Here is a 72,089-nt window from a genome sequence, read left to right as displayed (position 1 = left end):
GAAGGGCTTGGCCAGTCCTGGCCACTGCTGTGGCACCCCCCGCTTGCCGCCTGACGCCACTGGGAGATTTTGTGTGTCCTCTCCCCCCAAAAAAATCCCTGGGCACCCAGTAGCCCAGGTAGCCTGGAACGTAAGCTCATAGGCACTGATGCGCTGGGCAGACTGGGTGCCTCTGGCCAAGTCCCCGGCTGGGAATTTGCTTGCTGGCGAGCGAGGGAGAGGTAGGGCCTCACCCGCCCATCCGAGCCCACACCCGTTCCAAGTCCCCTGCCGGCGCGGAGCAAGCAGGCCACCCTGCCCTCCCGTTGGCACCGCAGCACCGGAGATTATTCAGGGAATGCTCTCCAGTGCTGCTGAGGAACTGTTTGCTTTAAACACACTCTGCATTGCACACACCGACACCCATTGCAGTCTGGTAAACGTGTTTCTCGGGGACTTGCAAGAATTGTATGCTGAGTAGTTGAGACATGACTCTCCTATCACCTCCCAGGGTCAGACTCATGGGGACCTCATTTTAGGTCCCCACCATGTCGGAGGTTCCGCCAGTGTTGGCATGCTGTCTGGCCCTTGTCCTCATTATGAAAGATAAACAAGTGCACACACACACACACACACACACACACACACACACACACACACACACACACACACACGATATATAGATAAAAGATATATAGATATAAAGATGATATGTAAATATATAGATGATATGTGGATATATAAATGAGATTTAGATACATAGATGATACATAGATATATAGATGATATATTGACAGATTATCTAAAGATATATTGATGATATATATATATATATATATATATGTATGAGTGTGACAACACAGCATGCGCATTATGTTACATAGTGGTAAAAGACATGCATTTGCTTTCCTAGCCCTGGTCCTGCCCATCGACTATACTAATTGCTGATCTGTATTTGGCTATATACTAGGCAATATTGTATTATATTGTATAATGTTATTGTTACAAGTGTACAGTTATGTTTATCTGTTATATTAGGAATATGCAGTTTATTTGGTTATACTGTGTTCAATGTGTGTGATTGTATGCCATAGTGTTTGTATCATAGTTAAATCAGTTCATTGTAATGTAAGTCTCCTAGCTGTACAATCATATGTGATTAGGATGAGTAGATTATGTAGTAAACAGTTTCTGTATGGAGCTAAAGTTAATCTGATCCTATGCACCCCATTGTGTACAGGAGCCCAGACACCTCGTCTCCACTCCTCTGTGACCTCCTCACTGACCAGCTTGTGTGACGAATAAGACAGGGGAGGGTATAACAAGAGGAGTGAGCTCTACTGGTGAGGGAGAGATCAACAGTACACGGAAGATCAGAGAGTGGCAGGAGACTAGCTAAAATGTAATGTCCTGTCAGGAGTCCCAGGGGGAAATTGTCATGTAGAATTGGATTACAGAAGTGTGCTGAACTGTGTTATAACTGATTCTGTCAATAAACCACGTTGGTTTTTCATCTACTACCAAGATCGAGTGATTTTGAACCTGGTAACTTCACATTTGGCGGCAGCTGTGTGATCACTCAAGACACCGGCAGAAAGGAATAAAACAGCAGACAATGGATTCCTCCCCGCTATGCCACTGATACAGCAAGAAGAATTAACTACAGGACCTCTGTCGAACAAGACGGATTGAGTTTAATGCATCGGACACCAGAGCAGTCTTAATGGCAATGCTAGCTGAATGGGACCAAGAACACCCTGGGCAGGAGGATGATAAGGACTGCATCCCAGAGCAAGCCAAGGATGAAGGAACCTCTGGAACCACTACAATGGGCCCTGCACTGGCCGTTGGAAGTACAGATCAGTTGCGGGAGTTGCTGGCAGCACTAGGACAAGGAGCATCAGTACTGGGAGCCGCATTGGGGGCGCAGACCGGTATAACTGCCCCGGCAGTAGCGGTAAGGCATACATCCCGGCTGAGGTAGAATTAGGTCCCACCTTTTGATTAGGTCAGTTCGGATATTGATACTCATTTGCAGAAGTTTGAATCTGTTATGACAATGCATGGAATTGAGGCAGCAGAGTGGCCTCGATATTTGGTACCCAGTCTGAGAGGACGGGCACTGGAGGCATGCCATGCCCTGAGCCCAGAGCAGATCCTGGTATATGAGGAGGTACAGAGTGTGCTGCTTGCTAGATATGCGGTGACCGCTGAATAGTATAAAATAAAAGGGGGAATGTGCACCGGTGCATGCCAGATGGCAGAAAGCCAGCAAGCTGCTACGATTGCCTCAACCTGATTGACAGGCAGAGGCGGTCGCTGGGCGGGGGGCGAACGGCAGCATTTGGCTGCCGTTTCGTGGGCGCGGTCCAGCCAACGCAGGCATGGCTGGACCGAATGGGGGTGGGCCGCAGTGGCTGCGTGACATCACACGCAGCCGCTGCTGGCCAGGGACCGATGAGTAGCTCCCGGCCAGTGCAGCTAGTTACTCTTATGCGATGCCTTTGACCTTTTGCGGGGGGGGGGGGGTTTGGCACTAACATGCGGGGTGGGATAGACCTGTGCTGGGCATCCACCCGCATGTCAGTGTGAATGATCATAGCTGTGCTAAATTTAGCACAGCTACGATCATCTTGGAATGACCCCCAAAGTTCCGGTCTATAGCACGGAAAGGAGATGCCTCATTTATAGAGTTCAGTAACTTGCTGCAGAGGAACTTGTATAAATGGCTGGCCATGAAGAAGGCCCTTACTGTAGCAGACATTAAAAATGTTTTTCTTTTGGAGCAGTTGCTAAACAAGATGCCTCCAGAGATCAGGGAGTGGATGGCAGACCGGAACCCTAGCACTCCCGAAAAAGCAGCACACCTAGCAGATGAGTTCACAACCCTCCGACGACCCCAGCAGGATCATGATCTACCATTGCTCCCTCACCGGCCGGCCCCAATACATACCCCAGCTTCCCTAGCCAGAAATTCAAAGCCACAGGGACCAGCATCACCTGGAAGCCAGCGCTGCTACAACTGTGACCAGGTGGGGCATTTACTACGAGACTGTACACGGGTAAGACAGCCATTCCCAGGTGCCCAACCTGTCATGTCGCAGGTGGCTGCGTGCCACGAATCATTTGGAGAGGGGGAAGGGGACTACTTTCCTGATGCGCCAGAGGCTGAGGAAGTAGCATACCAAGTAGAGGTGGTAGCAGCTATTGGGAAATCCACCCCGGATAATATGAAGACCCACCTACAACCTGTAAAAGTTAATGGGAAGAAGCTGCAAGGGTTGAGAGACTCTTGAGCTTCTATCACCCTTAACCAGCCAGAATTAATTCCCCCCCTGCCAACTACTAAAGAAACGGAAAGTTAAAATTTCATGGCAGGAGGGCAGATCGCTATAATACCTATGGCAAGGCTACACCTGGACTGGGGCCTGGACTCTGGAGAGGTAAATGTGGGACTTTTGGATGGATTACCCACTCACGTCACTCTGGGCAATAATCTGGGTGCTGGATTGGCTAGTTACTTTGTGGGAGCTATCACCTGAAGCCAACCACAGGCTTTGCAGACAGTGCACGAGGACCCTCTCATGCCAGCACCAGGAGTCTCAGTGGAAACGACAGCCACAAACCCTGAACCGTCGGAGGTGAGTAACCCTGTACCAGACTTGCCTGACTGTGATGAGAATCTGGTGAAAGTATATAGGGTAGCATTTAGGGAAGCCCAAAGGACCGACCCCTCACTAGCTAGCCTCCGCAGGGCAGCGGGACGAACAGATTGGGGGCTCAGGAGGATCACATTATTTGGGAGGAGGGGAGACTGTACCAGGTGCTGGCAAAAGCAGACCCATTAGAGCCAGGGTCCTAAGAAAACAGTTGATTGTTCCACAGCAGTACCGCGCCCAGTTGCTGGCCCTTTCCCATGACATTCCCTTAGGCCACTTAGGGGTTCGGAAAACCCGTGCCCGGCTGCTGCGACAATTCTTCTGGAATGAGTTTAACCAGGAGGTAAAACAGAATAGAGAGTCATGTGAGGTCTGCCAACGCCTCGGGGGACCCCCACGCCCCACACCCATGCCTGTCATAAGTGAGCCTTTTAAGGGAGTGGCCATGGACATTGTGGGGCCTTTTAAGAAACCTAGCTGAACAGGAAAGAAATACATACTGACTGTAGTTGATTACGTGACTAGATACCCTGAGGTAGTGGCACTGGCATCCATAGATGCTGAACATATCGCCCAGGCTCTTATGGATATTTTTAGTCGCGTAGGATTTCCCCAAGAAGTAGTTACTGATCAGGGTACGCAATTTCAAGGGGAATTGCTGCAGACAGTATGGGACAACTTTGGGGTCCATCCCTTACGCACCACCCCTTATCACCCCCAGACTAATGGTCTCTGTAAGAAATTCGATTCGACCCTGAAGAAGTTGCTGCGGGCATTTGCTGAATCAGAGGGGGGAGACTGGGAGAAGTCCTTGGAGCAGCTATTATTTGTGTACCATGAAGTGTTGCAGGATTCAACTGGATTTTCTCCTTTCGAGTTACTATATGCCCAAAGGGTAAGGAGACCACTTGACCTAGTCAGGGAAAGCTGGGAAGGGTCATTCCAGAAAACTGAGGTTTCCATCTTGGAATATGTAGTCCAAATGAAGGAGAAACTGCACAGACTGATGCAGCTTGTGCATGACCACACCCTGGGCACACAGGAAAGACAGTGTCGGTACTATAACCAATGAGCGCAGGAAAGGGAGCTAGAGGTTGAACAGAAAGTGATGGTGCTAGTACTTGCCCGAAAGCATAAGTTACAGGTGACCTGGGCAGGGCCTTATACTGTAGTGGAACAGCAAAACCAGGTAGATTACATTATTGCCCTAGACCAAACAGGGAAGCGGGTGGGTATCTACCACATAAATAGGTTAAAAAAATGTCACCAGAAAGATAGGGGCGGTGGCAATCTGCTGCCCACCTATGCATGACCCAGAGACTGATCCCATCCCTGGCATTCTAGCAGCCACCAAGAGGGATCTAGGAGTGGAGGCAGTGCCCATAGGCTCACAGTTAACTGAAACCCAGGCCCAACAGATGAGGGAGGTATTGGAGGTAGAGAGGCCACAATTCAAGAGCAGACCAGGGCACACTCATGAAGTGGCCCATATTGTCAACACCAGAGAGGCTCGGCCCACTAGGCAACCTGCTTATTGGGTGAACCCCGGGGTGATTGATATGATCAAAAGGGAGGTCAATGGAATGCTGGCTCTTGGTGTTATTGTACCACTTCATAGTCCCTGGGCCACCAGCATAGTCCTAGTGCCCAAGAAGGATGGCAGTACCTACTTCTGCATGGACTATAGGAGGCTGAACGAGGTGAAAGTGACAGACGCATACCCCATGCCCCGGGTAGATGAGATGTTAGTCAGGTTAGGGATGGCATGCCATGTATCAACTCTGGATCTTAGCAAAGGATACTGGCAGATACCCCTTACCAGGGAGGCACAGGAGAGGTCTGCATTCAACTCCCCATTTGGGCTCTTTGAATTTACTGCCATGCCCTTTGGGATGAAAAATGCCTCAGCCACCTTTCAGCGTACCATAAATCACCTACTGACAGGGTGTCAGGACTTTGCCCAGGCATACCTTGACGACATAGCCATTTTTAGTCAGACATGGGAGGAGCATCTGCAGCATGTGGCCCAGGTGTTGGCACTGATCAGCAAGGCAGGGTTAACAATCAGACCTGACAAATGTCAGATGGGGATGGCAGAGGTGTTGTACCTCAGGCATAGGGTTGGTGGAGGCCATATTCATCCAGAGCCAGCGAAAATTGAGGCCATCCTGAAATGGCCTTGCCCCACTAACCAAAAACAGGTACATGCCTTCCTTGGAACAGCTGGGTACTACCATAAATGTGTGCCCCAGTACAGCACCATTGCCAAACCCCTGACTGACTTAATGACAAAAAAATACACCCGACAAATTGACTGGAGCCTGGAGTGTGATCAAGCTTTTTCTCAGCTGAAGGACATTTTGTCCCGATCCCGAGTGTTAGCCACCCCCGACTTCCGCCGGCTGTTCATTGTGCAAACAGATGCCCCAGGTTGTGATATAGGAGCTGTGTTGAGCAAAGTAGGGTAGAATGGTTGTGAACACCCAGTTGCCTTTCTATCCTGAAAACTTGTGGGCCGTGAGATAGCCTATGTCACTATTTTAAAGGAGTGCCTGGCCATAGTCTGGGCACTCAAGAAAATGCAGGCATATGTGTATGGGTGCGAGTTCTCAGTAGTAACAGACCAGATCCCCTTAGTTGGTTACAGCGTACTGCCAGAGACAATGGATGACTGCTGAGATGGAGCTTAGCCCTACAACTATACAATTTATCTATCTCTCTCAAAAAGGGTAGAGATCATGGGAACGCAGATGTCCTGTCCCATCAGCAGGATCCAGACCCAGTGCTGAGCAAGCCCAGGAGATCCCTCGCTACTATGACCCAGGGTACAGGAGAGTACCATTACTCTCAGCAAGCTTAAGCCACCCAGGACACAGGTGTTGGAAGTAGAGGGAGGAAATGTGACAACACAGCCAGCACGTTGTGTGGCACAGTGGTAAAAGACAAGCAGTTACTTTCCTAGCCCTGGTCATGCTCATGGACTACACTAATTGCTGATCTGTATTTGGCTATATACTAGGCAATATTGTATTATATTGTATGATGTTATTGTTACAAGTGTACAGTTATGTTTATCTGTTATATTAGGAATATGCAGTTTATTTGGTTATACTGTGTTCAATGTGTGTGATTGTATGCCAGAGTGTTAATAACATAGTTAAATCAGTTCATTGTAATGTAAGTCCCCTAGCTGTACAATCAGATGTGATTAGGATGAGTAGGTTATGTAGTAAACAGTTTCTGTATGAAGCTGCAGGTAATCTGATCCTATGCACTCCATTCTGTACAGGAGCCCAGACACCTCATCTCCACTCCTCTGTGACCTCCTCACTGACCAGCTTGTGTAATGAGTAAGACAGGGGAGGGTAAAACAAGAGGAGTGAGGTCTATTGGTGAGGGAGAGATCTACACAGAAGGTCACAAAGTGGCAGGAGACTGGCTAAGAAGTAATGTTCCGTCTGGAGCTCCAGGAGGGAATTATCATGTAGAATTGGATTACAGAAGTGTGCTGAAATGTGTTATAACCAATTCTGTCAATAAACCACGTTGGTTTTTCATCTACTACCAAGCTTGAGTGATTTTGAACCTGGTATCTTCACAATGATATATAGATATTTAGTTGAATTATTCAGAGATTATATATAGATATATAGATGATATATACAAATGTTGATGATATAATGATAGATGATATATCAATGTTATATAGATATATCAATGATATATACATAGATGATATATAGATGTATAGATATATAAATGATATAAAGATAGATGATATATAGGTATAGAGATATAAAAGATGATCGATAGATATATGAAATATGAGATATAGATACATGATATATAGTTATTTAGATAAATGATATATAGATATATAGATGATATATATAGATTATATATATACACACATATATATATATATATATATGAGATATAGATATTTAGATGATTCATTCAAAGATGATATATAGATATTTAGATGAAATATATAAATGTAGATGATACAATGAAAGATGATATATAAATGTTATATAGACATATTGATAATATAATGATAGATGATATACAGATGTATAGATATATAGATGATATAGATAGATGATAGATAGATATATAGATAAATAGATGATACATAGAAATATAGATGATATAGAGTTATAAATGAAATATAGATAGAAGATATAAAGATATAAAGATAATATGTAAATATATATATATATATATATATAGATAGATGATATATACATATATATGATATATAAATATTTACATGATATATAGATAAAAGATATATAGATATAAAGATGATATGTAAATATATAGATGATATATAGATATATAGATAATATATTGATAGATGATATATAGATAGATGATAGATATATAGATGATATACAGAAATAGAGATGATATGTATAGTTATAGATGAAATATAGATAGAAGATACATATAAATAAAGGTGATATGTAAATATATTGATGATATATAGATATATAGATGATATATAGATATATAAATATATAGATGATATATAGAGTTATAGCTGATATATAGATAGAAGAAATATAGATATAAAGATAATATGTAAATATATATATATAAATGATATATAGATATATAGATGATATATAGTTAGATAAGATATAGATATAGATATATAGATGATATATAGATACATAATATATAGATGAAGTATAGATATATAGATAAATAGATGATATATATATATGATATAAAGATAGATTATATATCTATTTTTTTTAAACATTACATTTTTATTGAAGAGTTTTCACACAGAAATGGGGAACAGAAAAAAGAGATAAAGGAAACATAGGGGTAGTCCGGAATGGTTACCATAATCAAAGCACAAACAACGCACAGTTGGATGAATATACAATTGGTTACATTGGGCGTTCAGATACAGGAAGAAGAGAAAGCACAGAGAAGAGACATAACAAAAAAAATATATATAAATAAAAATATCTGATATCACAACATTCTTGAAGAAGTCAATCTAGGTGGGGCAAAGCACAGATAAATCAATTGGAGAGCTATAGACGGTTAGCCTACCTTCTCTTCCCCTATAGTCGGACCATACTAACCATTTCATGTGGATAGAGTTAGCTGAGGAAGAATATTTAGCCTCCACTGTTTCGAAAATGAAATGTTTGTGAATCTTATTTTGAATAATCGCTAAGGTAGGAATATTCTCAGATTTCCACAATTGTGCTATAGCAGCTTTAGTGGCTATCAAGATATGCTCCAAGACGTAGCGATCACCTGCAGAGAGGTGGTCTACGTACAAATTAAATAACGCTAAAGCTGTGCAGGGGTATGATGAACCCTAAAACCATGCTAGCCATATTGAAAACTTCTCTCCAAAGTGGTTGTATACGAGGGCAAGCCCAGAAAATATGAAAGATATCCCCCGTAGAGCTGCATTTTCTCCAACATAATTTAGATTGTGAAGGCCAGATTCTATTTTGTCTTGCAGGGGTATAGTAGGCCCTCTGTATAAGCTTGTAGAACATTTCGGAGTGGTTAACACACTTGGAAACTTTAAAACAAGATCTAAATATACTGTCCCAATCTGCATCAATAAAGGATCTATTCAAATCTCTTTCCCATAAAATCTGAGTTTTTAATTTTGTCTGTGTGCCGTCTGTCAATTGAAATTGATACCACCACGTAATCCCATATTTATGCGAGGACGTCTCCAATCGGCTTTTACTATAAGCCGGAAGAGAAGGTTTGTGAAGATGTGGGTGAGTAAATGAGTGTAACCAACTTCTCACCTGCAAGTATTTGAAAAAGTCTTGAGTCCGAATCCCAAATCTCTCTTGTAATTGAGAAAAGGACATCAAGACGTCTAATAAAAAATAAATCGCCCACAGTGGAGAGCCCCTTCCGAATCCAAACCTCTAGGGAAATATTAGGAATCAATGACATAAGAGCGATTAACTACAGACAGGGGGACAGTAATTTAATCTCTTCCGAAGAGGATACTAGTTTATGCCATGAATCTAGGGTCGTTTTAATAGACTTGCAGGATCCGGACCTACTTCGAGCAGCAGACGGTGGCAACCAAAACAAATCAGGGAGAGTAACTGCGTTCAAATAAGAAGCTTCCAGAATAATCCATGGTTTCAGGCTTAACAGACATGCAGCATGGTACTTTTCTATATCTGGGAAAGCTACCCCACCGGATTGTTTGGGCAGAATAAGATTTTTTTTTAGCAATTTTTGGTCTAGAGCCTCCCCACACATATCTAATCAGGACCTGATTAAATTTATTATAGAAGAGTTTGGGAAGGGGCCTTAGTATGGCACAGAACAGGTACATTAATTTCGGCAATAAGACCATCTTGGCAGCAGCAATCCTACCCAGCCAAGACACCTCCTGTAGCATCCACTCCCCAGTCAGCTTCATAAACGCTTTTAATAATGGGGCATAATTACACTCAATTAAATTATCTTCTCTGGTTAAGTTAATCCCTAGATATCTAAAGGAGCAGGACTTCCAGGCATATTTGTACAAATCCTTCAACCTAGAGACCACAGTCAGAGATATATTGAGTGGGAGGGCTTCAGTTTTATTAGTATTTAATTTATAAAAAGAAACAGCCGAATAGTCTTCAAGGACTTCATGAAGAACTGGCAAGGAAGACTAAGGATCAGAAAGACATAATAAAATATCATCTGCAAACAAGCTGATTTTGTGAGAGATGCCCCCATTAACAGGGCCACTAATCGAATCCCGGGATCTAATGCAAGCAGCCATGGGTTCTATCGCCAATGCGAATATAATAGGAGATAGCAGGCAGCCCTGACGAGTGCCATTGGAGATATCAAAGGGTGAAGAAAGACATCCGTTAACAAAGACCCGTGCACAGGGTGTGGAATAAAGAGCCAGGATAGAGTCTAAGATCCTTCCAGAGAAGCCAAATTTGTCCAGAGTTAATCTCATAAAGTCCCAGTTCAACCTATCGAACGCCTTTTTGGCATCCAGAGATAAAACTAGTAGGGGTTATTTTCTACAGGCAGAATGCTCAATAACATTAATCACCCTACGTGTATTATCCGGGGGGCCTGTCAGTTTAAAACGAAGCCCACTTGATCAGAGTTGATAAAAGAAGGGAGAAGTGGACTGATATGGTTGGCAACTAATTTGGCATACATTTTTAGATCCGTATTTAATAGAGCAATTGGTCTAAAATTTTGGACTGAGGTAGGGTTTTTTCCCGGTTTGGGGATGGTGATGATTTGAGCTTCCAGCATCTCTTTGGGAAAGTGACCAACTTCTGAGGCTTCATTAAACACTGACAAGAGCACCGGGGCCAAACTCTCCTTAAAGGATTTATAGAAACCAGAAGGATAACCATCGGGTCCCGGGGCCTTATCCGCTGGAAGGGAGTCAATAGCCTTTTCAACTTCGACTAAAGTCCAAGGTACACTAAGAGAGCTACAAGACTCCGGTGACAGCGAGGAGAGAGTAAAATTGCTCAGAAAATTCTGAACATCCATGCCTGTAGGTTAAAAAGTAGAAGAATCCCCCTTTAAGTTGTATAGTTTAGAGTAATAAGATGCAAAGACATTTTGCAATTTCATCAGGGTCGTAGACTCTCTTACCCCTATCTGTGTGGACAATATGAATTTTTTCTTTAGCTTTCTTGCCCCTCAGCTTCCTCGCCAGTAGTCTACCAGCCCGGTTACCATAAACATAGAATTTTTGGTTCAGTCTATGTAGGTTGCGTTGGACTTCCGCTAAATAGAAAACATTTACCGCCTCTCTGGCTTCCTTCAATGATTTAAGAAGGGCTTTATCGTGTGGATGTGCCTTGTGAGAACTCTCCAGGGAAGCGACTGCAAGCTCAGCTTGTTCAAATTTTTTGCGATATGCCCTTTTAAGTTTAGCCGCTGTTTGAATCGCTGTCCCTCGTGTTACTGCTTTGAGGGCGCACCAGAATGTGAAGATAGATGTCTCCCGAGGAGAGCTCTCAGAAAGGTAATAATCCATGGTGGTTTGGATAGCCTGTGTGGTCTCCAGCTGAAGAAGACTTAGTTTACCTAAACGCCAGAGGGCCGGGGTAACCTTTCTACTATTAATATCCCACTCGATGAATAGTGGGGAGTGACCCGACCAAGACATGGGGAGAATGGAGATTTTACGGATGGACTGTAGAGTCCACTTATCTGCTATAGCTAGGTCTATTCTAGAATAAGAGGCATGTATTGGGGAATAAAATGTGTAATCTCTGTCCATTGGGTGCTTAACGCGCCAAAGGTCTAAAAGATCATATTCCGCCAATAGCTGGCTAAAGCCCTTTGCATTCCTATGGAGCTGACTGGAGAGTGAGGGCCACTTGCCAGAGTTATCAACTAAAGGGTCCAGGGTCAAGTTAAAGTCCCCCATTAAGAGTAAAGCACCCTTGGCCAATTGTTGTACCTTAGCACAGAGTTTCCTGCAAAATGCTAGTTGCTTGGTGTTAGGAGCATAGCAAGAAACTATTGTCACCTCTTTATTTTCGAGAGTACCAACTAGAATTAGAATTCTCCCCTCAGGGTCGCAGTATTGCGATGTGAGGGAAAACGCGCAATTCTGAGATATCAAGATTGCCACCCCCGCCTTCTTTGCTGGCCCGTTGGCCAAATAGCAATGGGGAAATCTCCCATTAGTAAACCTTGGAGGGGCCGATTTAATAAAATGAGTCTCTTGGACGGCTATGATTTGAGCTTTAAGTTTATGGAAATAATTAAGTGCCAACCTCCTCTTATGTGGGGAATTAAGACCCTTTGCATTTATAGAGACATTGTTAACCATACTGTAAAGATATCGAGGATTGCATAGCTATCATCAACCAACTGGCATGTAGAAAAAAAAAGAAGAATAACAGGAAAAGGAAACATAACATTAACCCCTCGTGGAGGCACAGTTGGACGCCTAACCATGGCTACTCAGAGTTAAACTGTGGGGGGTAGTGGTCAATCTGCCTGCACCCGAACTAAAATGAAACAAGATGTAGTTCCTCGGTCATTCATCTCTGGTTCCCCGCACCGACAGCTGCCGGGATTAAAAGAAACTCAGGTAGAATTCTCAGCTAACAAAGAAATGTGGGTGGCAGTCGGGGCAGCAGAGGCAGACAACAAACAGTAAACTAGTGGTGTTGAGCAGGGGTTAAAGTGGGCCGGAACGGGGCGGAACTGCGTTCCGGCACTTGTAATTGGAGGCGGAACGCAGTTCCGCCGCCGTCCCGCCCACTTTTTTCAAGTTGTTAGCCTATCTACAGCACAGCACTACAGCAGCACTAGTACTGTCACTGTGTACTGTCTATATAGTCACCGTTCTGCCTGCCGCGCCCCCCTCACTGAGTGAGCACTGAGCATTGCAGACACGGACGCGATTCACTGACCTGGCTGGCGCGGTGGCGCCCGCCCCCACATCACCGTCTTACTGGCTGCCGAAGTGCCCGACTCCGCCCCCTTCTCTCTCTGCTTACTCTGCTGCTGCGGGCGCTGATAGCAGCCGTAAGCAGTTAGGATAGTCTCATAATAAGCAGAGAGAGAAGGGGCGGAGTCGGGCAACTTCAGCAGCCAGTAATACGGTGGGGGACGTATGGAATCGGTCCCTTCGGCAGCCAGTAATGCAGGGGGAGGCGGAGTCAGGCACGTAGGTGGCCAGTAATGCAGGGGGGCGGAGTAATACAGGGGGCGGAGTCAGGCGGCTTTATTAAAATCTGGCGTGAGCCTATCACGGCTCCCGGACCGCCAGCCAAGTGGCAGCTTCTCATTAGCTGGTGGTCCGGGAGCCGTGAATGGTGCCAGATTCAAAGTGCCTTGCTTCTCTTCAATGGCAGCCGGTCCGTGAGACAGTACTGTTCAATAGTCTCCCAGGCAGTGCCGTTTCTTGGCACTTTGCTGGTCCCTGTTTCCCCCCCCCTCCTCCTCCTCCCGAGTACTCCTGCTCGGGGGGCGGAGTTTCGCGGAATGACGCGAAACTCCGCCCCCCAAGCAGGAGTACTCAGTAGGAGGAGGGGGAGCTGGAAGGAGAAGGCGGCCGGCGCGAGGAAGAAGAGGTGGCCCGACCCGAAGAGCGTGAAGATCCTCTTCATATGTAAGTTGTCCCTTCCTTCCCCCCCCTCCCTCTCTCTTCCCCCCCACTTGACACTTGCCTGCCACACTGTGTAAAATGGGGACACGTGCCTGTGGTACTGTGTAAAATGGGGACACGTGCCTGTCGTACTGTCTAAAATGGGGACACTTACCTGCCACACTGTGTAAAATGGGGACACTTACCTGCCACACTGTGTAAAATGGGGACACTTACCTGCCACACTGTGTAAATTGGGGACACTTGCCTGCCATAATGTGTAAAATGGGGACACGTGCCTGTCGTACTGTGTAAAATGGGGACACGTGCTTGTCGGACTGTGTAAAATGAGGACACGTGCCTGTCGGACTGTGTAAAATGGGGACACGTGCCTGCCACACTGTGTAAATTGGGGACACCTGCCTGCCGTACTGTGTAAAATGGGGACACGTGCCTGTCGTACTGTGTAAAATGGGGACACGTGCCTGTCGTACTGTGTAAAATGGGGACACGTGCCTGCCGTACTGTGTAAAATGGGGACATGTGGCTGCCATACTGCTTAAAATGGTGACACTTGCCTGCGTAATGTGTAAAATGAGGACACTTTCCTGCCGTACTGTGTAAAATGGGGACACGTGCCTGCCGTACTGTGTAAAATGAGGACACGTGCCTGCCGTACTGTGTAAAATGGGGACACTTGCCTGCCACACTGTGTAAATTGGGGACACTTGCCTGCCGTACTGTGTAAAATGGGGACTCTTGCCTGCCATAATGTGTAAAATGAGGACACGTGCCTGCCATCATGTGTAAAATGAGGACACTTGCCTGTCGGACTGTGTAAAATGGGGACACTTGCCTGCCACACTGTGTAAATTGGGGACACTTGCCTGCCACACTGTGTAAATTGGGGACACTTGCCTGCCGTACTGTGTAAAATGGGGACTCTTGCCTGCCATAATGTGTAAAATGAGGACACTTGCCTGCCGTAATGTGTAAAATGAGGACACGTGCCTGCCACACTGTGTAAAATGAGGACACTTGCCTGCCGTACTGTGTAAAATGAGGACACTTGCCTGCCGTAATGTGTAAAATGAGGACACTTGCCTGCAGTAATGTGTAAAATGGGGACACGTGCCTGCCGTAATGTGTAAAATGGGGACACGTGCCTGCCGTAATGTGTAAAATGGGGACACGTGCCTGCCGTACTGTGTAAAATGGAGACACGTGCCTGTCGTACTGTGTAAAATGGGGACACGTGCCTGTCGTACTGTGTAAAATGGGGACACGTGCCTGCCGTACTGTGTAAAATGGGGACATGTGGCTGCCATACTGCTTAAAATGGTGACACTTGCCTGCGTAATGTGTAAAATGAGGACACTTTCCTGCCGTACTGTGTAAAATGGGGACACGTGCCTGCCGTACTGTGTAAAATGAGGACACGTGCCTGCCGTACTGTGTAAAATGGGGACACTTGCCTGCCACACTGTGTAAATTGGGGACACTTGCCTGCCGTACTGTGTAAAATGGGGACTCTTGCCTGCCATAATGTGTAAAATGAGGACACGTGCCTGCCATCATGTGTAAAATGAGGACACTTGCCTGTCGGACTGTGTAAAATGGGGACCCTTGCCTGCCACACTGTGTAAATTGGGGACACTTGCCTGCCACACTGTGTAAATTGGGGACACTTGCCTGCCGTACTGTGTAAAATGGGGACTCTTGCCTGCCATAATGTGTAAAATGAGGACACTTGCCTGCCGTAATGTGTAAAATGAGGACACGTGCCTGCCACACTGTGTAAAATGAGGACACTTGCCTGCCGTACTGTGTAAAATGAGGACACTTGCCTGCCGTAATGTGTAAAATGAGGACACTTGCCTGCCGTAATGTGTAAAATGAGGACACTTGCCTGCAGTAATGTGTAAAATGAGGACACTTGCCTGCAGTAATGTGTAAAATGGGGACACGTGCCTGCCGTAATGTGTAAAATGGGGACACGTGCCTGCCGTAATGTGTAAAATGGGGACACGTGCCTGCCGTACTGTGTAAAATGGGGACACGTGCCTGCCGTACTGTGTAAAATGGGGACACGTGCTTTCCGTACTGTGTAAAATGGGGACACGTGCCTGCCGTACTGTGTAAAATGGGGACACTTGCCTGCCGTACTGTGTAAAATGGAGACTCTTGCCTGCCGTACTGTTTAAAATGGGGACTCTTGCCTGCCGTAATGTGTAAAATGGGACTTTTTTTTTTCCTGTGGTGGCCGTGATGAGATCAGATGACTCCACGCCCATTTTAATGAGACCACACCCATTTTAATGAGGCCACACCCCCTTGTCGGGAGCGCGCGCGCCTTCGGCGCGCTAAGCAGGAGAGGTGAGTTTCCCCACTTCTCCTGGACCACTTTAAGCCCTGGTGTTGAGGCAACACCCGAAAACAACCTAACAACACTCAGATATCACATAAACACCCGCATCAAACAACCGCCAAGGAACTGGTGCAACATAGGAAACATGACATGACAAACCGATTAGAAAAACATGAAATCAATGCAAACGTAGTAAAACAGAAGATACTCAAAGATCTGCAGCCGATGAGGCCCAGTCCCGCTGAAGGCCCCGTTCGGGAGAGGTGTGTGTAGAAGAGCTTGCAGAGTTCCATGATGCTAGGATCTTTTTACCCTCCGCGACGTTCGTTATGACAACAGTAGAACCTTCTTGAGAAATAAGCAGCTTAGTAGGAAATCCCCATCTGTATAGAATGTTCTCTTTACGTAACACTGATGTGATGGGGTAAAGAGAGCGCCTTTTCGCTAAAGTAGCAGGGGACAGGTTTCCGAATATCTGAAGTGAGCCCAGAGCCTCCGAACCAGTATCCGAGGGTCTAGCAGCTTTCAAGATTGCCTCCTTCACGTGGTTTATTGACAGAATAGGTTATTACACAGTTCAACACACTTCTGTAATCCAATTCTACACGACGATTCCCTCTTAGATCTCCTGACAGAACATTACTTCTTAGTCAGTCACCTGCAACAGTCTACCCTTACCACAGCTCACACTCTCCCTGTACCTCAGTCGAGGTCACTCCCCTTGTTCCACCCCCATCTATGCCTCACACAAGCAGGTCAGTGAGGGTGTCACAGAGGAGTGGAGACGAGACGAGGTGCCTGGGTTCCTGCACACAATGGGTTGCACATGATCAGATTATCTGCAGGCCCATACATAACCTGTTTACTGTTTAACCTGCTCATCTTACTCCCATCTGATTGTGCAGCTAGGGGACTTAAATTACAATGGACTATCTTAACTATATTAAACAACTCTGGTCTCCACTTATCCTGTTAACAGTTACATTGCACACAGTATAACTAAATAACCTATATCTTCCAAATATAGCAGATAAACATTACTGTACACTGTAACAATAACATCATACAATATAATACAATATTGCCTAGTATATAGCCAAATACAGATCGGCAATTAGTGTAGTCCATGGGATTGGACCAGGGCTAGGAAGTAATTGCATGTCTTTTACCACTGTGCGACACAATGCGCTGGCTGTGTCATTACATTTCCTCCCCCTACTTCCTAGCAATGTGTCCTGGGTGGCTTAAGCTTGCTGAGAGTAATGGTATTCTCCTGTACCCTGGGTATTGGTAGCGAGGGATCTCTTGGGCTTGCTCGGCACTGTGTCTGGTTGCTGCTAATGGGACAGGCCATCTGCGTACCCATGATCTCTGCCCCTTTTATGAGAGATAGAGAAATTGTATAGTTGTAGGGCTTAGCTCCAGCTCAGCAGTCATCCATTGTCTCCAGGGGTACGCTGCAACCAACTAAGGGGACTGTGGTCTTTTACCACTGAGAACTCGCTCCCGTACACATATGGCTGCGTTTTCTTGAGTGCCCAGACTATGGCCAGGCACTCCTTTTCAATAGTGGCATAGGCTATCTCACGGTCCACAAGTTTACGGGAGAGAAAGGCAACTGGGTGTTCACAACCATCCTCCCCTACTTGGCTCAACACAGCTCCTATTCCACAACCTGAGGCATCTGTTTGCACAATGAACAGCCGGCGGAAGTCGGGGGCTGCTAGCACTCGGGATCGGGACAAAATGTCCTTCAGCTGGGAAAAAGCTTGCTCACACTCCGGGCTCCAGTCAATTTGTTGGGTGTATTTTTTGTCGTTAAGTCAGTCAGGGGTTTGGCAATGGTGCTGTACTGGGGCATAAATTTACGGTAGTACCCAGCTGTTACAAAGAAGGCACATACCTGTTTTTGGTTAGTGGGGCGAGGTCATTTCAGGATGGCCTCAATTTTCGCTGGCTCTGGATGAATATGGCCTCCACCAACCCTATGCCCAAGGTACAACACCTCTGCCATCCCCATCTGACATTTGTCAGGTCTGATTGTTAACCCTGCCTTGCTGATCCATGCCAACACCTGGACCACATGCTGCAGATGCTCCTCCCATGTCTTACTAAAAGTGGCTATGTCGTCACAGATATGCCTGGGCTAAGTCCTGACACCCTGTCAGTACGTGATCTATGGTACGCTGAATGGTGGTTGGGGCATTCTTCATCCCAAAGGGCATGGCAGTAAATTCAAAGAGCCCAAATGAGGTGCTGAATGCAGACCTCTCCTCTGCCTCCCTGGTAAGGGGTATCTGCCAGTATCCTTTGCTAAGATCCAGAGTGGATACATAGCGAGCCATCCCCAACCTGTCTAGCAGCTCATCTACTCGGGTCATAGGGTATGCGTCTGCCACTGTCACCTCGTTCAGCCTCCTATAGTCCACGCAGAAGCGGGTACTGCCATCTTTCTTGGGCACTAGGACTACGCTTGCGGCCCAGGGACTATGGGACGGTACAATAACACCAAGCGCCAGCATTTCTTTGACCTCCCTTTTGATCATATCAATCAGCCCATGGGATCACCCGATAAGCGGGTTGCCTAGTGGGCCGAGCCTCTCTGATGTTGACATGATGGGCCACTACATGAGTGCGCCCTGGCCTGCTTGTGAATTGTGGCCTCTCTACCTCCAATACCTCCCTCATCTGTAGGGCCTGGGTTTCGGTTAACTGCGAGCCTATGGGCACCGCCTCCACTCCTAGGTCCCTCTTGGTGGCTGCTAGAATGTCAGGAATGGGGTCAGTCTCTGGGTCATCCATAGGTGGGCAGCAGATTGCCACCACCCCTATCTCCCTGGTGACATATTTCTTTAACCTATTTATGTGGTAGGTACCCACCCGCTTCCCTGTTTGGTCTAGGGCAATAATGTAATCTACCCGGCCCTGCCGATCCACTACAGTATAAGGCCCTGCCCAGGTCGCCTGTTACTTATGCTTTCGGGCAGGTACTAGCACCATCACTTTCTGTCCAACCTATAGTTCCCTGTCCTGTGCTCGTTGGTTATAGTACCGGCACTGTCTTTCCTGCGTGCCCAGGGTGTGGTCATGCGCAAGCTGCATCAGCCTGTGCAATTTCTCCTTCATTTGGACTACATATTCCAAGATGGGAACCTCAGGTTCCTGAAATGACACTTCCCAGCTTTCCCTGACTAGGTCAAGTGGTCCCCTTACCCTTCGGGCATGTAGTAACTCGAAAGGAGAAAATCCAGTTGAATCCTGCGGCACTTCGCGGTACGCGAATAATAGCTGTTGCAAGGACTTCTCCCAGTCTCCCCCCTCCGATTCAGCAAATGCCCACAGCAACTGCTTTAGGGTTGAATTGAATCTCTCACAGAGATTATTAGTCTGGGGGTGATAAGGGGTGGTGCGTAAGGGATGGACCCCAAAGTTGTCCCATACTGTCTGCAGCAATTCCCCTTGAAATTGCGTACCCTGATCAGTAACTACTTCTTGGGGAAATCCTACGCGACTAAAAATATCCATAAGAGCCTGGGTGATATGTTCAGCATCTATGGATGCCAGTGCCACTGCCTCAGGTTATCTAGTCGCGTAATCAACTACAGTCAGTATGTATCTCTTTCCTGTTCTGCTCGGTTTCTTAAAAGGCCCCACAATGTCCATGGCCACTCTCTTAAATGGCTCACTTATGACAGGCATGGGTTGTAGGGGAACCCGGCGTGGGGGTCCCCCGAGGCGTTGGCAGACCTCACATGACTCTCTATACTGTTTTACCTCCTGGTTAACCCCAGACCAGAAGAAATGTCGCAGCAGCCGGGCACGGGTTTTCCGAACCCCTAAGTGGCCTGCTGTCACAATCCTGACTGTAGGTTTCATATTTGGTGACTTACCCCTGCCATCTGTCCCGGATCTTGTGTCTTTTTCTCACTGAGTTAAACAGCTTGTCAGCACTATGAGTTTTCCTGAGTTCTCTGCCTGAAAGGTAATAGTTAATTAGCTCCACCTGTGGTGAGCTCCGGTGTGAGGCTGAATTCAGTAATCTGAAGTTTAGGCCTAAAAGCCAGCATTTTATGTTTTGCAGAAGTTCAGGCTTCAGTGTTCTCTCGGCCTGCTAGGCCTCATTCTACATCACAGCCTAGTCTAGAGTAGTCACATGACAGTGACTGTTCACCTGACCCAGAGTTGTCCAATCCTCTGCCAGCCTGAGACTCTCTGCATCACCTAATCCTGCTCACCAATCACCAAGGACCAGGAAGTATAAGTCGGGAGGCTGAGTTGGAAACTGGGCCAGTTCCTCGTGTCACACACAGCTCTGTGTGAGTCTTAAAGCTGAGCTCCATAAAGGTAACCTTTGTACTTAAGTTCCTGTGGAAACTCTGTTCCCTTGTTACTCTGTTTGGTTTACTTTTGTGTTGCCACTGATTTTCACTATTTCCATGAGTCTCAATGTAAAGGCACAGCTGCAGTGGTTCATCTTAAAGGCACAGTACTGTATTCCATAGTCTCCACTGAAAACCACAGCTGCCGTGTTTCAGTTTTACTGCTGTTGTAGTTGTGATCTCCAGAGCTCCCGTATCCCCGTGCCTCAGCACTTCCGTGCCTCCAAGAACCTCCGTGCCTCAGCATCTCCGTGCCTCAGCATCTCCGTGCCTCAGCACCATCGTGCCTCAGCACCTCCGTACCTCAGCACCTCCGTGCCTCAGCATCTCCGTGCCTCAGCACCTCCGTGCCTCCAAGCACCTCCGTGCCTCAGCATCTCCGTGCCTCAGCATCTCCGTGCCTCAGCACCTCCGTGCCTCCAGGCACTTCTACACCTCAGTGCCTCCAAGCACCTCAGTGCCTCCAAACACCTCAGTGCCTCCAGGCACTTCTGCACCTCAGTGCCTCCAAGCACCTCAGTGCCTCCAAACTCCCAGTGATCACTAGCGTAGTTGGTGTCTCCAGCATCCGGTACTCCTTAATTCTTTCCTCAGCACCTTTTCAAGTTCTGTCTTTCAGGAGACCTCCAGCATCCATACCTGCTTCCTGTCTGCCGACCAAATCCTGCATGAGGAAAACCTAGATTCGGTCATCTCTGCTGCGGTTCCTCTTCCCGATCACCGGAAGAAACCCCGAGCCCACAACACTCCCAAACCAGGTCAGTGAAAGTCTTCACATAGTCCTCCAGTCGCCCGCACAGACTTCACTAACACCGGGTTCACAAAACCACAGTCATGACAGTAGGAACTGGCCTCATGGACCCGGCCGAAAGTGTTTGTCTGACGCAGGACCTCCTAAGCAATATTGCAGGACGCTTGGAAGGTCTGGAGTCGACTCAGCATCAATTAGCACAGTGTCTGCAGCGGAATTCTTTCTCCAGAGATTCTCTGACCTTCTGCACTAAGACTCCTGACCAACTGCAGTTTTTCTACCAGATGTTATTACAGTTACCAGAACTTTTGTCTAGTATTCTTTCTGTGATGCCTGATCTCTTCAGGAATACTACCAACGTTGTTGATCCTGTTTTGTCCCATCCAGTTAATAGAGTCTCTTCCTCTGTGCAAGGAAAAGTTGTTCATCAGATCTATCCACGGCCCAAACTCTCTGAAGCTGAACGTCAGCGGCGTAGGGAGCTACACCTCTGTCTTTACTGTGGAAATTCCAGTCACTTTGTTAAAGACTGCATTCTTCGTAAGCCAGGGAATGGTGACAAATCTCAGTATCACAGTGCTCATGTCTACAAGTCATCCACAGTAGCCGATCCTGCTACTGCTGATGGGAGTATCAAGATGGCTACTCTGAAAGAGACTCAAATTTATGACTGGGGTCCGGTGATTAAAAGACCTTATCCCAAGTTAGGTGTCCAGAGAAGAATGTTTAAGCCATTAAGAGTCACAGAGGAGTCCGTGTCTACAGTCCAAGGAGGGGTGTCCGTGTCTACAGCCCAAGGAGGGGCGTCCGTGTCTACAGCCCAAGGAGGGGCGTCCGTGTCTTCAGCCCAAGGAGGGGCGTCCGTGTCTTCAGCCCAAGGAGGGGCGTCCGTGCCTTCAGCCCAAGGAGGGGCGTCCGTGCCTTCAGCCCAAGGAGGGGCGTCCGTGTCTTCAGCCCAAGGAGGGGCGTCCGTGCCTTCAGCCCAAGGAGGGGCGTCCGTGCCTTCAGCCCAAGGAGGGGCGTCCGCGTCTTCAGCCCCAGTGAGGGGTTCAGAGGGTCCAGCCCCAGAGAGACTACAGAGCGCTGCCCAGCCAAAGAGACTACAGAGCGCTGCCCAGCCAGAGAGACTACAGAGCGCTGCCCAGCCAGGGAGTCTACAGAGCGCTGCCCAGCCAGGGAGTCTACAGAGCGCTGCCCAGCCAGGGAGTCTACAGAGCGCTGCCCAGCCAGGGAGTCTACAGAGCGCTGCCCAACCAGGGAGTCTACAGAGCGCTGCCCAGCCAGGGAGTCTACAGAGCGCTGCCCAGCCAGGGAGTCTACAGAGCGCTGCCCAGCCAGGGAGTCTACAGAGCGCTGCCCAGCCAGGGAGTCTACAGAGTGCTGCCCAGCCAGGGAGTCTACAGAGTGCTGCCCAGCCAGAGAGTCTACAGACTGCAGCCCAGCCCCGTGAAGTGGGGGCTCTTGCCTCAACCCAGCCCCGTGAAGTGGGGGCTCCTGCCTCAGCCCAGCCCCGTGAAGTGGGAGCTCCTGCCTCAGCCCAGCCCCGTGAAGTGGGGGCTCTTGCCTCAGCCCAGCCCCGTGAAGTGGGGGCTCTTGCCTCAGCCCAGCCCCGTGAAGTAGGGGCTCTTGCCTCAGCCCAGCCCCGTGAAGAGGGGGCTCTTGCCTCAGCCCAGCCCCGTGAAGAGGGGGCTCCTGCCTCAGCCCAGCCCCGTGAAGAAGGGGCTCCTGCCGGTCCAGCAATACTCCAGGCCCTGCCTGGTCAGTCCGTCCCGGTTCCATCCGGTCCAGCGATACTCCAGGACCAGCCTGGTCAGTCTCCGTTGGCTCCAGCCAATTCGAGTATCCTCGGATCCAATCCAGTCCTACTCGTCCAGCCAAAGTTTTCTCCAGTTTCAGCCTCTAAGCATTCGTCTGATGGTTTACCACCTATTTACTTTGATGGAGATTTGTTGCAATATGCCGCTCTGGTTGAACAATTTCTGTCTCGCATGGAGTCTGATCCTTCAGGTGCAGTAACTCCTTCCAACGTTACTCAATATCTGTTCCTGGCATTCAGAGTAAGAGCTTTGGAGTGGGCCAACATGCTTTTTGAGAGTAATGATCCTGTGTTCCATGACTTACAGACTTTTAGTAATGCTGTGGTTAAAGAATTTAGTCCTAAACCTTTGGAATCTGACTCGGTAAAAGAATCATGCTCTAAAGGGAATGCAGAAGGAAGTTTGTGCTGTCCTCCCAGGGATAATCTAAAAATCTCCTTCGGTAAGAATCCGACCATTAAAATTGCTCATGTAAGAGTCTCTCCTAGCCCAGAGAATTTAAAACTCCAGTGCACCTCCTTTTCATCTGCAAACTGTGTATCTAAGGGAGATTCATATCTTCCATTAGACTTGGACTCAGACTCTGAATTTGATCCAGTTCATGATGCTACTCCTTTCATGGGAGGCCCCATGTTTTCTAAGGAAGGTTTTTCTTTACAGGAGATTCCGCTGTCCTTGGTCAAAACCAAATGTTCCCGTAAGAAGAAGAGGCATCAACGAAGGTCCTAAATTCTTCTGTATGAATTTCTCAAGTTCCTCTGAGATTCAAGATGGGTGTCCGGAGTCCACCCTTGAAGACTGTAGGTTTTATATTTGGTGACTTACCCCTGCCATCTGTCCCGGATCTTGTGTCTTTTTCTCACTGAGTTAAACAGCTTGTCAGCACTATGAGTTTTCCTGAGTTCTCTGCCTGAAAGGTAATAGTTAATTAGCTCCACCTGTGGTGAGCTCCTGTGTGAGGCTGAATTCAGTAATCTGAAGTTTAGGCCTAAAAGCTAGCATCTTATGTTTTGCAGAAGTTCAGGCTTCAGTGTTCTCTCGGCCTGCTAGGCCTCATTCTACATCACAGCCTAGTCTTGAGTAGTCACATGACAGTGACTGTTCACCTGACCCAGAGTTGTCCAATCCTCTGCCAGCCTGAGACTCTCTGCATCACCTAATCCTGCTCACCAATCACCAAGGACCAGGAAGTATAAGTCGGGAGGCTGAGTTGGAAACTGGGCCAGTTCCTCGTGTCACACACAGCTCTGTGTGAGTCTTAAAGCTGAGCTCCCTAAAGGTAACCTTTGTACTTAAGTTCCTGTGGAAACTCTGTTCCCTTGTTACCCTGTTTGGTTTACTTTTGTGTTGCCACTGATTTTCACTATTTCCATGAGTCTCAATGTAAAGGCACAGCTGCAGTGGTTCATCTTAAAGGCTCAGTACTGTATTCCATAGACTCCACTGAAAACCACAGCTGTCGTGTTTCAGTTTTACTGCTGTTGTAGTTGTGATCTCCAGAGCTCCTGTATCCCCGTGCCTCAGCACTTCCGTGCCTCCAAGAACCTCCGTGCCTCAGCACCTCCGTGCCTCAGCATCTCCGTGCCTCAGCATCTCCATGCCTCAGCACCATTGTGCCTCAGCACCTCCGTGCCTCAGCATCTCTGTGCCTCAGCATCTCCGTGCCTCAGCACCTTTGTGCCTCCAAGCACCTCTGTGCCTCCAGGCACTTCTACACCTCAGTGCCTCCAAGCACCTCAGTGCCTCCAGGCACTTCTGCACCTCAGTGCCTCCAAGCACCTCAGTGCCTCCATACTCCCAGTGCTCACAAGCGTAGTTGGTGTCTCCAGCATCCGGTACTCCTTAATTCTTTCCTCAGCACCTTTTCAAGTTCTGTCTTTCAGGAGACCTCCAGCATCCATACCTGCTTCCTGTCTGCCGACCAAATCCTGCATGAGGAAAACCAAATGAACAAATCAATTTTTTGGATCTGACCATTTATCAGGAAAATAATATTTTGAATACCATGGTCTATCATAAACCAACGGACGTCAATACATACATCCCGACAGACAGCCAACATCACTCCCTATGGCTAAAAGGGGTGCCCAAAAGCCAATTTCTAAGAGTTTATAGAAATTGTAGCGACCAACGGGTTTGCAAACAGCAATCCTTACAGATGAAAGAAAATTTCCTCAAGAAAGGATATAAAGAAGAAATACTCGACCATGTCATCAGCGAGGTAGAAATGATAGATCGTACATCTTTGCTTTCAAAGATAACAGAAAAGAATGATAAAGAAAAGAAAACAGATAAACTCCAGTGGGCATTCATTTCCCAATATGATGGCCAACATAAACAAATAGAAAAAATTATCAATAAAAATTGGTATCTTTTAACAAAAGATCCCATTCTCACGGACATCATCCCAAAAAAACCCAATTTCATCTATAGAAAATCCAGAAACCTAAAGAACCAACTGGTAAGAAGCACGCTACCAATGCCAACCCGTAACCTGATTAGAACCAAAGGATTTCATCGCTGTGGTTTATGCATTGGGTGTAAGAACATTAAAGACACCACTAACAAATATTGTGAAATAACGGTCAACAACGTCAAGTTCAAGATCAAAGACTTCATAACGTGCCACACCGCCAATGTTGTTTATTTAATTGAATGCTCTTGTGGACTCTGCTATATTGGACGAACCACTAGACCCTTAAAAATCAGAATAGGAGAACACTTGAGGAATGTCAAGAAGGGAATAGAGACCCATCATCTCTCCAACCATTTCAAAATTAAACACGGATGCTCTTCTCAACATATAAAAAAATTCATTGGAATCAAACATATAAAAGCCACATGGAAGGATAAGAATACAGAGAAAAACCTTGCTATATCAGAAATGAAAACCATCTTTCTACTCAATACTCTTACTCCAGGCGGGCTGAACCATGACTTCGAACTAAAGTGGTTCCTCTAAAGGGAAAACCACGGTTACAGTGAATAAGGACACCGATATATGTCACCATCTGAATCACTGGTGGTCCCACCACTTCTAAGATCATGGAAAATGAAATTTCTTCTAATAGTAGTTCACCTCCAAAAATAGCATGTTTTATTTGTGAACACACAGCATGTTTAAATTCATTTTTTAGGCACTATATGTTTTATTATGCACTGGCCTTTTAAATGCATGTTACTATCATATGGGTCACACCTGCACTTTAACAATTATCAACAGGGAAATGGTTCTGCTTTTTAATCTATTTTCAAATAACCAGTAATAAGTATGTTATTTATCATTATTCCTTCTAAATCTTCCAGTGATCAAACAAAGAACATAAATAATCATGTTTACTTGTAAAAAAATGGGTGGTAAAGAAACGACTTTTAATCCTGCTGAGACTGTGCTATTAGCACTAAGAACTACAATACCCAGTATCAAAGCGGCTCTTTTACTTTCTTTTTAGCCGCTATGGATACATAAGAACTGGGAACTACATTACCCAGAACTACAGCGGCATTTCCGCCGCGAACGGCGCTTCCGGGATCAAGATATGCCTAATATGGACTTCCGCCCTGGCAACAGACAACGCGACTTCCGGCATTGATGAAAACTACACTACCCATGAGGCCGAGCAACTTCCGGTCGCGGCCGATTTCTCCTTTTAGGAATAACTTTCTCTCTTTTAAACACATCTAATAATTCATACTGAAAGTCTATTTCGATCTTTGAATGTGATCATCCAAATAAGCCTGTTTCATAGCCATCAGGCCACAAATAATGTTACTTCCTGTGTATATTTTGACTACATTTCCCAGGAAGCTCAGCTACTTCCGGTCACGGACGTCTCTTAGATTATGAACGACTACATGTCCCACAATCCATAGTGAGAATCTTTATCTCAAAAGAGCATTGTTTTATGTCTACAATGTAGCATTTTATATGTTAACATGTATCTTAAACAGCAATGAGAACTTTTTATTCATTTTTTTTTTAAACTTCTGAACACCCAGTTCCTGTCATGTGACAGGAAATTATGTAATCATGTCTTGCTATAAATAGGGGAACCTGTTTGCTTGGTCCCTCATGCCTTGAAAAAGAGTCCTTTGACTCGAAACGTGTTGGATTTGAGGGGGCTTCTCTGCGGCGGACCTGTCTTTTTGGACTCTGAAGGAAGGTAGGACCTTGTCATAATTTTATAATCACTTTTTTTTGGAACCCCAAAGTTGGCCTCTTATGGTTACAAGACGGTTCTCACTTCCATCAGAGCCGGACTCGTACGCTTTAATAAGCCTGTTTTTTATGCTATGTACCTTGAATAAATTTTTTACATTTTACTACTTCTGGAGCGAGGTCTTTTAAAGATACCGTTATATGAGGATATCGACCGTTCTGCACGTGAGTGTGAGGTACGCCTCTCTCACTATTACAAAATTGGCTATTTACCACTGACTGATAAAGAACCCCATATTTTATGAAAGATACCGTTATGGGCATCTAGACACCTGTCTCTATGTAAGTCAGGTGTGTTTATAGGAATTCTATGTTTGCATTACCAGCATAGAAAGATATCTAGGTACGCCTATATACAGTATCAAGGATATCATATGTTCCTTGAACATACTACACATTGTGTTCTTTTGTTTCACATTTTATATATGATTGAGTATTCCATCATTGGATATTCAACCACCATGGTAACCCCTTTGGAATGATGTCGTTGAAAGAAACCGTTATATGAGGATATCTACTGTCCCTCATGTGAGTGTTAGGTACGCCCTCTTCAACCACCATTTAATAAAGAGCACATCACATCTTTAAAAGATACCTTTATGGGCCTGTCACCACCTGTCTTTGTGTAAGTCAGGTGTGTTCATATGAGGATACTGTTTCTATATGTTTGGATTGAAAAGATCACCTATTCTCTGACCATTCACATTGCCTAGAGAAGCCTACCAGCTCCTATTGGCAAAAAAATCCTAGACGCTATATCTCTATATTTATTTAGTTTCAAGCGACATTACTACACATTTTATTTTTGTTTTGTTTTTTCAATATGGCTGAGCTCTCCATCATAAATTGGACATAGATTATACCTGACTCTTCGCCGGGAGACAGTACAGCTAAGTATTTGTTTTAGCACTCTCACATTTACCATCACTGCTTGAGCGATAGCGCCATCTAGTCCACACCACCACTACTCCTTCTGTTCATCCCGCTGCCCTGCGGAGGCAAGCTAGGGAGGGGTCGGTCCGTTGGGCTTCCCTAAAGGCTACCGTATCTACTTCCCCCAGATTCTCATCACAGTCAGGCAAGTCTGGTACAGGGTTACTCACCGCTGACGGTTCAGGGTTTGTGGCTGTCACTTCCACCGAGACTCCTGGTGCTGGCATGAGAGGGTCCTCATGCACTGTCTCCAATGCCTGTGCTTAGCTTCGGGTGATAGCTCCCACAAAGTAACTAGCCAATCCAGCACTCAGATCGTTGCCCAGAATGACGTGAGTGGGTAATCCATCCAAAAGTCCCACATTTACCTCTCCAGAGTCCAGGCCCCAGTCCAGGTGTACCCTTGCCATAGGTATTACAGTGATCTGCCCTCCTGCCATGGAAATTTTAACTTTACTTTTCTTCAGTATTTGGCAGAGGGGAATTAATTCTGGCCGAATAAGGGTGATAGAAGCTCCAGAGTCTCTCAACCCTTGCAGCTCCTTCCCATTAACTTTTACAGGTTATAGGTGGGTCTTCATATTATCCGGGGTGGATTTCCCAATAGCTGCTACCACCTCTACTTGGTATGCTACTTCCTCCGCCTCTGGCGCATCAGGAAAGTAGTCCACCTCCCCCGTTCCAAATGATTCGTGGCACACAGCCACCCGCGACATGGCAGATTGGGCACCTGGGAATAGCCGTCTTACCCGTGTACAATCCCGAAGTAAATGCCCCACCTGGTCACAGTTGTAGCAGCGTCGGCTTGCAGGTGACGCTGGTCCCAGAGACCTTGAATTTCTGGCTAGGGAAGCTGAGGTATGTATTGGGGCCGGCCGGTGGGGGAGCAATGGTAGATCACGATCCTGCTGGGTCCTTTGGAGGGTTGTCCTCCCCTCTGTGTTGGCACCTCTCCACCGAGGCCTGTTAGCTGTGAACTCATCTGCTAGGTGTGCTGCTTTTTCCGGAGTGGTAGGGTTCCGGTCTGCCACCCACTCCCTGATCTCTGGAGGCATCTTGTTTAGCAACTGCTCCAAAATAAAAGCATTTTTAATGTCTGCTACAGTAAGGGCCTTCTTCACAGCCAGCCACTTATCACAGTTGCTCCGCAGCAAGTTATTGAACTCTATAAATGAGGCATCTCCTTTCCGTGCCATAGACCGGAACTTTATGCGATACGATTCAGCGGTCACCGCATATCTGTAACACAATAACCAATACATTCATATATATACATCGAAAACATAACTGTACCCTTGTAACAATAACATCATACAATATAATACAATATTGCCTAGTACATAGCCAAATACAGATCAACAATCAGTGTAGTCCATGGGTAAGACCAGGGCTAGGGAAGTAGCTGTGTGTCTTTTACCACTGTGTGACACAACGCGCCGGCTGTGTTGTCACAGCCAGACAAGGGTGATAGAAGCTCCAGAGTCTCTCAACCCTTGCAGCTTCTTCCCATTAACTTTTACAGGTTGTAGGTGGGTCTTCATATTATCCAGGATGGCTTTCTTCATAGCTACTACCACCTCTACTTGGTATGCTACTTCCTCAGCCTCTTTCGCATCAGGAAAGTAGTCCCCCTCCCCCTCTCCAAATGATTTGTGGCACACCGCCAACTGCGACATGGCAGGTTGGGCACCTGGGAATAGTCGTCTTACCCATGTACAGTAATGCCCCACCTGGTCACAGTTGTAGCAGCACCAGCTTCTAGGTGATGCTGGTCCCCGAGACCTTGAATTTCTGGCTAGGGAAGCTGGGGTATGTATTGGGGCTGGCCAGTGAGGGGGCAATTGTAGATCACGATCATGCTGGGCCTGTCAGAGGGTTGTCCTTTCCTCTGTACTGGCACCTCTCCACCGATGTCTGTTAGCTGTGACCTCCTCTGCTAGGTGTGTTGCTTTTTCAAGAGTGGTAGAGTTTCGGTCTGCCACCCACTCCCTGATCTCTGGAGGCATCTTGTTTAGCAACTGCTCCAAAATAAAAGCATTTTTAATGTCTGCTACTGTAAGGGCCTTCTTCACGGCCAACCACTTATCACAGTTCCTCCGCAGCAAGTTACTGAACTCTATAAATAAGGCCTTTCCTTTCCGTGCTATAGACTGGAATTTTATGCGATACGATATAGTGGTCACCGCATATCTGGCAAGCAGCAAACTCCATACCTCCTCATACACCAGGATCTGCTCTGGACTCAGGGCATGGCATGCCTCTAGTGCCCGCCCTCTCAGACTGGGTACCAAATATTGAAGCCACTCTGCTGCCTCAATTCCATGCATGGTCATAACAGATTCAAACATCTGCAAATGAGTATCAATATCCGCTGACCTCATCAAAAGGTATGACCTCATTATACCTCAGCCGGATGTCTGCATTATCGCTACTGCTGGGTTGGTAATACCGGTCTGCGCCCCCAATTCGACTCCCAGTACTGATGCTCCTTGTCCTAGTGCTGCCAGCAACTCCCGCTACTGATCTGTACTTCCAACGGCCAGTGCAGGGTCTGATGTAGCTGTTTCAGTGGCCTTGACCCTTGGCCTACTCTGGGATTTAGTCCTCATCATCCTCCTGCCCAGGTTGTTCTTGTTCCCATTCCGCTAACTTTGCCATTAAGACTACTCTGGTGTCCGATGCATTAAACTCAATCTGTCCTGTTCAACAGAGGTCCTGTAGTTGATCCTTCTTGCTGTATCGGTAGCAAAGTGGGGCGAAATCAATTGCCTGCTGTGGTTAATTCCTTTCTGCTGGTGTCTTGAGTGATCCCATTGCTGCCACCAAATGTAAAGATATCAGGTTCCAAATCACTAGATGGTAGATGAAAAACCAACCGTGGTTTATTGACAGAATAGGTTATTACCCAAATTAGCACACTTCTGTAATCCAATTCTACACGATGATTCCCTCTAAGAACTCCTGAAAGAACATTACTTCTTAGTCCGTTACCTGCAACAGTCTACCCTTACCACATCTCAAACACTCTCCCTGTCCCTCAGTCAAGGTCATTCCCCTTGTTCCATCCCCCATCTATGCCTCACACAAGCAGGTCAGTGAGGGTGTCACAGAGGAGTGGAGACGAGACGAGGTGTCTGGGTTCCTGCACACAATGAGGTGTACATGATTAGATTATCTGCAGGCCCATACATAACCTGTTTACTGTTTAACCTGCTCATCTTACTCCCATCTGATTGTGCAGCTAGGGGACTTAAATTACAATTGACTGACTTAAGTATATTAAAAAACTCTGGTCTCCACTTATCCTGTTAACAGTTACATTGCACACAGTATAACTATATAACCTACATCTTCCAAATATAGCAGATAATTATAGGCAATTAGCAAGACACCCCTAATAAAGGAGTTGTTTTGCAGGTGGTGACTAAAGACCACTTCTCAGCTCCTATGCTTTCTGGCTGATGTTTTGGTCACTTTTGAAAGCTGGTGGTGCTTTCATTCTAGCGGTAGCATGAGATGGAGTCTACAACCCACACAAGTGGCTCAGGTAGTGCAGCTCATCCAGGATGGCACATCAATGCGAGCTGTGGCAAGGTGGTTTGCTGTGTCTATCAGCGTAGTGCCCAGAGCATGGAGGCGCTACCAGGAAACAGGCCAGTACATCAGGAGACATGGAGGAGGCAATAGGAGGGCAACAACCCAGCAGCCGGACCGCTACCTCCGCCTTTGTGCAAGGAGGAACAGGAGGAGCACTGCCAGAGCCCTGCAAAATGACCTCCAGCAAGCCACAAATGTGCATGTGCTACTCAAACGATCAGAAACAGACTCCATGAGGGTGGTATGAGGGCCCGACGTCCACAGGTGGGGGTTGTGCTTACAGCCCAACACCGTGCAGGACGTTTGTCATTTGCCAGAGAACACCAAGATTGGCAAATTCGCCACTGGCACCCTGTGCTCTTCACAGATGAAAGCAGGTTCTCACTGAGCACATGTGACAGACGTGACAGAGTCTGGAGACGCCAAGGAGAACGTTCTGCTGCCTGCAACATCCTCCAGCATGACCGGTTTGGCAGTGGGTCAGTAATGGTGTGGGGTGACATTTCTTTGGGGGGCCGCACAGCCCTCCATGTGCTCGCCAGAGGTAGCCTGACTGCCATTAGGTACCAAGATGAGATCCTCAGACCCCTTGTGAGACCATATGCTGGTGCAGTTGGCCCTGGGTTCCTCCTAATGCAAGAAAATGCTAGACCTCATGTGGCTGGAGTGTGTCAGCAGTTCCTGCAAGATGAAGGCATTGATGCTATGGACTGGCCCACCCGTTCCCCAGACCTGAATCCAATTGAGCACATCTGGGACATCATGTCTCGCTCCATCCACCAACGCCATGTTGCACCACATACTGTCCAGGAGTTGGTGGATGCTTTAGTCCAGGTCTGGGAGGAGACCCCTCAGGAGACCATCTGCCACCTCATCAGGAGCATGCACAGGCATTGTAGGGAGGTCATACAGGCACGTGGAGGCCACACACACTACTGAGCCTCATTTTGACTTGTTTTAAGGACATTACATCAAAGTTGGATCAGCCTGTAGTGTGTTTTTCCACTTTAATTTTGAGTGTGACTCCAAATCCAGACCTCCATGGGTTAATAAATTTGATTTCCATTGATAATTTTTGTGTGATTTTGTTGTCAGCACTTTCAACTATGTAAAGAACAAAGTATTTAATAAGAATATTTCATTCATTCAGATCTAGGATGTGTTAAGTGTTCCCTTTATTTTATTGAGCAGTGTATATAGATATATAGATATATAGATAATATATATATGATATTTAGATGATTAATTCAGAGATAATATATAGATGATATATATAAATGTAGATGATATAAATATAGATGGTATATAAATGTTATATAGATATATTGATGATATATACACAGATGATAAATAGATATATAGATGATATATAGATCAATAACTATATATGATATATAAATAGCTGATATATAGATGATAAAAATATATTTATTTGATATATAGATATATAAATGATGTATAGATAGATTATATATAGATATATAGATTTAAAATGAAATATAGATAGATAATTATATGATATATAGATAGATAATATATAGCTAAATATTTGTTATACAGAAATATAAATGATATATAGTTATAGATGAAATATAAGTAAAATTATATCTAGAAATAAAGTTGATATATTAAAATATCGATGACATATATATACATATAGATGATATATAGATATATAGATGATATATCGAAATATAGATCATATATAGACAGATGATATATATACATATATATATATAAATATAGAGAGTTAGAGAATACAGTCATAGATGATATATAGATATATAGACATGTAGATCTAGATGATATAATGACAAATTATATATAGATATATAAATGTTTTATAGATGTATAGTGTGAGGAAATGAGGTCTGTGACAATTAATATAGCTATGCCTCATTTCCTGTGTCAAATATGCACTTTTTATACCCATATCAATATTCATCCAATTTGTCTGTTTATTCTCCATAACATGTCCATTGCTGCTCAACCAATACTGTGTTTAAATCAACCTTAATATTGTTAATATATGCAATTGTGTAATGTTATCTGTTACACTTTAGATAATGTATTTATGTTAGACCTAGTTTCCTATTGTTTTCATACACCATAGTGGACCCTCAGAGGGTGAGTCATATAAGGTACCATAGACTATGTTTGTTTACTCCCTATTGTCCAAAAGTGAGCTGACCAGACTGGGTGGCTCTCTGATATAATCACCTTGATTAGAATATATATTATATTCCAATGCTGTAAGATTCTAAGACACAGAGGTCACACACACCCCAGCAATATGAAGCTTCTGGAGGTATAAGTAGAGCTACCCAGAGAGCTGAAGAGGGATTCTTTGATCCCAGGCTAAGAAGTGATGTTCTGCCAGGGATCTGCTTGGGGACCCATTATATTGGATTTATCTGGGACTCTGTATTGCTAGAAGAGACTCTCTGCTCCTAGACTAAGAAGTAATATTCTGTCAGGAGATTATGGTGTGAATTGTCATGTGGAATTGGATTGCAAAAGTGTGCTGAACTGTGTTATAACCTATTCTGTCAATAAACCATGGTTGGGTTTTCATCTACTACCAAGCTTGAGTGATTTTGAACCCAGTAGCCTGACATATAGATATATCAATAATATATAGATATATCAATGATATATACATAGAGTATGTATAGATGTATAGATATACAGATGATATATAGATAGGTGATATATAGATATATATAGTTATATATATGATTTAAAGATATTTAGATGATTAATTCAGAGATGATATAAAGATATATATGATATATACAAATGTAAATGATATAATGATATATAATATATAAATGTTATATAAATATATCAATGATATATAGATAGATGATAGATACAGAGATATAAGATTATCTATTAATATTTAGATGATATATAGCAATATAGATAAAATATAGATAGAAGATATAAAAAATATAAATATGGTATTTAAATACATATAATATATTGATGATATATAGATAGATGATATATATATATATATATATATATAGATATATAGATAGATGATATACAGATAGATGATACATGGATATACAGATTATTTAAAGATAGAGGATAAATAGATATATAAATGTTATATAAATATATTGATGATATATAGATATTTCAATGATATATACATTGCATATATATGGATGTATAGATCTATAGATGATATATAGATGATTTATAGATAGATGATAGATAAATATGTAGATAAATAGATAATATATAGAAATATAAATAATATATAGTTAAAATATATATAGCTGTAAAGATTATAAGTAAATATATAGATTATATATAGATAATGTACACAGATATAGTATATATATATATATATTTATCCACAAGGTGTCCTGGACTCACATCAATTCAACTTGAAAAATGTGCAGGTGCCCCCAATGACCTTGTCAGACCACAAATATTTGTGGTAGATGCAGAATATATATATATATATATATATATTTAGATGATATATAGATAGATGATATATAGATATAAAAATAATATGTAAATATATAGATGATATATAGATATAGTAATGATATTTAGATATATAGATGATATATAGATATATAAATGATATATTGATAGATGATATAAAGAAATATAGATGATTTTTTATATATGATATATAGATATATAGATGATATATAGACGATATATAGTTAGATTATAAATAGATATAAAGACCTATATATAGATAGATTTTATATAGATATAAAGATGATATATAGAGAGATATTAAATAGATAGATTTTTAGATAAATTGATGAAATATAGAAATATAGATGATATATAGAGTTAGAAAGGATATATAAATAGAAGATATTTAGATATAAAGATTATACGTCTATATATAGTTGATATATATATATATAGATGATATATACACACACACACACACACACACACACACACACACACACACACAAAAACACACATATATTTATATATACACAAATAGATATATAGATATTTAGATGATATATAGATAGAAGATATATAAATAAAAAGATGATATGTAAATATATAGAGGATATATAGATATACAATTGATATTTAGATTTATAGATGATACATATATATATATATGATATATTGATAGATGATATAAAGATATATAGATGATATATAGATAGATAACATATAGATATATAGATGATATATATATATATATATATATATATATATGATAGATAGATGATTTATAGATATATAGATGATATATAGATATTTAGTTATTATACATATAGATGATATATAGATATATAGATTATGTATAAATAGATTATATATAGATATATCAATATAAAGATGAAATATAGATAGATGATATATAGATGATATACAAAAATATAGATGGTATATAGAGTTATAAATGAAATTTCGATAGTAGATATATATAAATAAAGATGATATTTAAATATATCGATGATATATAGATATATAGATGATATGTAGATATATAGAAATATATAGATAATATAGAGTTATAGATGATATATAGATAGAAGAAATGCAGATATAAAGATACTATATAAATATATAGATATATAAATTTTATAAACAGGATATATATAGATGATATATAGATATACAGATAGATGATGTATAGATATATAGATGGTATATAGATATGTAGATAACATATAGATAGATGATATATAGTTATAAACAGATATTTAGATGATATTTAGATAGATGATTTATTGATATATAGATGAAATATAGATATAAAGATAAATAGATGACATAATGATATATAGATATATAGATTACATAAAGATAGATTATATTTTTAATATATAAATGTTATATAGATATATAGAATATATATAGCTATATAGATGATATATAGTTTAACGATAAATAGATATATAGACAATATATAGATAGATCATATATACACTGCTCAAAAAAATAAAGGGAACACTAAAATAACACATCCTAGATCTGAATGAATGAAATATTCTTATTAAATACTTTGTTATTTACATAGTTGAATGTGCTGACAACAAAATCACACAAAAATTATCAATGGAAATCAAATTTATTAACCCATGGAGGTCTGTATTTGGAGTCACCCTCAAAATGAAAGTGGAAAAACACACTGCAGGCTGATCCAACTTTGATGTAATGTCCTTAAAACAAGTCAAAATGTGGCTCAGTAGTGTATGTGGCCTCCACGTGCCTGAATGACCTCCCTACAATGCCTGGGCAGGCTCCTGATGAGGTGGTGGATGGTCTCCTGAGGGATTTCATCCCAGACCTGGACTAAAGCATCCGCCAACTCCTGGACAGTCTGTGGTGCAACGTAGCGTTGGTGGATAGAGCGAGACATGATGTCCCAGATGTGCTCAGTTGGATTCAGGTCTGGGGAATGGGCGGGCCAGTCCATAGCATCAATGCCTTCGTCTTGCAGGAACTGCTGACACACTCCAGCCACATGAGGTCTAGCATTGTCTTGCATTAGGAGGAACCCAGGGCCAACAGCACCAGCATATGGTCTCACAAGGGGTCTGAGGATCTCATCTGGGTACCTAATGGCAGTCAGGCTACCTCTGGCGAGCACATGGAGGCCTGTGCGGCCCCCCAAAGAAATGCCACCCCACACCATTACTGACCCACTGCCAAACCGGTCATGCTGGAGGATGTTGCAGGCAGCAGAACGTTCTCCTTGGCGTCTCCAGACTCTGTCACGTCTGTCACATGTGCTCAGTGAGAACCTGCTTTCATCTGTGAAGAGAACGGGGTGCCAGTTGTGAATTTGCCAATCTTGGTGTTCTCTGGCAAATGACAAACGTCCTGCATGGTGTTGGGCTGTAAGCACAACCCCCATCTGTGGACATTGGGCCTCATACCACCTTCATGGAGTCTGTTTCTGATCGTTTGAGTAGACACATGCACATTTGTGGCTTGCTGGAGGTCATTTTGCAGGGCTCTGGCAGTGCTCCTCCTGTTCCTCCTTGCACAAAGGCGAAGGTAGCGGTCCTGCTGCTGGGTTGTTGCCCTCCTACGGCCGCCTTCACATCTCCTGATGTACTGGCCTGTCTCCTGGTAGCGCCTCCATGCTCTGGACACTACGTTGACAGACACAGCAAACCTTCTTGCCACAGCTCGCATTGATCTGCCATCCTGGATGAGCTGCACTACCTGAGCTACTTGTGTGGGTTGTAGTGAGGTCATACAGGCACGTGGAGGCCACACACACTACTGAGCCTCATTTTGACTTGTTTTAAGGACATTACATTAAAGTTGGATCAGCATGTAGTGTGTTTTTCCACTTTAATTTTGAGGGTGACTCCAAATCCAGACCTCCATGGGTTAATAAATTTGATTTCCATTGATAATTTTTGTGTGATTTTGTAGTCAGCACATTCAACTATGTAAAGAACAAAGTATTTAATAAGAATATTTCATTCGTTCAGATCTAGGATGTGTTATTTTAGTGTTCCCTTTTTTTTTGAGCAGTGTAGATGATATACAAAAATATAGATGATATATATAGTTAGAAATGAAATTTCGATAGTAGATATATATAAATAAAGATGATATTTAAATATATCGATGATATATAGATATATAGATGATATGTAGATATATAGAAATATATAGATAATATAGAGTTATAGATGATATATAGATAGAAGAAATACAGATATAAAGATAATATATAAATATATAGATATATAAATTTTATAAACATGATATATATAGATGATATACAGATGATATATAGATAGATGATGTATAGATATATAGATGGTATATAGATATGTAGATAATATATAGATAGATGTTATATAGTTATATAGATGATATATAAATATAGAGATGATAAAGATAGATGAAATAAAGTTATATGGATGATATACAGCTATTTAGATGATTTATAGATAGATGATATATTGATATATAGATGAAATATAGATATAAAGATAAATAGATGATATAATGATATATAGATATATAGATTACATAAAGATAGATGATATTTTTAATATATAAATGTTATATAGATATATAGATATATAGATGATCTATAGAAATATAGATGATATATACACAGATGATATATAGATATGTAGATAATATGTAGTTATTTAGATGATATATTCATAGATGATGTTTAGATCTTTAGATGATAGGATATATGATATTTAGATATATACATTTTTATAGATATAAAGATATATTGATGATATATAGATATAGTGATGATGTATACATAGATTATATACACTGCTCAAAAAAATAAAGGGAACACTTAAACAACACAATGTAACTCCAAGTCAATCACACTTCTGTGAAATTAAACTGTCCACTTAGGAAGCAACACTGATTGACAATCAATTTCACATGCTGTTGTGCAAATGGAATAGACAACAGGTGGAATTCATAGACAATTTGCAAGATACCCCCAATAAAGGAGTTGTTCTGCAGGTGGTGACCACATACCACTTCTCAGATCCTTTGCTTTCTGGCTGATGTTTTGGTCACTTTTGAAAGCTGGCGGTGCTTTCACTCTAGTGGTAGCATGAGACGGAGTCTACAACCCACACAAGTGGCTTAGGTAGTGCAGCTCATCCAGGATGGCACATCAATGTGAGCTGTGGCAAGAAGGTTTGCTGTGTCTGTCAGCATAGTGTCCAGAGCATGGAGGCGCTACCAGGAGACAGGCCAGTACAGCAGGAGACGTGGAGGAGGCCGTAGGAGGGCAACAACCCAGCAGCAGGACCGCTACCTTCGCCTTTGTGCAAGGAGGAACAGGAGGAGCACTGCCAGAGCCCTACAAAATGACCTCCAGCAAGCCACAAATGTGCATGTGTTTACTCAATCGATCAGAAACAGACTCCATGAGGGTGATATGAGGGCCCCATGTCCACAAGTCGGGGTTTGGCATTTGCCAGAGAACACCAAGATTGGCAAATTCGCCACTGGCACCCTGTGCTCTTCACAGATGAAAGCAGGTTCTCACTGAGCACATGTGACAGACGTGACAGAGTCTGGAGACGCCAAGGAGAATGTTCTGCTGCCTGCAACATCCTCCAGCATGACCGGTTTGGCAGTGGGTCAGTAATGGTGTGGGGTGACATTTCTTTGGGGGGCCGCACAGCCCTCCATGTGCTCGCCAGAGGTACAATAAATTGTGGAAAACTGCTCTAATCAAGCTGGTAACAATCCCCAGGTGCTGCGGGAGGGGGTTACACTAGACAAGAAATACAAAAGGGATTTTTCCCACGCACTCTGCTGGCTGTTAGTAAGAAGAACTGTATAAACTATGTAATAATAGAAAATTTAGAGCTCTTCGTTACATATGTTTTGCAAAAGATATGATAAGCCTCCAGGCCACTTCACGGCTGCTCTATTGCTGAAGGTCCCTAACTAAGCATAAGTCCAGGGCTTGGACCCCACAAAGTCGGATCAGGCCCGACCACCCTAGGGCAGCACACCATTGAAATACTAAAGTGTTAATATGTGTTAAGAAAGAAGCAGAAGCTATGGGTTAGAAAGTGCTACAAAAATAAGGGTGTTAATAAAATACTCAAAAGAGTAATATTAGTGAAAAAATAGGAGTGTTACATAAGTGCTAAATAAATAATATGGCGTGCTACCCCAAGGTGGCCCAGCCCCACCAGACCTGGGGGGTACCACTCCCCAAACCCATGCACAGCATAATAATAATAATAACATCCACTATGGGTCATACAATTGCTTAATGTATGGCCACATGATAATGGCACATACAAAACATATCCAGATTGAGAGCTAGTTTACCTGGAGGCACCCCTGTATCCTCCAAATGGCACCACAGGACCCAGCATGCCCTCCTAATGCTGGCTCCATCTATGCCTCACTGAACTGCAATAAATTGTGGAAAACTGCTCTAATCAAGCTGGTAACAATCCCCAGGTGCTGCGGGAGGGGGTTACTCTAGACAAGAAATACAAAAGGGATTTTTCCCACGCACTCTGCTGGCTGTTAGTAAGAAGAACTGTATAAACTATGTAATAATAGAAAATTTAGAGCTCTTCGTTACATATGTTTTGCAAAAGATATGATAAGCCTCCAGGCCACTTCACGGCTGCTCTATTGCTGGAGGTCCCTAACTAAGCATTAGTCCAGGGCTTGGACCTCACAAAGTCGGCTCAGGCCCGACCACCCTAGGGCAGCACACCATTGAAATACTAAAGTGTTAATATGTGTTAAGAAAGAAGCAGAAGCTATGGGTTAGAAAGTGCTACAAAAATAAGGGTGTTAATAAAATACTCAAAAGAGTAATATTAGTGAAAAAATAGGAGTGTTACATAAGTGCTAAGTAAATAATATGGCGTGCTACCCCAAGGTGGCCCAGCCCCACCAGACCTGGGGGGTACCACTCCCCAAACCCATGCACAGCATAATAATAATAATAATAACATCCACTATGGGTCATACAATTGCTTAATGTATGGCCACATGATAATGGCACATACAAAACATATCCAGATTGAGAGCTAGTTTACCTGGAGGCACCCCTGTATCCTCCAAATGGCACCACAGGACCCAGCATGCCCTCCTAATGCTGGCTCCATCTATGCCTCACTGAACTGCAATAAATTGTGGAAAACTGTTCTAATCAAGCTGGTAACAATCCCCAGGTGCTGCGGGAGGGGGTTACTCTAGACAAGAAATACAAAAGGGATTTTTCCCACGCACTCTGCTGGCTGTTAGTAAGAAGAACTGTATAAACTATGTAATAATAGAAAATTTAGAGCTCTTCGTTACATATGTTTTGCAAAAGATATGATAAGCCTCCAGGCCACTTCACGGCTGCTCTATTGCTGGAGGTCCCTAACTAAGCATAAGTCCAGGGCTTGGACCCCACAAAGTCGGCTCAGGCCCGACCACCCTAGGGCAGCACACCATTGAAATACTAAAGTGTTAATATGTGTTAAGAAAGAAGCAGAAGCTATGGGTTAGAAAGTGCTACAAAAATAAGGGTGTTAATAAAATACTCAAAAGAGTAATATTATTGAAAAAATAGGAGTGTTACATAAGTGCTAAATAAATAATATGGCGTGCTACCCCAAGGTGGCCCAGCCCCACCAGACCTGGGGGGTACCACTCCCCAAACCCATGCACAGCATAATAATAATAATAACATCCACTATGGGTCATACAATTGCTTAATGTATGGCCACATGATAATGGCACATACTAAACATATCCAGATTGAGAGCTAGTTTACCTGGAGGCACCCCTGTATCCTCCAAATGGCACCACAGGACCCAGCATGCCCTCCTAATGTTGGCTCCATCTATGCCTCACTGAACTGCAATAAATTGTGGAAAACTGCTCTAATCAAGCTGGTAACAATCCCCAGGTGCTGCGGGAGGGGGTTACTCTAGACAAGAAATACAAAAGGGATTTTTCCCACGCACTCTGCTGGCTGTTAGTAAGAAGAACTGTATAAACTATGTAATAATAGAAAATTTAGAGCTCTTCGTTACATATGTTTTGCAAAAGATATGATAAGCCTCCAGGCCACTTCACGGCTGCTCTATTGCTGGAGGTCCCTAACTAAGCATAAATCCAGGGCTTGGACCCCACAAAGTCGGCTCAGGCCCGACCACCCTAGGGCAGCACACCACTGAAATACTAAAGTGTTAATATGTGTTAAGAAAGAAGCAGAAGCTATGGGTTAGAAAGTGCTACAAAAATAAGGGTGTTAATAAAATACTCAAAAGAGTAATATTATTGAAAAAATAGGAGTGTTACATAAGTGCTAAATAAATAATAGGGCGTGCTACCCCAAGGTGGCCCAGCCCCACCAGACCTGGGGGGTACCACTCCCCAAACCCATGCACAGCATAATAATAATAATAATAATAACATCCACTATGGGTCATACAATTGCTTAATGTATGGCCACATGATAATGGCACATACAAAACATATCCAGATTGAGAGCTAGTTTACCTGGAGGCACCCCTGTATCCTCCAAATGGCACCACAGGACCCAGCATGCCCTCCTAATGCTGGCTCCATCTATGCCTCACTGAACTGCAATAAATTGTGGAAAACTGCTCTAATCAAGCTGGTAACAATCCCCAGGTGCTGCGGGAGGGGGTTACTCTAGACAAGAAATACAAAAGGGATTTTTCCCACGCACTCTGCTGGCTGTTAGTAAGAAGAACTGTATAAACTATGTAATAATAGAAAATTTAGAGCTCTTCGTTACATATGTTTTGCAAAAGATATGATAAGCCTCCAGGCCACTTCACGGCTGCTCTATTGCTGGAGGTCCCTAACTAAGCATAAGTCCAGGGCTTGGACCCTACAAAGTCGGCTCAGGCCCGACCACCCTAGGGCAGCACACCATTGAAATACTAAAGTGTTAATATGTGTTAAGAAAGAAGCAGAAGCTATGGGTTAGAAAGTGCTACAAAAATAAGGGTGTTAATAAAATACTCAAAAGAGTAATATTATTGAAAAAATAGGAGTGTTACATAAGTGCTAAATAAATAATATGGCGTGCTACCCCAAGGTGGCCCAGCCCCACCAGACCTGGGGGGTACCACTCCCCAAACCCATGCACAGCATAATAATAATAATAATAATAACATCCACTATGGGTCATACAATTGCTTAATGTATGGCCACATGATAATGGCACATACAAAACATATCCAGATTGAGAGCTAGTTTACCTGGAGGCACCCCTGTATCCTCCAAATGGCACCACAGGTCCCAGCATGCCCTCCTAATGCTGGCTCCATCTATGCCTCACTGAACTGCAATAAATTGTGGAAAACTGCTCTAATCAAACTGGTAACAATCCCCAGGTGCTGCGGGAGGGGGTTACTCTAGACAAGAAATACAAAAGGGATTTTTCCCACGCACTCTGCTGGCTGTTAGTAAGAAGAACTGTATAAACTATGTAATAATAGAAAATTTAGAGCTCTTCGTTACATATGTTTTGCAAAAGATATGATAAGCCTCCAGGCCACTTCACGGCTGCTCTGTTGCTGGAGGTCCCTAACTAAGCATAAGTCCAGGGCTTGGACCCCACAAAGTCGGCTCAGGCCCGACCACCCTAGGGCAGCACACCATTGAAATACTAAAGTGTTAATATGTGTTAAGAAAGAAGCAGAAGCTATGGGTTAGAAAGTGCTACAAAAATAAGGGTGTTAATAAAATACTCAAAAGAGTAATATTATTGAAAAAATAGGAGTGTTACATAAGTGCTAAATAAATAATATGGCGTGCTACCCCAAGGTGGCCCAGCCCCACCAGACCTGGGGGGTACCACTCCCCAAACCCATGCACAACATAATAATAATAATAATAACATCCACTATGGGTCATACAATTGCTTAATGTATGGCCACATGAAAATGGCACATACAAAACATATCCAGATTGAGAGCTAGTTTACCTGGAGGCACCCCTGTATCCTCCAAATGGCACCACAGGACCCAGCATGCCCTCCTAATGTTGGCTCCATCTATGCCTCACTGAACTGCAATAAATTGTGGAAAACTGCTCTAATCAAGCTGGTAACAATCCCCAGGTGCTGCGGGAGGGGGTTACTCTAGACAAGAAATACAAAAGGGATTTTTCCCACGCACTCTGCTGGCTGTTAGTAAGAAGAACTGTATAAACTATGTAATAATAGAAAATTTAGAGCTCTTCGTTACATATGTTTTGCAAAAGATATGATAAGCCTCCAGGCCACTTCACGGCTGCTCTATTGCTGGAGGTCCCTAACTAAGCATTAGTCCAGGGCTTGGACCCCACAAAGTCGGCTCAGGCCCGACCACCCTAGGGCAGCACACCATTGAAATACTAAAGTGTTAATATGTGTTAAGAAAGAAGCAGAAGCTATGGGTTAGAAAGTGCTACAAAAATAAGGGTGTTAATAAAATACTCAAAAGAGTAATATTATTGAAAAAATAGGAGTGTTACATAAGTGCTAAATAAATAATATGGCGTGCTACCCCAAGGTGGCCCAGCCCCACCAGACCTGGGGGGTACCACTCCCCAAACCCATGCACAGCATATTAATAATAATAACATCCACTATGGGTCATACAATTGCTTAATGTATGGCCACATGATAATGGCACATACAAAACATATCCAGATTGAGAGCTAGTTTACCTGGAGGCACCCCTGTATCCTCCAAATGGCACCACAGGACCCAGCATGCCCTCCTAATGCTGGCTCCATCTATGCCTCACTGAACTGCAATAAATTGTGGAAAACTGCTCTAATCAAGCTGGTAACAATCCCCAGGTGCTGCGGGAGGGGGTTACTCTAGACAAGAAATACAAAAGGGATTTTTCCCACGCACTCTGCTGGCTGTTAGTAAGAAGAACTGTATAAACTATGTAATAATAGAAAATTTAGAGCTCTTCGTTACATATGTTTTGCAAAAGATATGATAAGCCTCCAGGCCACTTCACGGCTGCTCTATTGCTGGAGGTCCCTAACTAAGCATAAGTCCAGGGCTTGGACCCCACAAAGTCGGCTCAGGCCCGACCACCCTAGGGCAGCACACCATTGAAATACTAAAGTGTTAATATGTGTTAAGAAAGAAGCAGAAGCTATGGGTTAGAAAGTGCTACAAAAATAAGGGTGTTAATAAAATACTCAAAAGAGTAATATTAGTGAAAAAATAGGAGTGTTACATAAGTATGGTGTGGGGTGGCATTTCTTTGGGGGGCCGCACAGCCCTCCATGTGCTCGCCAGAGGTAGCCTGACTGCCATTAGGTACCAAGATGAGATTCTCAGACCCCTTGTGAGACCATATGCTGGTGCGGTTGGCCCTGGGTTCCTCCTAATGCAAGACAATGCTAGACCTCATGTGGCTGGAGTGTGTCAGCAGTTCCTGCAAGATGAAGGCATTGATGCTATGGACTGGCCCGCCCGTTCCCCAGACCTGAATCCAATTGAGCACATCTGGGACATCATGTCTCGCTCCATCCACCAACGCCACATTGCACCACATACTGTCCAGGAGTTGGCGGATGCTTTAGTCCAGGTCTGGGAGGAGATACCTCAGGAGACCATCCGCCACCTCATCAGGAGCATGCTCAGGCATTGTAGGGAGGTCATACAGGCACGTGGAGGCCACACACACTACTGAGCCTCATTTTGACTTGTTTTAAGGACATTACATCAAAGTTGGATCAGCCTGTAGTGTGTTTTTCCACTTTAATTTTGAGTGTGACTCCAAATCCAGACCTCCATGGGTTAATAAATTTGATTTCCATTGATCATTTTTGTGTGATTTTGTTGTCAGCACATTCAACTATGTAAAGAACAAAGTATTTAATAAGAATATTTCATTAATTCAGATCTAGGATGTGTTAAGTGTTCTCTTTATTTTTTTGAGCAGTGTATATAGATATATAGATAATATGATATATAGATAATATACAGATAGATTATATATTTAGATGATTCATTCAGAGATGATATATAGATATATAGAGGATATATATATAAATGTAGATGATATCATGATAGATGATAGATAAATGTTATATTGATATATTGATGATATATACATAGATTACAAATAACTCTATAGATATATAGATGAGATAAAGATAGATGATATATATATATATATATATATATATATATATATATAGATACTATATAGATATGTAGATGATATATAGATGCTATGATAGATGATATATAGATATATAAATGTTATATAGATATATAAATATATTGATAATATATAAATATATCAATGATATATACATAGATTATATATAAATGTATAGATATATTGTTAAGATACAGATTCTCTGATCTCTCAGGTAAACAGTTTAGTAAAGTGGCAACTGCCCTTTATTGTAAATATACTCAGACAGTACACAATAACATTAACAATTGCAAGCCCGGATGGTATGTTACTCACTAAGTCCCCACAGTAGTTTAGAATTACAGATGCCTGCAATCTCCTGCTGTTACACACAGGCCACGTAGTTCTGTGTCCCCTGGTCTAGGATACCAGCTCTCACAGTATCCTGCACCATGGATCCTCACCACTGAAGGCACCGCAATGCCTAGTCAGTGTCTGCACTCCAGAGGTACATCCACTCTCTGACCTTCTGTGCAGATCTCTCTCTCAACAATAGAGCTCACTCCTCTTGTTATACCCTCCCATGTCTATTCATCACACAAGCTGGTCAGTGAAGAGGACATAGAGGAGTGGAGATGGGGTGTCTGGGCTCAATGGAGTGTATAGGATCAGATTACCTGCAGCTCCATACATAACCTGTTTACTACTTACCTGCTCATCCTAATCACATCTGATTGCACTGTCAGTGGTCTTAGAACAATGAGCAGATTTAACTATATTAAATAGCACTCTGACATAGACGTATTCCGGTTAATAATTACAAACATTGAAAACAGGATAACCAAATAAACTACATATTCCAAATATAAGAGATAAAATATAACTGTACAATATAAAAATAACACAATCCAATCCAAAATTACCTAGCATATGACTAATAACATATTGGCAATTGGTGGAGTAAATAGGAAGGACCAGGGCTAGGAAAGTAATTGTGTGCATTTTACCACTGTGTGACATGATGTGCAGGCTCTGTCGTCACATATATAGAGGATTCAAAGATAGATTATATATAGAAATATAGATGATATATAGATATTTAGATGATACAATCAGAGATTATATATATATATATATATATACATACACACACGCTGGGTGGACCGGCACTCTGCCCCTCACAAAACAGCCATACCCTGGTGCCCTCTGGAAAAAATGTTGTAGTCATCCAAAATCAAACAGCAGCGACACTCATGGGATTTGTAGACAAATTGAAGTGTATTTCACATCAAATCCAAAACCAACGTTTCGGGGCTCGCACGCCCCTTTGTCAAGGTGAGTAACATACATGCATTAAACAAGTGATTACCTTATATGCTGTGAAGAAGCCCGCCAGTGCATCCCGCTCGGATCAGCGCCACGGACTTCCGCTCCGTCGCTGGTCCCTCTTCTATGACGTCACCCGCCCTGCGCCGCCGGGTTGCCTTAGCAACCGCGACGCTGGCTGGCCCCGTCATCCTGGTACAGTTCTTACAATCCTCCCCACTTCCTTATACACACGCAAAGGTGGTGCCTATAATTTCAGAAACCCTCCACCTCATGTAACAAAAGAATAACTTACAAGACAAGAGGCTGTCCTACATTGAAATATACCAGTTTAATGAGCTGATTAGTGATCAGTGAAGGCTGAGGTAGAGACAGGGCCCCGGTCATTGCTGCCTTCCAGAATTCTTATATAAGACACACTTTTGAACACCCAGTCATTATTTCACTAATACGCCCTATGTTGCAATAAAACAGCCCCCCTTGGAGCGCTGCATAAGTGAATAAAAACCATTATAAATCCCTATCTTGATGCATTATTCCAGTCTAAAAAAGTGCACGGACAAATACAAACTCCACACTTTACTCAATGTTTGTGTGCATAAGTGCATATTGTTTCGAAGAATTCAATAATGCTTGCTCAAAGTGTCAACATATCCAATAAATTTATAAAGAATACCTAAAAAAACCTTTGGTGGGAAGCTGTGACAATATCAAAACGCTAACTTGATAAAAATTACTAAAAAAGTGAAAAAGTGAAAAATATAGAAGATACCCCACCTCCTAATATCTGCATAAAGTGCTAATGCTTACTGGTATTTTGCTGCCCTCCCCGCACGGGAAGGCCATGACCAATGGTTCTAAACTCCAGTGGCAAGCAATATAATGGTTTTCCAAACAACTTTAGCTATCTAGCTAAACTCCTGACTGTGTGAGGAAACCCAAATCAAACAAAACTCTAACTTGCTCACACTTGGGATCGTAAATATATAAAAAAAATCCATATTCCACCTCCCCCCTCAGCCAAACCACCACCATAATTAATCTCCCAGGAACCAATATATTTCAAGATTATCATCACAATGCTCTGCCCTATTGATAATGCCCATCATAAATAAGACTAATCAATAGTCCAATATAAGACTATAAAAAGACATTCCATGAGAATTTCTCGTTCAATCCTAGAGGGTGAACGGTGTCCAGTTCATAGATCCACCTTGTTTCCAACTGTTGGAGCTTACGGTCTCTGTCTCCCCCTCTGATGTTCTTGGGTACATGATCTATAATTTGATGTCTGAGATCATTCAGCGTATGACCTGCCACTGCATAATGCCTGGCTACCGGTTGTTCTACTTGTTTCCCTAATAGGGCTTGTTTAATAGAAGACCTGTGTAAGGCCATTCTTTCCCTCATGGTACGAATAGATTTACCCACATAATGAAGTCCACAAGGACAAGAAATAAGATACACTATGTGCGTCAATGTACAAGTCAGTACATGACGAATTTGGTAGATTTTATCTTTATGTGGATTTTTAAAAGTTGAACCAATAATCATACTAGTGCATGTAGTGCACTTGAGGCATCTATAACAGCCCGGTTGCTTACTCAGAAAAGAAGATGATGCTTTGCCTGTTGCAGCCTGAAACCCTGTGATATCTGTGTGTACTATAGTATCTTTGATATTACGGCCTCTAGAGAAACACATCATGGGACGTTTGTCCCTGAACCCCTGTACTGTACTATCTGTTGCTACTATGGGCCACAAAGCCCTTGTTGCCCTTTGGATCACTGGGCTGGCAATATTGAATTTATTAACAAATGGGATGATTTGTTTATTATCCTTCATGGATGGTTTCAGCAGGGTCTCTCTCGGGATCGCCATAATTTCTGTCTTTTGTAGTTTCAATTTTCGTGGATCGTATCCTCTGGCCATAAATTTGGAAACCATATTGTCCAGTTCTTGATCCAAAGTGGAACGATCACTTATGATTCTAGAGGCCCTGATCATCTGCGATCGAGGGAGTCCTTCTTTCAAATGCTTGGGGTGATGGCTATTGGCCCGAAGGAGTACGTTCTTATCTGTAGGATTGGAATAAAGGCCCGTACAGAGCCTGCCCCCTACCAGAGAGACCTGTACATCTAAATAATTAAGAGAGGTTTCACTAACTTGGTAGGTATATTTAATAGGCGATGATCTAGCATTTGTTGTTTGCATCAACTGTATGAATGCTTCCTTCCCTCCTGTCCACAACAAAAATAAATTGTCTATGTACCTTGTAAACAACACTATATGTTGTGCAACAGACCTATCACTAAAGAATACTGCCTCCTCCTCCTGGAACATGTACACATTCGCGAACGATGGGGAGACGTTACTCCCCATCACACACCCTGTCTTCTGGCGGAAAAAATTACCATTGAACAAGAAATAATTTTTTCTCAATGTCATGGAAAGTAATTCCATGAAAACATCCAAATCCACTGCATCCATCTTTTCCCTCACTAGGAAACTTCTCATTGCTTGCAGACCGGCCTCGTGTGGTATGCTTGTGTAAAGACTATTAACGTCTATTACACAGATCAATGTATTCGCCGGTAAATCTGCTACTGGAATAAGGCGTTCCAAGAAGCTGGTCGTGTCTTTAATGTAACGATCTTGTTTCACTATCAGTGGTTGGAGAATTTCATCCAAAAACATGGAAATAGGCTGGAAGATGGATTCCCTGGCCGAGATTATGGGCCTCCCCAGCGGCGAGGTGGCGTTTTTGTGAATCTTGGGGACAGTAGAAAAGATAGGGACAAGTGGGTGTTCCTGTTTCAAAGCTTCACAAAGTTTCTTGGTCAATTTTCCTTCTTTACAAGCTTGATCCAAGATAAGGAACAGATCTCTTTGGTATTCTTTGGAAGGACCTTGTGTTAACTTTTCATAGGTGTCCGCATTCCCTAACTGAGAGTCTATTTCCTTAACATAATCTGTCAGGTTCAACACCACCAATCCACCCCCTTTGTCCGCTGGACGGAAGATGACATCTCGGTAGGATCTGTCAAAGTCGAAAAATATTACAGAACACGCAGCACGTATAAAATACACACACATGCCCACTGCGCGTGCACTTGTTCCGTCATGCGTGCACATATCCGCAATTTGCGTATGTTCGCTCCCGCGGTCCTGCGCGTGGTATGGGTATTTACGGTGGAGTTTGTGAATGCATGGAGGGCTATCAAAACATTACATATTTAATCCAAATAGTGCACATTGTACACATAGTCCCCCTGCACCACATCAGCAAGTATCAACAGTTTAAATGATTCCAGAACAAAGGGATTCACCTTTGCATGATAGGAGGGGACAGACTAAGGTTATAAGGTGGTGTCTGGTATCCAGCTGTAGGGTATTTTAAGGGTAACATTCCGATGTTGATTTGCGGAAGATCGCATGTTCCTGTGGATAGTTATGTGCAGAAGCAGAATATAGATATAAACTGTATTTACTGTATATTATGTATGCGGCGGGAATCCAGAGGAGACCACCCACAAGAGCAGTTGAGAAAGACATCGCCCACCTTTTCAAATCAACCTATGACCTCTCCTGTACTGTAAAGATGCATCCCTGTGTCCAATGGACAAAGGGATTACAGTATCCATTGTATTGCTTTTGGAAGTATTGTATAAAAAGCCTGTTGCTGCCTGGCCGGTCAGAAGACTCTCAACGCTATCTACCTGATTAGCGGAGGACTGGACCAGGAAGCGCATGCGAATATTCTCACGTATGTACATTGACTGTAGCCATTTACTCTGTTGTATTGTAGTGTATAAATTGTATTGTTAACCCCCTTTCAGATATATTACTCTGTAGTGTCGGAACCCAGTGATTAACTACAAATCGGTGTTGTGTCCTCTTTTCCCTGCTAGGGTTTAAAGTGTATTACATTGCCTAACTGTATAAGGTTTTAAAGTGTATTAATTAAGTGTGTACGCGCTGCATGTACATAGTACCCCCAGCGTGGCGTTTGTACGCAGAGTCCGTACACGGTACAGGACTCGTTACGCAAATAGCATAAAAGGTACATAGAGTGCATATTAAGTTTAGCAGCCGTAGCGGCTCCATGGTAAAGGTGTGTTTAAAGGTATAGCTTTATGGTTTAAGATAATATCGACATTATCAATTGGAGGCATCGTCTGGTTTTTCCACATACCCGCAGCCTAGCAGGTTAAAGCAGACTTTATCTATCAGCAAAGGGCAGACAGGTATCCTACGTAAACCTTTTTCTGGCCGCAGGATACACTGGGAAACTCTATTTTATTGCTGATTAGATGGCGTCTGCTCTGCATGGTTTGTAGGGATGCTGGTGGGACCCGTAAAGTAAATACGCAAAGCTATTTAAAAAGTCTGTGAATTTCTGTTTGGCGCCAAATGCGCACACAACACAAGCGTACACCTGTACTTTGTATACTTGCTCATATTGTTGCCATAAATATTGATTACTAGATTCATTTAGACCTGTGCTGAGAAATTTGTTGCTATTTAGTTAAAAATATAGAATAAATATTAAGGAAGTAAACGTAAAACACAAATACAGTCTGGCCTAGTTAAACAGGTTTATACAGAAAGAAACTGTGTTGTGTTAAATAAACGATTATAGGTAATATCGCTTACATTTATAGAAGTGTGGGATTTGTACTATTGCGGACGTACGGTTTTTGTACACGTGTCTCGGACAAAGTACGGGACTGCGTATGCAACGTAAAGACATACACACAGTCGCGTGTTTACGCAACGTGCGTAAGGGTACGACCGCTAAGTACAAATTACACAATAGCATTGTTTAGTTTAGGGGCGGGACAGTAGCCACGCTACATTAGCACAAATTGCTCGGTTTCCAAGATTTAGTTTAAATAAAACCTTTTTTACTGCATTGCCTCTGGTACTAAGGCTGTTTATCTGAATGAAAGATAATTTTCTGTACAGAAAAACCAAAGTGTATTTGAGTGAACGAACGTGAGTGAGCAAACATAATAAAAGTTTTGTGGACCCAGGGAATTCGGGATCCCGTTGAGTGGTACATCAAATGAGTGGAGACTTGGTGGCGTGAGGCAGCTGACTCACGTTAATATAGATTGAAGTACAAAGGAGCAAGGTAGCAGAGTACCGCGGCCCAGGAGGTCAGCGAGGTTTAGAGTACCGTAGCCCAGGGGGTTAGCGAAGGTTTACCCATTTAGTTTTTTTTATACGCTCCGGCTGAGGTTTCGCAGCCTGAAAAATCGATTCCAGTGGTCGTACGGCGGATAAGTAACAAGTACCTATACGCTGTGCGATTGGACCGCGCATTCGTTGGTGCAATATTTAGAGCAACGTGATACCCTTTTTACGAGCTTTGCGTAAAATCGCGGTATCATTAGCGCTGTATATAGCATACGCAAGCGGGATTTGTGTATAATAAAGGTTTAGGGAGTTGTCGCTGGTCTCTCTCAGGAAATCTCTAAAACTGATATTTACTAGAAAGGGTAAATTATTCCCAGAAACTTCCAGTAAATAGAGGTTACATAGGGCCCTAAGTTGGGTACATTGCCTTCGCTATCGACAGTGTATGGTAGTACTGGCCAACGTGGGCGGTGAGCGGGTGAAGAGCGCTCAGAAAACTTTCACCGTTGCCTTATATTGAGTATTTTGTTTTTTTGTGGGATTAGCCGAAAGGACAATAGCTGCAAAATATGGGGGCCAGTTGCTCAAGTAAGGGACGTTCAATCAGGGTTCAGTTTGACATACCGCGGCCCAGGGGGTCAGCGAGGTACACAGAAGTTTTGAGCAATGAATGGGAACGTATGACTGCGGAAGATAGGGAACCATTCCCTAAGGTAGGCAGTTTTGAACCAGAGGTATTGCAGAATTTAAGGAGTAGGATATGTCTAATAAAATCCAGAAAACAAAGGATTGGACATACAGATTGTTTAAACTTATGGCAGCAAGAGGGCGATATGCAAGGGAAATTAACATATGCAGCAGGTTCCAAACCTAGTGGGAATGAGAACACAAACACACCATTGTCGACACAGGTCGAAGGGGAACAGAAGGCTACAGTCAATGATACATCCGTAAATGATAGTAATATGAAAGAGCAATGTATTAACCCTAACTTTTGCAAAATGTATCATGTTTTGAAGTCTCTCCAAGGTTTTAGGTCACAGGGAGATGAAGGATTCAGCCAAATCGCAGCTCTCCTCAAAGCAGTCATGTTGCAGGAAACTCAGGTGGGACCTGTCCAACCAGGTAGAGCAGTAACAGTATTCCCCAATGAAAGAACTGGTGAGGTCACAGCTACCGGTAAGTATGAGACAGTTCATTGCACAGAAACAACAACACCACACAGTAAACAGACTAGGAACGGAATGGTAGAATTACACCCTGTCTTGGAAATAGTAACCCCCAATGGGGGAACCAATAGTCAGGGAATAATCCTCACCAGGAATAATGCAATGTATTGCCCGTGGCCCAGAGATGAGCTGCGGTCAATCATTTCAGAATTCCCCGACCCTCGGAAGCATTTAGCCAGATGTCAAAAGTTTATCTGAGATCTGGGTAATGCGTATGAACCGACAAACCAACATTGGCGGACATTTTTGAAAGCGTGCCTACCCCCTAATATTGACACCCAAAAATTCATCACTGATTGTAGATTAGAGTCGGATAGTCGTTTGACTGACAAACTCAATCAGGAGAACTTAGAGCAAATTAACAGGCAACTAGAGTTGTATTTCCCCACAACTGTTAAGTGGAGAAGAATTTTCTCCATAAAGCAGAGGGAAAATGAAATGGCATCTGAATATTTCCATCGGGCCCTGCAAATAATGGATAGATACATGGGGGTATCAGATACAGGGAACGATACGAATTACAGGAAGGTAGCTGTGTCTGTGCTAATGGACGGACTTGATAAGACAGTAAGGGACAGAGTACAAACTTTGCCTAATTGGAGAGGGGTCACAGTAGCTTGCCTTAGAGAGTGCGCAATTGTACACCACAAAAATATTGTTAGGCGTAGAAAACAACAAGAGGAGAGGCTGATAATTGAAAGTATGCAGGCTCTTACACCAAAGTCTCATCAGCCCAAACCCCGAAACCCTAGTAGTAACAAAAGACCGAGAATATGTTACATTTGTAAAAATAAAGGACATTTTGCTAGAGATTGTAAGAGTAGTACAGCACATAGCCAATGTAGACCCCTAGACAGAATAAACAAGCCACGTTATTAAACACATAGACGGGATCAAGGGACATATAGTAAGGAATCACGATACAGTATAGAAAAATACAGATTCGGTTAATGGGAAGAACAGAATATATGCAACTTTACCCTTTTGACAGAACTTACTGGGGTTCGGAGGAGGCCTCTAAACTTCTGCTTCTCTCTCTAGCAGAAGTGACCTCTAAGTAACTTAACAGGAGATTTGTTAGAGATGGTATAACCAGGAAGCACAAAATATGTTAGATACCCACGAAGACTAATGTTTTAGATGCCGGTCCATCACAGGTAGAGGAAATTATCTCAAGGATACCGGGTTCCCTATGAACTTAGAATGGACAAGACACTGGATTGATGGCTAGGATAGTCCCAGTAGAGATATAACACACATACATTTTTTGAAGGGGAACAGACTGATTAGGGAATCATTCCCCGTAGTGCCCAATCCAGATGTCAAACTTTGTAAAATCTTCTTTGCCTTTACAAACTTACCTGTTACTAAACCCTGTGATTTATCTTCAAAGTTTCCTCTTCATTTCTTAAGTTCACTAACAGGATTACAGTTCAAACGTCACATGCCTACTCAGTCTTTTCACAGTTCTGCCCAAACCCAGTATATCTCACCAGCATAGGGACACCAGTATCAGTGTGCCTGGTCATGCACAAAGGGTGGAGAATGGGAATACTGGTGAAGGTAGACTGTGCATAGATACCGATATACATGATGGTGTGACAGCCTGATGGTGAACGCAAATCTGACAAATTTTCTTTTTATTATTTCCCCTCTCTTTTCACTTTCCAAAGATGGTTTACTTCACACAACTGATAATACACAACAGTTAAACACATTGAATTGCAAGATTTATGTTCCCTACAGAAAGGTCGCTGACCCGGAGAGAACATCGTATCACTGGAGTGTCTGTTCCGGGAAGGTTGAGAGGCAGTACTGTTGAGACAGCACCTGTGCGCAGAGAACAACAAGACCAGAGGCGGTTGTCGCACCAGTTTTTCTTTTTTTATTATTTTCTCCATCTCCCACTACCCTCCTTCTCTCCTTTCCTTTCTCCCCCTTCTTGTTTCCCTTCTCTTCCTTTAACAAGATGGACTTACCCCAAGAGACTGCGTTCCGGGTTTTCCTGTTAATCCTGTTGTTGGCCAGGACAGTCTGTTTTGGTGAGGGTCCCAGAGAGGTCGAGAAAGGATCTGGAATGGGTTCTGATGGCGAGGATGGATTTGTAGAATTCCTAGAGCAACACATCACTCGAGCAAAGGCGAGTATCAGAAAACGATCTGGTAGTCAGGGAGCTCGGAGGCACTGTGAAGGGTTACTGGCTGAGGAAAATTGCATTTGTAGGAATTGTGAGAACATAGTTGAGGATGGGTGCATCCAGAGATGTCAGTCCAGCCTTAATATCAACATGGACCGTCATCCATTGAGTGATTACCACTCACTAGTGGGTAAGGTCTTAAACCAGACAGAATGCAAGTCAGGATTAGTACCGTACCCTTTAGCAATAGATGAGGTACTCGAATTACGGGGTGGGAGACCGGTGGACAAGAAATGTAATATTTCTAGGCCCCCTAGTTTGAAGCTCCACCAGTATTATGTAGATAGATCCTTAGTGTGTTTCAACATTTCCAATTACCTAAAACCAGGAAATTGGGAGGTGACATGGAATAACCAGACCATGGCCTTTTCGCACAGAGCTGATAGGATACCCATAGACTCTGAACTTGTACGCCAAATAGCCAACAGTGGAAGGTATTTTCGGTATAGGTATACTCGAGGTGGGTTGGAGAAGTATCACCAGGGTACTGTGCTCATATCATCCAGCCTGATACTTGTACTGAGCAGATGGGAGAACTAGGGATTGGGTTTTTCACTTGGAAAGTTTGTAATATGGTAATGTCATATTCTGTCCCATATGTTCTCCCCGATGATGCCTATTTAATATGTGGGAGGAAGGCGTATAAGTGGCTTGCCCCGAACTCAGAGGGATTGTGTTATGTTGGAAGAGTGTTGCCAGAGGTCACGACCATAACCCATGATAAGATGAAAGATGTTCACCGCAGTGCTCAGGCTCCTTATACTCATACTCACTATGAACACATCGTCAAGAGACACCTCATAGATAGGACAGAGCACGTAGCCTCTGAGTTGATCCACGAATCCACCGGGATTCAATTACTTCTCGCATTAGACATCACCCGTACTGCCAGAGGAATTATAAATTATAGGTATATCCATGCGCTAGCGAACTTGATAGATAATATCACTGAGATGTATGACAACACCTTCAGGTATACGGGTAGGGAGTTGCAAGCTTACAAGACAAAACTGATCCAGCATAGGATGGTCCTCAACTATATCACAGCCGTAACGGGTGGGTACTGTGTCACTTTGGCAACTCAATATGGTGTGAAGTGCTGCATGTATATTACAAACAGCACTGACGACCCCACAGAGATTATCGATCAAAAGATGGATGATATATTGCAGTTGAAGTGGGAGGTCCGGAGGAGGCACAATCTTACCCTGACCGCTGTGGGTAATGTGCTGACCGGCTGGGTCTCATGGTTGAACCCACGAAATTGGTTCTCAGGATTAGGAGAGTGGGCTCAAAATGTTATTATGAGTGTAGGAAAGTTTCTCCTTTGTATCCTGGGAGTCGTCATAATGATTAGCTTGATATTTAGGTGTGTTCAAATTCTAACGCGGTGCAAGCACGGCACAAAATTGATGAGTCTAAGGAGCGAGGGCATTGTTACAGCAGCAGATTTAATTTACGACCCATCCATAGAGACAGTGTTATGATAAGGATTGCAAATTAATTCCATGGCCTGTTTCTTCCACCCGTTTTTCCTTTGTCTCCCCCTCTGCCCAGATACACCGATCCGGAAAAGATGTCCACCCTACCCAAGAATGATTATGAAAATGTTATGTGAATGTATTTTAGATATGTGTCTTATCTTCATCTCTACAACCTTCAGTTAATGACACACATAGTCGACAGGTGATATCCACATATACTAGCACTCATATATGTTCCCCCTCCATGTATCATCAACTAAATGTGCACCCCATTTGTTGGAACAAGAAGCCGAAAAGAGCTCGGTAGTGTTTGTTGGCCCACTTACAGACCCTTAATATGGGATAAGAAGGATTTAATGTATACTTCGCAATACCTCGAAGCTTATCTAGAACATATACGGCACGATGATACATGCCCCTCAGACATGGATTCATACATACATGCTTTTTACTATCCCACTAGGTCATACATTTCCCGCCTACAACTCTCCTCCTACCATCCAATCATCTGTAGATATTGTATTGATATTTTTCTGTTTAGTGTTTAGATAGTGGCAGTTATTGTTGACTGCCAAAGGGTGGACTGTCAAAGTCGAAAAATATTACAGAACACGCAGCACGTATAAAATACACACACATGCCCACTGCGCGTGCACTTGTTCCGTCATGCATGCACATATCCGCAATTTGCGTATGGTCGCTCCCGCGGTCCTGCGCGTGGTATGGGTATTTATGGTGGAGTTTGTGAACGCATGGAGGGCTATCAAAACATTACATATTTAATCCAAATAGTGCACATTGTACACATAGTCCCCCTGCACCACATCAGCAAGTATCAACAGTTTAAATGATTCCAGAACAAAGGGATTCACCTTTGCATGATAGGAGGGGACAGACTAAGGTTATAAGGTGGTGTCTGGTATCCAGCTGTAGGGTATTTTAAGGGTAACATTCCGGTGTTGATTTGCAGAAGATCGCATGTTCCTGTGGATAGTTATGTGCAGAAGCAGAATATAGATATAAACTGTATTTACTGTATATTATGTATGTGGCGGGAATCCAGAGGAGACCACCCACAAGAGCAGTTGAGAAAGACATTGCCCACCTTTTCAAATCAACCTATGACCTCTCCTGTACTGTAAAGATGCATCCCTGTGTCCAATGGACAAAGGGATTACAGTATCCATTGTATTGCTTTTGGAAGTATTGTATAAAAAGCCTGTTGCTGCCTGGCCGGTCAGAAGACTCTCAACGCTATCTACCTGATTAGCGGAGGACTGGACCAGGAAGCGCATGCGAATATTCTCACGTATGTATATTGACTGTAGCCATTTACTCTGTTGTATTGTAGTGTATAAATTGTATTGTTAACCCCCTTTCAGATATATTACTCTGTGGTGTCGGAACCCAGTGATTAACTACAAATCGGTGTTGTGTCCTCTTTTCCCTGCTAGGGTTTAAAGTGTATTACATTGCCTAACTATATAAGGTTTTAAAGTGTATTAATTAAGTGTGTACGCGCTGCGTGTACTTAGTACCCCCAGCGCGGCGTTTATACGCAGAGTCTGTACACGGTACGGGACTCGTTACGCAAATAGCGTAAAAGGTACATAGAGTGCATATTAAGTTTAGCGGCCGCAGCGGCTCCATGGTAAAGGTGTGTTTAAAGGTATAGCTTTATGGTTTAAGATAATATCGACATTATCAGATCCCAACTGTTTCAATGCCATCTTTTCAGACCTGGACAGATTCTGTTGCACTATCGGTGTAGCAGACATATATTTCACTACTGACTTATCCAGGAGTCTAGTGAAAGACTGAATTGATGGATTGGTTAAAGGGGGATCAAACGTGGACTAATGGTGCTTATTCACAAAATTCTGATGAGGTGTCAGCGTCTGAGTATCAATAATATCTGAGTTGGAAGTGTGGAAATATTCTTGCAGTCTCAACTTGCGGGAGAAACGGTGAAGTTCAATTTGCCAATTGAGTGGATTAAACGGGGTGGTCGGCACAAAAGAAAGTCCTTTTTCCAAAACTGCCATCTCTGTTGGTGAAAAGGACCTATCAGAGAGATTGAATACTACGGATTCTTGTTTTTTGGACGACCTCTTGATCCTCGAGCACTGCCCGCCGCTGCGGGTGGGCGCCCTCTTCGTCCTTTTTCTTTGGCTGTTTCCTGTGGTGTCCCTAAAGGGACATCACTCATGGAACGAAGGTCATGCGAGTCTTGGAGTACACTTTCACTGTTACTATTTGAAGTGGCAGTCTGATTGCGCTGTGTCTCCCTCCTTTTCCTCCAACTGTGTTTGCTTCTGGCGTTGTAGGGCCTGTTAACACTACTCTCCCCACCCATCAGCCATCTATATACTCTGTTAGAATCATAGTCCTCCTTGACAGTCTGGAATTTGCCCCGCTTGAACTTAATTAAGTCTTTCCTGTAGTTCTCACACTGCTTCTGTAGTTTCACAACCCATTCTTGACTGGACTCGGCAAGCAGCAGATTTTTATTCTCATTTTCCAGCTTGGAGATGTTAGTTCTGGTGAGGTTGAGCTCACTCCCTGCCTCCTCTATTACTAGGAGGATCAGATCAAGGCTGCACTTATTCAAAATGCTGATCCATTTTTTACATAATTCCGGGTTGTAACGGCCTATAGTGGGAACGTTTCTGACCCTGAAACCTCTGGGTACCATCTTCTCCCTATGATATTCCGACAAGGAGATACCATGCAACAAAAAATCACACTCCCTCTTTTTTAATTTAAGCAGACGGTGATATATGTCTTCAATCCCCCCTGCTTTTTCCACAAAATCCAGCTTCTCTTTAAAATACAGGCGCATACCACACAAGGCCGGTCTGCAAGCAATGAGAAGTTTCCTAGTGAGGGAAAAGATGGATGCAGTGGATTTGGATGTTTTCATGGAATTACTTTCCATGACATTGAGAAAAAATTATTTCTTGTTCAATGGTAATTTTTTCCGGCAGAAGACAGGGTGTGCGATGGGGAGTAACGTCTCCCCATCGTTCGCGAATGTGTACATGTTCCAGGAGGAGGAGGCAGTATTATTTAGTGATAGGTCTGTTGCACAACATATAGTGTTGTTTACAAGGTACATAGACAATTTATTTTTGTTGTGGACAGGACGGAAGGAAGCATTCATACAGTTGATGCAAACAACAAATGCTAGATCATCGCCTATTAAATATACCTACCAAGTTAGTGAAACCTCTCTTAATTATTTAGATGTACAGGTCTCTCTGGTAGTGGGCAGGCTCTGTACGGGCCTTTATTCCAAACCTACGGATAAGAACGTACTCCTTCGGGCCAATAGCCATCACCCCAAGCCTTTGAAAGAAGGACTCCCTTGACCGCAGATGATCAGGGCCTCTAGAATCATAAGTGATCGTTCCACTTTGGATCAAGAACTGGACAATATGGTTTCCAAATTTATGGCCAGAGGATACGATCCACGAAAATTGAAACTACAAAAGACAGAAGTTATGGCGATCCCGAGAGAGACCCTGCTGAAACCATCCATGAAGGATAATAAACAAATCATTCCATTTGTTAATAAATTCAATATTGCCAGCCCAGTGATCCAAAGGGCAACAAGGGCTTTGTAGCCCATAGTAGCAACAGATAGTACAGTACAGGGGTTCAGGGACAAACGTCCCATGATGTGTTTCTCTAGAGGCCGTAATATCAAAGATACTATAGTACACACAGATATCACAGGGTTTCAGGCTGCAACAGGCAAAGCATCATCTTCTTTTCTGAGTAAGCAACCGGGCTGTTATACATGCCTCAAGTGCACTACATGCACTAGTATGATTATTGGTTCAACTTTTAAAAATCCACATAAAGATAAAATCTACCAAATTTGTCATGTACTGACTTGTACATTGATGCACATAGTGTATCTTATTTCTTGTCCTTGTGGACTTCCTTATGTGGGTAAATCTATTCATACCATGAGGGAAAGAATGGCCTTACACAGGTCTTCTATTAAACAAGCCCTATTAGGGAAACAAGTAGAACAACCGGTAGCCAGGCATTTTGCAGTGGCAGGTCATACGCTGAATGATCTCAGACATCAAATTATAGATCATGTACCCAAGAACATCAGAGGGGGAGACAGAGACCGTAAGCTCCTACAGTTGGAAACAAGGTGGATCTATGAACTGGACACCGTTAACCCTCTAGGATTGAACGAGAAATTCTCATGGAATGTCTTTTTATAGTCTTATATTGGACTATTGATTAGTCTTATTTATGATGGGCATTATCAATAGGGCAGAGCATTGTGATGATAATCTTGAAATATATTGGTTCCTGGGAGATTAATTATGGTGGTGGTTTGGCTGAGGGGGGAGGTGGACACAGGGCCAGGGGAATATGGATTTTTTTTTTATATTTACGATCCCAAGTGTAAGCAAGTTAGAGTTTTGTTTGATTTGGGTTTCCTCACACAGTCAGGAGTTTAGCTAGATAGCTAAAGTTGTTTGGATAACCATTATATTGCTTGCCACTGGAGTTTAGAACCATTGGTCATGGCCTTCCCGTGCGGGGAGGGCAGCAAAATACCAGTAAGCATTAGCACTTTATGCAGATATTAGGAGGTGGGGTATCTTCTATATTTTTCACTTTTTCACTTTTTTAGTAATTTTTATCAAGTTAGCGTTTTGATATTGTCACAGCTACCCACCAAAGGTTTTTTTTAGGTATTCTTTATAAATTTATTGGATATGTTGACACATTGAGCAAGCATTATTGAATTCTTCGAAACAATATGCACTTATGCACACAAACATTGAGTAAGGTGTGGAGTTTGTATTTGTCCGTGCACTTTTTTAGACTGGAATAATGCATCAAGATAGGGATTTATAATGGTTTTTATTCACTTATGCAGCGCTCCAAGGGGGGCTGTTTTATTGCAACATAGGGCGTATTAGTGAAATAATGACTGGGTGTTCAAAAGTGTGTCTTATATAAGAATTCTGGAAGGCAGCAATGACCGGGGCCCTGTCTCTACCTCAGCCTTCACTGATCACTAATCAGCTCATTAAACTGGTATATTTCAATGTAGGACAGCCTCTTGTCTCGTAAGTTATTCTTTTGTTACATGAGGTGGAGGGTTTCTGCAATTATAGGCACCACCTTTGCGTGTGTATAAGGAAGTGGGGAGGATTGTAAGAACTGTACCAGGATGACGGGGCCAGCCAGCGTCGCGGTTGCTAAGGCAACCCGGCGGCGCAGGGCGGGTGACGTCATAGAAGAGGGACCAGCGACGGAGCGGAAGTCCGTGGCGCTGATCTGAGCGGGATGCACTGGCGGGCTTCTTCACAGCATATAAGGTAATCACTTGTTTAATGCATGTATGTTACTCACCTTGACAAAGGGGCGTGCGAGCCCTGAAACGTTGGTTTTGGATTTGATGTGAAATACACTTCAATTTGTCTACAAATCCCATGAGTGTCGCTGCTGTTTGATTTTGGATGACTATATATATATATATATATATATATATATATATAGTTCAGGGGTATAACGGCGGCACTCAATCAGTCTTACACGGCTGCGGTATAAACAAGTGGTTTATTGGGCCAACATGTTTCGGGGATTAGACCCCGTCCTCAGGGCCAGACAATTCTCAAAGTGCCTTACAAACATACATTTATAGACAGCAAACAAACATTAACACAAACCCTACTCACCTGCTCCACGGCGCGACCGCCCGCCAGTCCTTCCAGCCACACTTCCGCGTCGCCGTCATCTGATGTAACGGTGCGCCGCGTCGCAGGAGAGTTCCCATAGCAACCAGCCGAAGCTGGACAGGAGCTACGGAGACAAAACATAAACAATACACTTGTGAAAATATTTAAAATGTTACGTGTATCTAAAAAGATAATTTATTTAATAATGTTAGGATGCTATTATATAGTGGTGACAGATTAGAATATGTCTCCGTTAGCATCATTACTCATGTCATGCTGGTGTGTGACTTTTTGCTATTTGATGTAACTCCCTATATGGCTCTCTTTGGGGTGGTCTTTTTAGATACACGTAACATTTTAAATATTTTCACAAGTGTATTGTTTATGTTTTTGTCTCCGTAGCTCCTGTCCAGCTTCGGCTGGTTGCTATGGGAACTCTCCTGCGACGCGGCGCACCGTGACGTCAGATGACGGCGACGCGGAAGTGTGGCTGGAAGGACTGGCGGGCGGTCGCGCCGTGGAGCAGGTGAGTAGGGTTTGTGTTAATGTTTGTTTGCTGTCTATAAATGTATGTTTGTAAGGCACTTTGAGAATTGTCTGGCCCTGAGGACGGGGTCTAATCCCCGAAACATGTTGGCCCAATAAACCACTTGTTTATACCGCAGCCGTGTAAGACTGATTGAGTGCCACCGTTATACCCCTGAACTACAAAGAGGAACTGAGCTTCCATCAGGAGGGCGCCGAAGCAGTTGAATCCATAGAAGGGGAGTGCCGGGCTGTTTTGCTATATATATATATATATAGGGGTATCGGAGGAATGTCTCCAGGAGCGGTAACATGCTTGTAAACGCTGCTGCTCTTTATATACAATTTGACTTGTGCACTTGAGCATTTGATGGAAACTTTTATTTGTGGATTAAAATCAAAGTTTTTGCTACTGGTTGTGCTGATCACTTCTATACACTCAGCAGTGCTGTATGTGTTTACGAGGTTTCTGTGTTATATATATATATATATATAAGTTATAATGAAATGTAGATGATATAATGATAGATGATATCTGAATATTATATAGATATATCAATGATATATTCATAGATGATATATAGATGAATAGATATATAGATGATGTAAAGATATAGGCAGGGTCTAATACTGTATTTGTGGTGTTTCAATCTTTATAGTGTGTAATGTTAGGGTTCAGGTTAGGGTTAGGGTACGGGTTAGGGTTATTAGGGTTAAGGTTATTAGGGTTAGGGTATTAGGGTTAGGGTTATAAGGGTTAGGGTTAGGGTTATTAGGGTTAGGGTTCGTGTTAGGGTTAGGGTTTTAGGGTTAGGGTTAAGGGTTCGTGTTAGGGTTAGGGTGTTAGGGTTAGGGTTTTAGGGTTAGGGTTTTAGGGTTAGGGTTATTAGGGTTAGGGTTCGTGTTAGAGTTAGGGTTAGGGTTTTGGGTTAGGGTTTTAGGGTTTTAGGGTTAGGGATAGGGTTATTAGGGTTAGGGATAGGGTTATTAGGGTTAGGGTTTAGGGGTTAGGGTTCTTAAAAGGGTTGGTGTTAGCGGTTAGGGGTTAGGGTACTTGGGTTAGGGTTTGTATTAGGGTTAGGGTATTAGGGTTAAGGTTAGGGTTGGGGTTAGGGGTTATGGTTAGGGTTTTATGGTGAGGGTTAGGGTTTGTATTATAATTTGTGTTATTAGAGTTAGGGTAAGGGTTAAGGTTAGGGTTACGGGAAAGAGGTTAAGGTTAGGGTTCATGTTAGGGTATTAGCATTAGGGTTAGGGATAGTGTTTGTATTAGGGTTAGGGTTTAAGGGTTAGGGGTTAGGGGTTAGGGTTAGAGTTAGGGTCAGGGTTCGTGTTAGGGTTAGGGTTCGGGTTAGGGTTCAGGTTCGGGTTGTGGTTAGGGTTAGTGTTTTATGGTTAGGGTTAGAGTTAGGGTTAGGGTATTAGGGTTAGGGTATAAGGGTTATGGTTGGGGTATTAGTGTTATGGTTAGGGTTCAGGTTAGGGTTCGGGTTAGGGTCTGATTAGGGTTAGGGTTCATATTAGGGTTAGGGTTTTAGGGTTAGGGTTTTTGTTAGGGTTAGGTTTTGTGTTTTAGGGTTAGGGTTAGGGCTTTAGGGTTAGGGTTAGGGTTAGAGTTGGGTTAGGGTTAGGATTTAGGGTTTTAGGGTTCAGGTTCGGGTTATGGTTAGGGTATTATGGTAAGGGTTAGATTAGGGTTCGGGTAAGGGTTAGGGTATTAGTGTTAGGGTTATTAGGGTTAGGGTAATGGTTTTAAGGGTTAGGGTTAGGGTATTAGGGTTAGGGTTAGGGTATTAGGGTTACAGTTAGGGTTAGGATTAGGGTTATTAGAGTTTGAGTTATTAGTGTTAGGGTTTTAGGGTTAGGGTTAGGGTTTAAGGGTTTGGGTTACGATTTTAGGGTTATGGTTCACATTAGGTTTAGGGCTAGGGTTCGTATTAGGGTTTGGGTTAGGGTTCGTATTAGGGTTATGGTTTTAGTGTTAGGGTTATTAGGGTATTAGGTTTATGGTTATGGTTTTGGGTTAGGGTTAGGGTTTGAGGTTAGGGAAAGAGTTAGGGTTATGGTTTTAAGGTTAGGGTTCATATTAGTGTTCGTATTAGGGTTAGGGTTTGTATTAGGGTTAGGGTTATTATGGTTATTAGGGTTAGGGTATTAGGGTTAGGACTCGTGTTAGGGTTAGGGTTTTAGGGTTAGGGTAAAGGGTTTGTGTTAGGGTTAGGGTTAGGGTGTTAGGGTTAGGGTTTTAGGGTTAGGGTTATTAGGGTTAGGGTTTGTGTTAGAGTTAGGGTAAGGGTTTTGGGTTAGGGTTCGTGTTAGGGTTTTAGGGTTAGGGATAGGTTTATTAGGGTTAGGGTTTAGGGGTTAGGGCTAGGGTTCGTATTAGGGTTAGTGTTAGCGTTTAGTGGTTAGGGTTAGGGTATTTGGGTTAGGGTTTGTATTACGGTTAGGGTTATTAGGGTTAAGGTTAGGGTTGGGGTTAGGGTTTTATGGTCAGAGTTAGGGTTTGTATTATAATTTGGGTTATTAGAGTTAGGGTAAGGGTTAGGGTTAAGGTTACGGGTTAGAGGTTAGGGTTCATGTTAGGGTTTGGGTATTAGCATTAAGGTTAGGGATAGTGTTTGTATTAGGGTTTAGGGTTTAAGGGTTAGGGGTTAGGGTTAGAGTTAGGGTCAGGGTTCGTGTTAGGGTTAGGGTTGGGGTTAGGGTATTAGGGTATTAGGGGGTTAGGGTTAGTGTTTTATGGTTAGGGTTAGAGTTAGGGTTAGGGTATTAGGGTTAGGGTTAGGGTATAAGGGTTATGGTTGGGGTATTAGTGTTATGGTTAGGTTTCGGGTTAGGGTTCGGGTTCGGGTTAGGGTTCGTATTAGGATTAGGGTTTTAGGGTTAGGGTTTTTGTTAGGGTTAGTGTTTTAGGGTTAGGGTTAGGGCTTTAGGGTTAGGTTTATGGTTAGAGTTGGGTTAGGGTTAGGATTAGGGTTAGGGTTTTAGGAATAGGGTTTTAGGGTTCAGGTTCGGGTTAGAGTTAGGGAATTATGGTAAGGGTTAGATTAGGGTTCGGGTTCGGGTTAGGGTTAGGGTATTAGGGTTAGGGTTATGGTTTTAAGGGTTAGGGTTAGGGTATTAGGGTTAGGGTTAGGGTATTAGGATTACAGTTAGGGTTAGGGTTCACATTAGTGTTAGGGTTTGGGTTAGGGTTTTAGGGTTAGGGTTATTAGGTATAGGGTTATTGGGGGTAGGGTTTTAGGATTAGGGTTAGGGGTTAGGGTTAGAGTTATGATTCATGTTATCATTAGGGTTCGGGTTCGAGCCAGGGTTAGGGTTCATATTAGGGTTAGGGTTAGGGTTAGAGTTTGCATTAGGGTTAGTGTTAGGGTATTAGGGTTAGGATTAGGGTTAAGGGTTCGTGTTAGGGTTAGGGTTACTGTTTTTGGGTTTTAGCGTTAAAGGTAGGACTAAGGTTAGGGTTATTAGGGTTAGGGTTAGGATTAGGGTTATTAGAGTTCGAGTTATTAGGGTTAGGGTTTTAGGGTTAGGGTTATGGTTTTAGGGTAAGGGTTACAATTTTAGGGTTATGGTTCATATTAGGGTTAGGGCTAGGGTTCGTATTAAGGTTTGGGTTAGGGTTCGTATTAGGGTTATTAAAGTTAGGGTGTTAGGTTTAGGGTTACGGTTCATGTTAGGGTTATTAGGTGTAGGGTTCGTATTAGGGTTAGGGTTCATATTAGGGTAGGTTTATTAGGGTTATTAATGTTAAGGTTAGGGTTATTAGGTTAACGTTAGGGTTCGGGTAAGGGTTAGTGTTAGGGTCATTAGGGTTAGGGTATTAAGGTTAGGGCTAGGGTTCGTGTTACGGTTAGGGTTTTATGGTTAGGGTTTTAGGATTAAGGTTAGAGTTCGTGTTATTGTTAAAGGTTTGGGTTTTAGAGTTAGGGTTAGGGATAGGGTTAAGGGTTCGTGTTAGGGTTAGGGTTAGGGTGTTAGGTTTAGGGTTATGTTTTTAGGGTTTTAGGGTTAAGGTTATTAGAGTTATTAGAGTTAGAGTTATAGGGTTTTAGGATTAGGGTTTGAGTTAGGTTTAAGGTTAGTGTTTTAGGGTTAGGGTTAGGGTTTTAGGGTTAGGGTTGGGTTAGGGTTAGGATTTAGGGTTTTAGGGTTCAGGTTCGGGTTATGGTTAGGGTATTATGGTAAGGGTTAGATTAGGGTTCGGGTTAGGGTTAGGGTATTAGGGTTAGGGTTATTAGGGTTAGGGTAATGGTTTTAAGGGTTAGGGTTAGGGTATTAGAGTTAGGGTTAGGTTATTAGGGTTACAGTTAGGGTTAGGGTAAGGGTTAGGGTTCACATTAGTGTTAGGGTTTGGGTTAGGGTTTTAGGGTTAGGTATAGGGTTTTAGGGTTAGTATAGGGTTATTGGGGGTATGGTTTTAGGGTTGGGGTTAGGGGTTATGGTTAGAGTTATGATACATGTTATCATTAGGGTTCGGGTTCGAGTCAGGGTTAGGGTTCGTATTAGGGTTAGGGTTAGGGGTTAAGGTTAGAGTTCGCATTAGGGTTAGTGTTAGGGTATTAGGGTTAGGATTAGGGTTAAGGGTTCGTGTTAGGGGTTTAGGGTTAGGGTTACTGTTTTAGGGTTTTAGCCTTAAAGATAGGACTAAGGTTAGGGTTATTAGGGTTAGGGTTAGGATTAGGGTTATTAGAGTTTGAGTTATTAGTGTTAGGGTTTTAGGGTTAGGGTTTTAGGGTTTGGGTTACGATTTTAGGGTTATGGTTCACATTAGGTTTAGGGCTAGGGTTCGTATTAGGGTTTGGGTTAGGGTTCGTATTAGGGTTATGGTTTTAGTGTTAGGGTTATTAGGGTATTAGGTTTATGGTTATGGTTTTGGGTTAGGGTTAGGGTTTGAGGTTAGGGAAAGAGTTAGGGTTATGGTTTTAAGGTTAGGGTTCATATTAGTGTTCGTATTAGGGTTAGGGTTTGTATTAGGGTTAGGGTTATTAGGGTTATTAGGGTTAGGGTATTAGGGTTAGGATTCGTGTTAGAGTTAGGGTTTTAGGGTTAGGGTAAAGGGTTCGTGTTAGGGTTAGGGTGTTAGGGTTAGGGTTTTAGGGTTAGGGTTATTAGGGTTAGGGTTTGTGTTAGAGTTAGGGTAAGGGTTTTGGGTTAGGGTTCGTGTTAGGGTTTTAGGGTTAGGGATAGGTTTATTAGGGTTAGGGTTTAGGGGTTAGGGCTAGGGTTCGTATTAGGGTTAGTGTTAGCGTTTAGTGGTTAGGGTTAGGGTATTTGGGTTAGGGTTTGTATTACGGTTAGGGTTATTAGGGTTAAGGTTAGGGTTGGGGTTAGGGTTTTATGGTCAGAGTTAGGGTTTGTATTATAATTTGGGTTATTAGAGTTAGGGTAAGGGTTAGGGTTAAGGTTACGGGTTAGAGGTTAAGGTTAGGGTTCATGTTAGGGTTAGGGTATTAGCATTAAGGTTAGGGATAGTGTTTGTATTAGGGTTTAGGGTTTAAGGGTTAGGGGTTAGGGGTTAGGGTTAGAGTTAGGGTCAGGGTTCGTGTTAGGGTTAGGGTTGGGGTTAGGGTATTAAGGTATTAGGGGGTTAGGGTTAGTGTTTTATGGTTAGGGTTAGAGTTAGGGTTAGGGTATTAGGGTTAGGGTTAGGGTATAAGGGTTATGGTTGGGGTATTAGTGTTATGGTTAGGTTTCGGGTTAGGGTTCGGGTTCGGGTTAGGGTTCGTATTAGGATTAGGGTTTTAGGGTTAGGGTTTTTGTTAGGGTTAGTGTTTTAGGGTTAGGGTTAGGGCTTTAGGGTTAGGTTTATGGTTAGAGTTGGGTTAGGGTTAGGATTAGGGTTAGGGTTTTAGGAATAGGGTTTTAGGGTTCAGGTTCGGGTTAGAGTTAGGGAATTACGGTAAGGGTTAGATTAGGGTTCGGGTTCGGGTTAGGGTTAGGGTATTAGGGTTAGGGTTATTAGGGTTAGGGTTATTAGGGTTAGGGTTATGGTTTTAAGGGTTAGGGTTAGGGTATTAGGGTTAGGGTTAGGGTATTAGGATTACAGTTAGGGTTAGGGTTCACATTAGTGTTAGGGTTTGGGTTAGGGTTTTAGGGTTAGGGTTATTAGGTATAGGGTTATTGGGGGTAGGGTTTTAGGATTAGGGTTAGGGGTTAGGGTTAGAGTTATGATTCATGTTATCATTAGGGTTCGGGTTCGAGCCAGGGTTAGGGTTCATATTAGGGTTAGGGTTAGGGTTAGAGTTTGCATTAGGGTTAGTGTTAGGGTATTAGGGTTAGGATTAGGGTTAAGGGTTCGTGTTAGGGTTACTGTTTTTGGGTTTTAGCGTTAAAGGTAGGACTAAGGTTAGGGTTATTAGGGTTAGGGTTAGGATTAGGGTTATTAGAGTTCGAGTTATTAGGGTTAGGGTTTTAGGGTTAGCGTTATGGTTTTAGGGTAAGGGTTACAATTTTAGGGTTATGGTTCATATTAGGGTTAGGGCTAGGGTTCGTATTAGGGTTTGGGTTAGGGTTCGTATTAGGGTTATTAAAGTTAGGGTGTTAGGTTTAGGGTTAGGGTTACGGTTCATGTTAGGGTTATTAGGTGTAGGGTTCGTATTAGGGTTAGGGTTCATATTAGGGTAGGTTTATTAGGGTTATCAATGTTAAGGTTAGGGTTATTAGGTTAACGTTAGGGTTCGGGTAAGGGTTAGTGTTAGGGTCATTAGGGTTAGGGTATTAAGGTTAGGGCTAGGGTTCGTGTTACGGTTAGGGTTTTATGGTTAGGGTTTTAGGATTAAGGTTAGAGTTCGTGTTATTGTTAAAGGTTTCGGTTTTAGAGTTAGGGTTAGGGATAGGGTTAAGGGTTCGTGTTAGGGTTAGGGTGTTAGGTTTAGGGTTATGTTTTTAGGGTTTTAGGGTTAAGGTTATTAGAGTTATTAGAGTTAGAGTTATAGGGTTTTAGGATTAGGGTTTGAGTTAGGGTTAAGGTTAGTGTTTTAGGGTTAGGGTTAGGGTTTTAGGGTTAGGGTTAGGATTAGGGTTCTGGTTTTAGGGTTAGGTATTTAGGGTTAGGTTTAGGTTCAGGGTTTTAGGGTTATGTTTAGGGTTTTAGGGTTAGGATTAGGGTAAGTGTTAGGTTTACGTTAGGGTTTGGGTTTGGGTCAGGGTATAATGATTAGGGTTATTAGGGTTATGGTTATGGTTTTTAGGGTTATGGTTAGTGTTTTAGTGTTAGGGTTAGGGTTCATGTTAGGGTTAGGGTTCAGGTTAGGGTTAGGGTATGGGTTCGGGTTATTAGGGTTAAGGTTATTAGGGTTAAGGTTAGGGTATTAGGGTTAGGGTTATTAGGGGTAGGGTTAGGGCATTAGGGTTAGGGTTCGTGTTACGGTTTTAGGGTTAGGGTTAAGAGTTCGTGTTAGGGTTAGAGTGTTAGGGTTAGGGTTATTAGGGTTAGGGTTCGTGTTAGAGTTAGGGTTAGGGTTTTGGGTTAGGGTTCGTGTTAGGGTTTTAGGGTTAGGGATAGGGTTATAGGGTTAGGGTTTAGGGGTTAGGGTTCGTTTTAGGTTTAGTGTTAGCGGTTAGGGGTTAGGGTATTTGGGTTATGGTTTGTATTAGGGTTAGGGTTATTAGGGTTAAGGTTAGGGTTAGGTCAGGGTTTTATGGTCAGGATTAGGGTTATAAGAGTTAGGGAATGGTTAGGGTTACGGGTTAGGGGTTAAGGTTACGGTTCATGTTAGGGTTAGGGTATTAGCATCAGGGTTAGGGATAGTGTTTGTATTAGGGTTAGGGTTTAAGGGTTAGGGGTTAGGGTTAGAGTTAGGGTCAGGGTTCGTGTTAGGGTTCGTGTTAGGGTTTAGCTTCGGGTTGGGGTTAGGGTTGGGGTTAGGGTATTAGGGTATTAGGAGGTTAGGGTTAGGGTTTTATGGTTAGGGTTAGAGTTAGGTTTAGATTATTAGGGTTAGGGTTAGGGTATTAGGGTTATGGTTGGGGTATTAGTGTTATGGTTAGGGTTCAGGTTAGGGTTCGGGTTAGGGTTCAGGTTAGGGTTAGGGTTCATTTTAGGGTTAAGGTTTTA

Source organism: Pseudophryne corroboree, chromosome 5, assembly GCF_028390025.1.
Source record: "Pseudophryne corroboree isolate aPseCor3 chromosome 5, aPseCor3.hap2, whole genome shotgun sequence".
In the NCBI taxonomy this organism is placed as follows: domain Eukaryota; kingdom Metazoa; phylum Chordata; class Amphibia; order Anura; family Myobatrachidae; genus Pseudophryne; species Pseudophryne corroboree.
This window is presented reverse-complemented; position numbering follows the sequence as displayed.